This window comes from Hyperolius riggenbachi, chromosome 11, assembly GCF_040937935.1.
Source record: "Hyperolius riggenbachi isolate aHypRig1 chromosome 11, aHypRig1.pri, whole genome shotgun sequence".
NCBI classification, from domain to species: Eukaryota; Metazoa; Chordata; class Amphibia; order Anura; family Hyperoliidae; genus Hyperolius; species Hyperolius riggenbachi.
Window position 1 is genome coordinate 178483301 of NC_090656.1, and position 72089 is coordinate 178555389.

Sequence of the window (72089 nt, forward strand, 5' to 3'; positions counted from 1 at the left end):
CAAAGGACAGAATTCTCTGGTTGTGGGGGATGGGAGGTGGTCAAATAGAGTAATTTAGACCCAAAGTGATTTAGTTCAAGTAAACAAATGGAAATGTGCTTGTTTTCAGAACAAAAGAAAGAGAACAATGGAGTTGATAGCATGTTAAAAAAACTCAGCAGGGGTGCTACTAGGTGTGAGCTCCAGGGAATTAACGCAAATTTGCGCAGCCCTGGTAAATCTAGTGTTAAGCAATAGCAGTTATCCAAGCTATCATGCAGTAGTGTCTGAATGACACACCTGAAACAAGTATGCAGCTAATCCAGTCAGACTTCAGTCAGAGCACCTGATGTGCATGCTTGTTCTGGGTCAGCCAGGTCAGGCAGTCGTGCACAGGGGTGACCTGGTGGCGTGCATCCTTGATCGTGAGCCCACAGCTGGGAGTGCTGTGCACATGTGCACAATGACAGTTGTGTGCCTGGAAATATGCTGACGCCAGCTGGAGTAACAGAGGTTAGTGGCAGCCAGGCTGTATTTCACAGTACAACCGTTGATCTGAAGTGAACTAGATGCCGATCATGTACACTACTTGTGCACAATAAAAGCCTTTTACTTATACGCAAGAACTTTTGGAGAGCCACAGAACAGGTATAGTACTGATAGGCTGCATTACAAGCATCCTTCTGATGAGTGCACTCACGGAGGCGGGCTAGCCCGTCACAGTTTCCTGGTGGTTGGCACAGCATAGTTGGAGTTGCTGGCTGCAGGGTTTATTGGTTTTACAGTATTCAGCACTATGTGCGGTTTTTATTTACATTTCAGGGTTAAGCCTACATCACCTCTGTAATGGGTGATGTGTGGATTTAGAGTGCAGTTGACATTGCGTTTGGAATTTGAAAGAATTCTAATGAGTCCACATGGAGCACAGTCATTCTTCCATTTGAATATGACAAAGAGATTGACAACAAATCTGATCTGGGTTACTATACAACTTCCTGTAGCGCTGTTTTAAAGTCTGGTTACAATTAAATTATGGTTAAGGTCCCTTTTACACTTACCATGTCCTGTTGCAGTACTCTCACCTGCTGCAGCTTGTCACAGTGGCTATTAAAGCCAATGAGCCATGACACACTACCTGTGTGCAACACAATGGCCTCAATTCACTAAGCTTTATCAAACACTTTATCAAACATTTGATAATTTACCTCATGGGTAAAATCTCATTTTGAATTCGCTAAGGTGTTATAGATTTATTGACAGTTTTATCAATAAAATATTTGATAAATATATAACACCTTAGTGAATTCAAAATTAGATTTTACCCATGAGGTAAATTATCAAACGTTTGATAAAGTGTTTGATAAAGCTTAGTTGAGTGATGCCAATGTGATGGAAGTACTCCAGGTGCCACAGAAGTAATGCACAAGCTGTGGTGTGTTACTATGTGACTACCGGAAGTGCAATAGAAGTCACGTGTTAATTTTTTTTCTACAGTTGCTCCACAACTATAATGTGGTCCAAGTTTTCGGCTGCAGTGTGGTGGGTAATTTTTTTGAGTTTTTCAAAAATCAATAAGGTATAATTATTTTAATTCAAGGAATCTATTAAATTCTATAAACCATGTAAGGATATTAGGCCAAAAGCTTACTTTATGGAGTCCAATGGTTTTTCAGTAGATGGTTTAAAGCGGATCCGAGATGAAAAACTAACTATAACAAGTAGACATACAATTTATATGGCGCTGGTAAGTAACCCTACACAAGCTGCGTGTTGCAGAGGGATACCTTCAACCCTCTCTCAATGTAATACCACAAAATATAATGTAATCACAACTCGCGCTAATTCTGTATTCTATAGAATAAATTTTATTAAAATATAATGTATAAAATTCCAAAAATCCACAATCCACAATCCACACTCCACACTCATACACACCACAACCACTCAATATTGCTATAGGGCCCTTTAAATCAGCAGTGCTCTAATTGCCAACTAACTATAATAAGTTCGATAGGAATCACTTATCAATGCACAGAAGGGATCCAATTTGTGCTTAAACTTGTGAATAGATAGTTCTTATGTTTATAAATAACACAATCCACATTTATTATGCAGAAGCGCTCATATCTGAGCACGAAGGGGATCCAATTTAAATTGTCCCGTTTTCATTGAGGAAAATTACAAACAGATCCTACTTATGTTGTCTCAAAGTGACAAGGTTCAGGTGTCTTATATAGGAGCTCTGTTAGTAATCACTTAGTATCCAGTACAACGATTCCTTGTATGTTTAATTCTTATATGTCAGTCTCTCATAGCCAGCTGCACTCACCACGGATTCTTTTCTGAAAGCCGATCCGATGCGAGTGCTTATCCTCTACGATCTCCGCACTGCCTTCCACTGTCGGCGGTGTTCAGGCGGGGCCACTCTGGTTGTCCACAGAGTCCCCTCGCTGTACTGCTTCCGCCCAGTTGGTACTGGTGTGCGCTAGTTGGGTGATGTCACCACTGCAGGGTATTGGATCTTTGTTATTCAGAACGGCTGCTGCGCGCTGTAGGTCAGCCAGATCCTTGCCCTTAACTGATCGTAATGGTAAATCAAATTAACCTTAACGCGTTTCGACTGATTAACGTCGGTCTTCTTCTTCTAACGTTCTTAGAGAAATTTGTGGTTATTTTGCCACCCTAATACATTTCTTCTGAATTCCCTCTAAAGATTTCAAAAAGAGACACAAACTTCATGTGGCCAAGCTTGTAAGACACATACAATTTTAGGTAATTGGTTCATGTTGATAATGTCTGCTCTTACCAATTAAATGCCTTTTAAGCCATCAGCAAGCAAGTTTCGACAATATTTTTTAGCCTACTTTTAGATTAATTTTCTATTGCAGAGTGCTGAAAAGTTATTTTAATAAAAGTTTAAAAATGATGTCCCAGGCGAAAGTATTAGAGAAAAAGTGAATTGGAGAAGGCTTATGGCCCACATGCAATTAACTTTTTTCCCTGAGTTTTCTTCAAGTTGATAATTTCACAACTTAAAAACAACTTTTAAGCCACAAACAAGCAATGACTCACTACAGAAATACCACAACATTTTTGACAATACCTTTTCACTTACTTGTTGATACATTTTCAACAGCAAAGCACTGAAAAGTTATTTTAAACAGAAGATGAAAAATTATCTCCTAGGAGAGAACTGAGAAGAAAAAGTAAATTGAATAAAGGCCCATGGCCCACATACAATTAACGTTTTCTCCTGAGTTTTCTCCTAGAATATAATTTTTCATCTTTGATTTAAAACAACTTTTTAGCACTTTGCAATGGAAAAAGTACCAAAAAGTAGGTGAAAAAGTATTGTCAAAATTAAAAATATTATTATTTACACGTTGTGAAAATATTAGGTGAAAAAGTGAATTGAATATGGGCCCATATCTGTTACTTTGGTAGAGCCAATAGGAAATAGGGGAACCCTCAACAGTATACTACATATATTTTTAGCTCAATGTCCCTATTATAGACAGGTCTCTTCTGAAATTGAAGTAGTATAGCCAGGGACACCTCTAGATCTTCCAGACAAAGATTCAATTTGAACTCAGGAAGCTTGAAGCTGTCACTCCTACCAAACACAGAAAGGACAAAGCTTTGTGTCACTGAACATGCAGGAGATATCTCTTCGAATCACTGTGTAGACCCGAGGCTTGGTTCATCATGACAGAAATAACTTGCTCCCAACTTTATAAGGTTGATCAAAGGGATAATAGTCAATGGATTTGATGGTTTTAGACAACTAGGGATGATCAATTTTATGCAAATAATTTCTCCTTACATTCAAATTTTATATGCAGCTCGAAATTAGACCTATCAGAATAACTTACTGCATATCGTTCAAGGAGAAAGGAGAAATTAATTGCATCTCATTGATCATCTCAACTACAACCTCTGTACCACTGAAGCAGCAGTTTGACATAAAACAGGACCCCTGCCGATATCTATATATTGAAGGATTTATTGGGCATAAAAAGGATTGTATGTTTTCTAAAAGAAGAAATAACAAAAATGAGGAACTGCAAAGAGGATATTGACTGCAGTAACTAAAACAGTGCATCTCTTTCTCTTCATGCAGTTAGATGTATGTATGTTGCACTAACTCACACACTGACCTCATGATCCATCCATGCAGCCATCTGGTGACCTATGAGCGAGAACAATATGGATCTTAAATCAATTATAGTAAAAATGAGACCTCCACAAATTTTCCTGCCTGAGAAAATTGGACATTTTTATGTGGATCAATAGGTCATTTTCTTGAATACCATGGAGTAAAATATAGTGGCAATCAACAAAAATAAATTCTATTCTTTGTTTACCTTTCAGCTGTATGCCATCTGTAATGACTATAAATTGCCTTCAGGATTGTAATCTGTATATTTGTTTTACTTTGAAATTGATAAATTACTTGCGTCTCTCCAGTGAATAATTAACAGTATATTTCCAGTAAATAATAACTGCGTGGAGTCACGAGGCACACAATAGAAATGTTGCAATGAAGCAATTATCCACTAGGCTTTTGTAGTCTATACCAAAACAATCTGCAACATTCTGTGCAAAGATCGTTATTTATTACAGGAGGAAATGCCTTACCAAGGTCCCTAGCATGCACTGCTCACCACAACATGGTGCACAAACCTCGACTAATCCCATTCTACAGTTGGGAGATAGAATATGTGAATACATGTCTTAGTACAGAAAAGCACCATTCAGACTGATTGTATAGAAGGCAGTGTGTAGCGCTGATTAAATATGGACAAAAAGTGCAGAGGGCTGCAAAATCCAAGGTTGCTGCTTTTAGCTTTCGGAAAATGTATACAGATAGCCGGTCCATGGTGGGTGCATACAGGATGGTTTTACACTTATTGTTTTGCATTGTGGTGGTGATGAAATGCTCCTGCTGCATCCTACTGCAATGCAAGAAATTAAAAACATATGACCCTGCGGGAGATTGCTCCGACAGGGCCATATGCATAGCACCACTCCACTGGGATTCCCGTTGGTCCCTGCATACATGCCACAATGCAGGTTTAGCTTGCTAGTGTAAAAGGGGCCTCAATGTGTTGGGAATGGAGTCGAAAGCTGGGCTTTTGTGTAATGTTGCCGTTTGTTACTGGTCATCCCCCATATTATTGGCTTCTTGAAAGCTACTATATGGAATGCCCATAAGGCATTTATAAGAGGCGTATTTATACAACAAGGCTCCATAGAAAAAAAGGAAAAGAAAGGAAAAATATAAAATCTTAAAAGAAATCAAAACTATGGAGAAGGCCATATTCGATAAAAAGGAAGTGACCTTAATACCTAAAGTAGAAGAAAAGAGAAGAGAACTTAGTGAAATGCTATACTGCCAATATGATAAGTGGAAATGTATCATGAAAGAAAATTGGTACTCAGATAGGGATAAGGCCGGTAAAATTATGGCAAGGAAGATTAAGGGACGGAGAATAGCTCACAGAATTCAAAAAAATAAAACACCCAAAGAAAAATTTAACAGTGCATCACCCAAAAGAAATTGTGGATGCTTTGGCAACTTATTATGAATCTCTATACAACCTGAAACAAGACTCAGAAGTACACCAACCCACCCAAATAGAAATTGAAAAGTACTTAGATAGTGTGGATCTCCCCACACTAGATGAGTTTGAAAAAAAAACAAATTAACATCCCCTTCCAAATGAATGAGGTTGAGAGAGCAATCAAATCCCTCAAAAGAAACAAATTCCCAGGTATAGACGGGTTTTTAGGTGAATACTATATGAAGCATATGAATTTATTGAAAGCCCCCTTAACAGACCTGTATAATGAAGTAGCCAGATTAGGTACCTTCCCTAGAGAATCATTAGAAGCTGTAATTTCACTAATCCCCAAGGAAGATAAAGATTTTAGTGATCCCAGTAGTTATAGGCCCATTTCTTTATTAAATGTAGATTTAAAAATGTATGCAAAAATAATAGCTAACAGAATAGACCCCTTAATTCCAAAACTAATTCATTTAGATCAAGTAGGATTCGTTAAGAATAGGATGACCAGTGATGCCACTAGAAAGGTGTTGGCAATATTACATGAGCTAGAATGTAATAAAAGGCCTTCTCTGTTAGTCTCTTTGGACGCAGAGAAGGCCTTTGATAGAGTAAATTGGACATACCTATCCATGGTACTGAATAAATTTGGTTGTAATGGTTATTTACATCAAGCCATAATGGCCTTATATACTAGGCCTTCAGCTAGGGTACTCTCCTCAGGCTCTCTTTCTGATCCATTCAACATTACCAATGGTACACGACAGGGTTGTCCTCTATCACCATCGATTTTTATCCTAACATTAGAGCCACTTGCTCAAAAAATTAGAGATAATAAATTAATAAAAGGAGTCAAGCTTGGAGATCAGGAGATGAAGTTAGGCCTATATGCAGATGATATATTACTATACCTACAAGATCCTAAAACATCATTGATAAATCTAGAACTAGAATTGAATCTTTTTTCAGAGGTCTCATATTACAAACTAAATAAAAATAAAACTATGATCCTTCCCTGTAATTTAGATACCAAATCAATAGATTCTCTTAAAAAAATATCCCAGTATACATGGACTGAAAAATCATTTAAATATTTAGGCATTTATATTACTCCCACTATAGCCCAACTTTATAAAACAAATTATGAACCCTGGATATATGGACTCAAAACCCAACTGGATTTATTAGCAAAATTAGAATTTTCATGGTTAGGGAGAGTGGCAGCTGTAAAAATGATGATTCTTCCTAAATTACTATATTTATTTAGAAATCTTCCAGTTAAAGTTCCCCAGAAATTCTTTACTCCCATACAAAAAATGATTAACAAATTTGTAATATGTAATAAATCACCCAGATTCTTATATGATATTCTTACTTTACATGCTACAGATTTGGGTCTTGGAGTACCAGATATTGGTTTATACTATAGAGCAACTATCTTAGAACAATCTAGAGAGATTTGGACTGAAACCAATAAGCAATGGGTAACACTAGAACAAACACAACATCCTATTACCCCTTATAAAAGTCTACTGGAAACTAAACTTTCATGGAAATCCACATTAAAAATTCCCAACCCCATTACAGCTAACACAGTCAAAATATGGAAAGACTTTATACAAAAATGCACAAAGAATCCTATATCCACTAAACAAATACCCATCCCATTGGGTAACATTCACAATGTAGTAAAGAAGATATCTATAGAGAACTGGGTAGAGAAAGGAATAACAACTGTAGATAAATTACTCCAAGACTCAAAGATGAAGACATTTCAAGATATTGTAGAAGAATATGATATACCACAATCTGAAGAATTTAAATACTTAAAGATTCAAAAAATTTTTAAATATCATTTTCCTATCCCTATAACACTTCCCCCACCCATAGTTAAACTATTATCCCCAGATCAGCAGCATCTAAAAGGTACTGCAATATTTTACAGAACCTTACTGACAAATAAGAGAGGCTCCCCTCAATGGCAGCTCACAAAATGGCAACAATATTTTAGGGAAGACATAGAAAAGGAAGATTGGGAGAAATCTATGAGATCTCTGAAAAAGGCTTCTCACTGTATATCACATCATGAGAACTTACTTAAGATGTTATGGAGATGGTACCTGACTCCTAGTAAAATCTCCAAGTTTGACTCCAATGTATCACCCTTATGTTGGAGGGGATGTGAAGATGAAGGCACTTTGGAACATATTTATTGGGAATGCCCCAAACTACAAGAAATGTGGAAAGAAATTGAGCTAACATTAAAAAAACTGCCAGTAAGCCAATCCCATATCCCCCCAAAAATGGCCCTATTACATCTAGATATTATGGATCTACCACCAAAAGAACGTATATTATACAACCATATTTTTGTAACTATAAGAATTCTACTGGCTGAAAATTGGAAAACTAAATATGTACCTAATGTTGAGGAAATCATTAAGAGAGTCAACTTTAATCTATCTGCAGAAAAGAAGTGGGCACTGAATACAGGGGTCCTTGAGCCCTTAATGAAAAAAATAGAATATTGGTCTTTAATCTACCCAGAGACGGAAATTTTTGATTATGAATAACATAAGGTGTGCTAATGTTTTAGTGCTAAGATAAATAGATACAAGACTTCTGTCTTCTTCCTCTCATATTTTCAGAGATAACAAGGGAAAAATGAAATATCTTATTTTGGTTCTGATTCACTCTTATACAATGCTAGCATATGACTTCGGTTTGGGTTTTTGCAATACTGAGTTTATGGAGAATAATAATAGAAGAAGTATTAAGAACATGTTAAGTTTTCATTATCTTTATTAATAATCTATAACAAAGAATGTTACTTAGTATAAAATAAGGATCTAGATTTTGTAAGGCTGTTATCTTTTGTGGCCTAGTTCACCAGTCCCACTGCCTAATTCATACTAAATTCTAAATTAGAAACCTATCTGGGGGGTTGCTGGTCAACCACACAGTTAGGTGGATAAGATTGGCAGTCGGACATTTGGTCTACAGAAAAATGGCTCGGCTCCCTGGGATCTCTGTAGGGTGGTTTTAATCCCCCATTTCCCAGGTTGAGCTGAGTCCATTTGAGGAAAATAGTGTACTACGGTGTTCTGGACTGCATACAAAATAGAGTTGTAGAAACATAGCTTAACCAGGCTTATATATACACTGAATTTGTATATCAATAACAAGAGATTCTGTTTTGTATATATGATTATGTATGTAATATATTATGCTATGCAAGATATATAAGACTTATTTATTAAGTCTGTTGTTGTTAAAAAAATTTCAAAAATTGTTCAATAAAAATTATTGAAACATATAATTGGCTTCTTAAAGGGAACATGAAGTGAGAGGGATCTGGAGGATGACATATTTATTTCATGTTAACCAATACACATTACCTGGCTGTCCTGCTAATCCCCTTCCTTTCATACTTTTAGCCATAGACCGTGAGCAAGCATACAGATCCGATGTTTCTAACAAGAATTTCACAAGGTTAGCTGCATGCTTGTTTCAGGTGTGTGGTTCAGACACTACTGAAGCCAGAGACCAGCAGGACTGCCAGGCAACTGGCATTGTTTAAAAGGAAATAAACATGGTAGCTTCCATATCTCTCTTAGTTCAGGTCCCCTTTATCCAGTCCTTGTCGTGCTGGCACCAGTATCTCTACACACCTTGAGACTTCATCTTATCCCCAGGGGTGTATATATATATTTAACTTACCACAATCGCCCACTGAGCGCGTTCTCATCGCCGCCCATTAGTACCCTGATCAGGGAATGGAAACACATGTTCCCATTCACCAATCAAAGTGCCTGTAATCAATGATCACTGGCATCAGTGAGATGCCGGTGGTCATTGACCTAGTGAAGGTAACACACAAACGCATTATTTCCTGTGCACTGTTCACAGTACACAGGGATAAGGTGGGGGAACATCTAGTGGCCAAAAGTAAAAAGACACACTACATACATTAAATTAAATAAAAACAAATAAATGAATGGGAGAAGCGCTGACATGTGAAAATTGCTCTGGTCCATAAGGGGAACACCACCTGTAGTGGTCAAGTGTTTAACTGCTTGAGGACCACAGGCTTACACCCACCTAATGACCAGGCCATTTTTTACAATTCCGCACACTGCAGCTTTAACAGTTTTTTCCACTGCTATACAACTTGGCACACAAATCTTGCCTCCTTTACTTGCCACCAACAGAGATTCCTGTTGGTGGCATCTGATTGAGGCTGTCATCTGTATTTTTTTAAAATTAATTTTAATGTTTTTTTTTTTTTATTCAATTGTGGATTTTTTTTAATTATCCCTACTCCCAAGAACCAAGCATTAGCCTATGAGAGGGCTCTCTTTGTGAGCCTCTCCTGGGGACAGCTCAGTGACAAAGCTATCCCCCATACAGTGATGCACTAGACTGCAGCACTGTACAAGTATTTGTGGATGTTTCTTTTTTTATTTACAGCCTGCCAGCTCTAATCACAGCTGGCAGGCTGTTTAGCTCCGTAACTCAGCAGGGATGCACGCGCATCCGCATGTGCAATCCCCGCTAATCTCCACCAACAGGACTTGATGCACATGGGAGTTAGGCAGTGCTTGGGAAGCCACTCTGCTGCCGTCAATAGGCATTAGGCGGTCACAGAGTGGTTAAGTTCTAGACTGTGCTTGTGCTTCATGGAGAAATGTCTAATCAGAATCAGAATCAATTTTATTTTCGCCATGTAAGTTTGCACCTACAAGGAATTGGTCTTGGCAGTTGCTTAACAAACACAAACAAAAACAATACAAGGACAGACAGTGTGTATATTACAAGTCAAGGACATTATGCAAATATAGTGGCAGTAAGCAATGGGAGAATTGTTCATTTACAGTTCCGTGCTGATTACTTTCAAGTCCTAGCAGCTCTAGCGGGGTTCTGCATTTAGTATGGCTACCGCTTGAGGAAAAAAGCTGTTCCTGTGTCTAGAGGTTTTGGTAGCGATTGACCGGAATCTTACTCCTGAAGGCAAGAGCTGGAAGATGGAGTGAGCTGGGTGAGAGGGGTCAGGGGCAATTTTGGTTGCTCTCTTTCTACACCTGCTAGCGTAAAGATCCTGCAGGGAAGGTAAGCTACAGCCGATTATCCTTTCCGCTGTTTGGATGATGCGCTGCAGCCTCACCTTTTCTAATGTTGAGCAGGAGCCGAACCATACAGTCATAGATGATATTATGGTGGATTCAATGATTGCAGTGTAGAACTGCACCATTAAATTTTGAGGTAGGCCAAACTTTTTCAGCTGGCGTAGACGGTACATCCTCTGTTGCACTTTCTTGACAATAGTGGCAGTGTTGTTGTCCCATTTTAGGTTGTGTGAGATTGTGGACCCAAGAAACTTGAATTACTCTACCTGGGTTATTGTGGATCCATTTATGGTTAAGGGGAGGTGCTGGGGGGGAGATCTCCTAAAGTCTATTATCATCTCCATGGTTTTGAGAGCATTTAGTTCCAAGTTGTTGCTGCTGCACCAGGAGGAAAGCTGTCCTTCAATATGCCTGTATACAGACTCGTCCCCGTTTTGTATGAGACCAACTACTGTTGTGTCATCTGCAAACTTCAGAACCTAGACAGATGGATCTGTGGAGATGCAGTCATTGGTGTACAGTGAGTAGAGCAGTGGGAAAAGCACACAGCCCTGGGGTGCACCAGTACTGACTGTCAGAGAGCTTGATGTGTGCTTCCCAAGTCTGACCTGCTGTCTCCTGTCGGTTAAGAAATCTGTTATCCATTTGCAGATGGATTTAGATATGTGTAGCTGGGAGAGCTTGCTGTGTAGCAGGGATGGTATTATGGTATTAAGTGCAGAGCTGTAATCTATAAATGAAATCCTGGTGTAGGTTCCTGGGGTGTCTAGATGCTGTAGTACATAATGTAGTACTGTAACGATCGGTGTCTGCACGCAGAGAGAATTTGATTTTTGGCGATCTGCAGTATCACCAAGAATACAGATTTATACCTGATTATGGATGATCTGCAGAATCACCAATAATACAGATATAGTGCTAACCTCTGGACACCTCTAGATATATATAGTAAGTGTTTGGTGCAACAGTATAACTTTGAGTAACCCACCTGATGAACAGGTGACCCTAAGCAGTACAGAAGACACTGCTATGGAGAGTACAGAAACCTTCCAGCAGCCTGAGACTCTCCAAGGGGTGGAGTCAGGCTGAAGGTAGGAAGGACCAGAGAGTAAGTGACACCTGAAGGTGGATGTCACTGACTGATCTTGGAGACTATCTCTTAAGTGGAGTGAGATAGCTCTCGTGGTCGGGCAAGCCAGGTCGGCAAACCCACAGACAGATAAGGTACAAGGACAGAAGGCTGATTCGGTGTCCAAGTCAGGCAAGGTTTGGCAACTTGATAACAGATATGCGAGGTACCGAATCAGAAAGCAGAGGGATAGTCAGGAAAGCAACAGGTCATAACAAATCTCAAACAATGCCTAGTCTTGGGTGTGAGGTCCGTGGTCTCTACACCCTGGAACTAGTCTGATGTATAACAAAATGATGATACAAGTTCCCCAGTCTTGGGTGTGAGGTCCGTGGTGTCTACACCCTGGAACTAGTCTGAAGTGTAACAGAATGATAATACAAGTAATCTGGCTCAGTGTGAATTCCCAGGTCTTCCTGGTTCAAACACACTGTTGGATCTGACTAAGGTCTGAGTGCTTCCACGTAGTGATCGCAACGGCAGACAATTTGAGAGTGGCCAGCAGTACCCATATATAGCGCAGAGCTCTCTGGCGCCACCCTGAAGTGATCAACCAATGGTTACCAGCTCTGAGGTCAGCTGATCCCTCCTTGGCCATCATAAAAGTTCTGCCTTTCAGTGCGCACGTGCGTGCGTATTCCTAAACCTGTGTGAACTAACAGGCTCAGCCACACTAGCTGCATGCTGCTGCATGAAAACCGCCGCGCTGGATGCGGAACCAGCCGCCTTGCTGTCAGTACATGCAGCGGCTTTTCCGCGTTCTGCCATGTCACTAGATGCACGCTTCCGCGTGCAGACCGCCGTGTTGGACGCGGAATCAGCCGCCTTGCTGTCAGTACCTGTGACGGCTTCTCCGCATTTTTTCACAAGTACATAATTAGGCCTGTAGGCAAATTGCAGAGAGTCCAGCAGGGGATCTGTGATAGATTTCAGATAAGCCATTATGAGTTTTTCGAATGCTTCATAACCAATGATGTCAGGGCAACAGGCCTGTAATTATTTAAACATGTAGGTTTTGATTTTTTAGGAATTGGTACAATGGTTGAGCTTTTAAAACAGGCCGGGACAATTGAGAGTTCCAGAGATGCTTTGAATATGTCTGTGAATACAGGCGCTAATTGATCGGCACAGAGTTTCAGACATTTTCCCGAGACCGTGTCTGGCCCCATTGCTTTCCTAGTGTTTTGTCTTTTGAAGAGTCTGTTTACATCTGATTGGCATATTGTTAGAGCATGCACATCTCATGACAGGTTAGCAGATTGTGTCTCGCCTCCTGTGTTGTGTAGATGTTGAGGCACCGCTGGAGGAGTGTTCAGTTTGCCTGTTGCAGAGATGCAAATTATGCAAATTGACTTGGTGTGTTTAGCCTTTGTTGGTAGTGTTAAACCTGCAATAAAATGTATTCAGTTCATTTGCAAGCTGCAGGTTGTGTAATGAATGTGGAGATTTCTGTCTGTAGTTGGCAATTTCATGTAGAGATTTCCATATTATGGAGTAGTCGGCGTTGGAACATTTTTCCTCAAGATTTTTAGAATAATCTTTTTTTGCGTCAGTAATGGCTCTCTGCAGTTTGTATTTCGCATCTTTGTAGAGGACTTTATCGCCTGTATGATATGCCCTTTCTTTATCGAGGCGCAGCTTCCTAAGATGTGATGTAAACCAGGGTTTATCGTTATTGTACCTGGTGCACTTTTGTTGTGGGGATGCAGGACTCTTCACAAAAGGTAATATATGATGTCACAGCGTCAGTGTATTCATTTAGGTCACTGGTGGATTCTTTAGATATATTCCAGTCAGTTAAATCAAAGCAGCTCTGTAGTTTTTTTTACAGCTTCACTTGTCCATTTCTTAACTGTGGTCACTACAGGTTTGGCAGTTTTTAGTCTTTGGATGTATGTTGGGATAAGCTGTATAACAGCATGATCTGAGTTCCCCAAAGCTGCCCTGCTGACAGAGTGATACGAGTCCTTAGTCGTAGTGTAACAGTGATCAAGTGTCTTACCTTCTCTAGTTGCGCTTGTAACTTGTTGCCTGTATTTGGGGAGTTCTTTGGAAAGATTGGCACTGTTGAAATCCCCTAGTATGATAAAAAAAGAATCGGGGTACTCCCTTTCCACCTCAGTGATTTGATCTGCAAGATCTTGGAGCGCAGGCTGCATACATGTTTGTGGAGGGATGTACACAGCAGCCAAAATAAATGAAGAAAACTCACGGGGTGAATAGTAGGGTTTACAGTTTATGAAGAGTTTTTCCAGCCCAGCCGAGCATGTCCTCTTAATAATTGTAACATCTGTGCACCATCTATCATTAGTATATAAACAGAGTCCTCCACCTTTGGTTTTGCCAGAAGTAAGTGGGTCCCGGTCAGATCTGTAGAGTGTAAATCCATAAATCTGCAGAGCGTTGTCTGGAATAAGCTCAGATAGCCAAGTTTCAGTGAAGCAAAGTGCAGCAGAGAGATGAAAAGTCCTTCTTTGTCCTGATCAGTAGTTGAAGCTCATCTAGTTTGTTACATATGGACCTGACATTAGAGAATATGATTCCAGGTAGTGGAGAGCGCAGTGCTCTGCGTCGAAAGCAAGTCTGGATCCCGGAGCGCTTGCCTCTTCTTCTAAGCCTCACTGCCTGGTTCAGCACAGTAGCTCCACTGGTCAGAATCCCCAGAAGATCAAGAGTAGATGAAATATTCAGGGGTAGATTATATTTAGCTAAGTTCCGAATGCTCAGTAGTTGTTCACTGGTGAAGGTTATCCAGGTTGGGTTGCACAAGGCAATGCTGAAAAACAAAAATACATAAAACAAACATAAAAAGACAGAGCAAGCTGCCGAGGCTGCCATCTCCTTGTATTTCAGGATTAGGCACTGGATGTTTCTGTGTTTCATTGCTATTTGTATTTTGTCAACACTACCAGGAATTGCCTAATTATTACGTAATTATTCTTTCAATGCAGGCAAAGCATCCAAAACCCATTTTTATGCAGATACAGAATTCTCCATAACTACATCCTGTGGTAATACATTCCACTTTTTAAATACTCTTACTGTTAAAGGAATACTATCGTTTAAAACAACTTTTTTTTAATACTCTATATTAGGGTACACATTACCACTAGTGCTAGGGGCACTTTATTTATTCACCCAGGTATCTCTCCCTCTCTCCCTGCTTTAAAATCATCCTTCATTCCTCACATAGCTCACAAATAAACTTCACTGTGTCACAGCATGCAGGAGACATGAGGAGGAGGCTGATCTGAGGTGGTAACAGCTAGATGAGTTACATGAGTAATAGCTAGATGAGCTGTAATACTGCTGAAATATAACTAGCATGGAGATGTGTTCACACTATTCCTGACTGACTGACTGACTGGCTGGCTGGCTTGTGATGATACACTCCAGGCTGCATCTACTTCATAGGCTGCTATGAGAGGGAGAGACCCTGTTTACAAAGGCATTATCAGAATCTTCATCAGTCAGAGAACATAAGACAACGAACACACATTGCTGGAATCTTTAACCCCTTACCGCCATTTGAATAAGATTCTTTCAGCAAGTTGATTATTAAACCATATACTGAGAAGTTGATTGAAACCCCCCTGTGCAGGAACATGGTCTAGCCCTTTAAGAGCCTGACACTTTTGTATCTAAAACTTTTTTACAGCAGAGAGGCAGTGCTGTGTGAGGAAAGAAATTGCTCCTAGTATTTGTGGTAAAGTGTGCCCTAACATATAGCATTTAAAAAAAATGCTTTAATCGATAGTATTTGTTTAAGAACCCTTTAATAAATAAATAGCAATAATCGACTTACATTGTTGTGGCTCACAGGACTGATTTTCAGGCTGATTTTGAAAAAGACTCGAAGTTCAACACCAAGCCTAATACAGAGCAAAATATTCACTAAGCCATGTAAACTTTAAGTGTGCAGGCAGCGCACATATAGTTTACAAGGGTTTAGACAAATTAAGCAGTGCTTTATGTAATTGGCAGAACTTTCATTATACATGCTAAAATGACATGGCTTCTGTAGCAGGCAACATGGTTTTTGCATGTATAAGTGAGTAATTAAAAAATAGAAGACAGATGGAGAAATGATTGATATTCACCCTGTAATTTGTTCATATTGTTTGATCTACAATCAGCCTGCACGTAACCACTTTTACTACTGGCAGACATGAAAAAAAACAGGCAGCACCAACTGCCATTAGCCATAACCACACACCCAAACAATACAATAGGCTAAAAGGTTGTTTTTCTTTGAAGATATGCTGTACTTATGCACAGAGGGAGATACTGGTTGCTTAGCAGTTGCAAATAGCCAATATTTCCCACAGTGCAACAAGGCTCACAGACAGGAAACTGCCAGGACCTAGTTCCTGACACCACACTGTGGTTGGGGTTTTACCACAATATTAGTCACACAGACCCTCCTGATGATCTATTTGAGAAAAGGTAAAGATTTGTAATGGGAAAAGGGGTATCAGCTACTGATTGGGATGAAGGTCAATACTTGGTTACAGTTCCTCTTTAACCGTTTGGGGGCCGACGTAGGTTGAATCTACATCCAGCAGGTGCTGCTGCCGCCCTGACTGGACGCTGCCATTTTCCAACTGCCATTTTCAAACTGTCAAATTTTAACTGTCATTTTTCAACTGCCATTTTCCAACTGTCATTTTTCAACTGCCCTTTTCCAACTGCCATTTTCCAACTGCCATTTTCTAACTGTCATTTTTCAACTGTCAAATTTAAACTGTCATTTTCCAACTGCCATTTTCCAATTGCCATTTTCTAACTATCATTTTTCAACTGTTGTTTTTAACTGCCATTTTCCAACTGTCAATGAAGCCTTGAGATCCTCAGTGTTGAATGTTGATTTGCCACTTTATTTTGTGTTTTGGGGGCTACATTTCATCACGATTTGCACAATTAAAAACTGGCTATCTCTAACAGTGACAAGTGTCAGATATGGTGGCTGGACAGTGCAATGGTTAAGGGCTGTGCCTCTGATGTAGGAGACCTGGGTTCAAATCTGGCTCTTGCTATTCAGTAAGCCAGCACCTATTCCGTAAGGAGTTCTTTGCGCAAGACTCCTTAACACTGCTACTGCCTACTGAGTGCGCTGTAGTGGCTGCCTCACAAGTGCTTTGAGTCCGACAGGAGAAAAGCGCTATACAAAAAAAGGAATTATTATATGGACAACTGTAAAGAGGGAGTGGAGGAAAAAGCCTATGTTGGCTTTTTATCTTCTTATCTTGCTCCCAGTCTAATGACCCATTTATTGTCTTCAACTTTCATAGTGGTTCTCTTTCCAGGCTAGCAGCACTTTTAGCCATCTTTGAAACTTGTCCACACATTCTCTACCTTAGTGCTTGGTATTGGTACTTGTGTTGCTCCACGATGGTGACCCTCTTTTTCTTGGGCTACTTCAAATGTATTTATTTATTGTGCATTATGGTGATTTATTGTTGCAGAGTTGTTTTTCAGATTAACTTGCACTGTTTTTTCTTGATAAAGAGGTACTTTGTTGCTTTGGAATTTTGGATTATCTTAATTACAGAATGAATTACAGATCTGTCTATACCATTTTTTGGAGTGCCAACCATTTACTTCTCTTTAATTCATCCTGCTAACAATTACTGAATCTGAGAGAGCCTAAGCGCTTTGAGTCCTATGGGAGAAAAGCGCTATAGAAATGTTATTGTATTGTATTGTATTCCAACTGATGGTGTAATGGTTAAGGGCTCTGCCTCTGACACAGGAGACCAGGGTTCGAATCTCGTCTCTGCCTGTTCAGTAAGCCAGCACTAATTCAGTAGGAGACCTTTGGCAAGTCTCCCTTACACTGCTACTGCCAATAGAGCGCGCCCTAGTGGCTGCTGCTCTGCTCTGGCGCTTTGAGTCCGCAAGGAGAAAAGCGCAATATAAATGTTATTTGTCTTGTCTTGTCTTATTATTGTACAAAAATGTATGGCACGTGTGTTGCTCTGCATGGCAGTATTAATTGAAATGACACAGCACTGAGTTGGCACAGAGAGGCATACAGCAGTTTATTGTCAGAACACAGCACAGCACATAAGAGTCTGTAACACATTACTGAAATAAGCTCAGCAATGCAGCAGTACATTCTGACCTTCACGGTTGTTATCAAATTACCATTTTAAAGGACCACTATAGTGAAAAAGTAAGCAATTAAAATCTTTCAGAACCAACATGTTTTGGACTAGTCGAGTTCCTCATTGGGGATACAAAGAGGTTTCTTTGTTTTTTAAAATAATTTCCTAATTGGCAGTTGCGAAGTCTAACTGCCAAAATAGGACCAGCCAACGTCCCTATTCGCACACTATTTTGGCAGTCAGACTTAACAATGGCCGTTCAGCAAATGCTTTTGAAAACAAAGGGAAACCCTGAGACTCCATCTTAAGGAGATGGACTCGTCCAAAACCTGTTGGTTCTGTCAGCTGTTGAAGCGGACTTAAACTGAGAGCTTCCTCTCTGCTCTAAGGAGATAAGCAACAGCATCATAACTTTAAAGAAAAACATTTATTTGTTACAATTTACAGAAATCTTACAAAAACCCTGCAGTGTTTACTTTCTGGTGTCCTAGAAACACAAAAGGGTTAACCTCCTGTGTTTACATATTAGCCCAAACTATGGCATAGAGTGGCACACCTGACAGCCCTAATTTACACTTGCTGCTTACTTTTTGATAAGGCCTAATTAGACAGGCTAATCTCTCTAGACCAGGGCTTTGCACCTGTGGTATGCTTGCCACCGGTGGTACTTTGCTGCTGGCCAGGTGGTACACACCAGATTTGCCTGCCACTTTTTTGTCCACCTGCCACTTGTCCTGGTCCTTTCCTGCCTCCATTAAGTTTGGCTCTCCCTCCCTCGCTCCTTGCTGTGCTTCTCTGCGGGATACTTCAGACCTCAGATCAGTGTGGAGGAGACAGCCAGGCTAAAAGTGCACAGTGATGGCGCAGATACAGAAAGTGACATCACTGCTCATTTGAAGTATACGCACCGTCACCATGCACGGTTTGCCTGGCTGTCTCTTCACTGCGGCTGGCTTACCAATGATCTGAGGTGTGAACTATTCCGCAGGGCAGCACAGCAAGGAGTGAGCAAGGGGGGAGCCGAACTTTGTGATGAGTCGCTGCCTAGCTTTCAGGTGGTGGGGCCAGGCTACCTATAATTAAGCGCGTGGGGGGGTGGAACTTGTATGTCTACCTATATTGGCAATCTACCTCTAGATTGCCAATACTGACAATATGTAGGCTAGCAATCTAATTGTAGTTTTTTTCCCCACCAATGCCTCCTACTTTTCCCCTCCCAAATGCCTTTTTTCTTAAAGTGTACCTGTAAGAAAAAAGTGCCCCGGGGGGTACTTACCTCAAGGAAGGGGAGGCCTTTGTACCCTAAAGAGGTTTCCTCCGTTCCTCCTCAGTAGATGGGATCCAGTGCTGGGAGCCCCATAGTTCTCCTCATCGGTGTGTGCATACACAGTAGCTGCTCTCCATTCAGGCTCCAGCAGAAACAGCCAAGCCCGATTGCATCCAATCTACTGTGCAGGCACACTGGTGGTACTTGAACGTTTTCAGGCAATAAAAGTGGTACAATTAGTGGAAAGGTTGAAAAGCCCTGTGCTAGACTACAATTTTACCTGTGGAAATTAGATCTATGGGGAGATGGGAAATCTCTGCAAACTTCAAAGGCTAACAGGAAACTCAGCAAGGATGTGCTGTGACACCCCTGAGGAAATTGGATTATTCCTGGGTCTGTACATTTGAGTGGCCCCGGGCCACAAATCTGGCTATAAAACCTCAGCTAGGAAGATTTAGAGTTGTAGTTCTTTGGAGATGGCTGTTAGGACTGGAAGATGTTAGGACTATCCCGGTCTGACCAGAACCGCGTTCTCCTTGCAACAACGCTCAGATCTATATGCTGGTAACATTTATCCCCATTTATTATTATGCAAACTGTCTTATTGTGTATCGTTGTGATTTTTACTTTGTTTTGTAAATTTTTTTGTATATATTCTTGTCTGCACTGTTCTACTTTTTGAAACATTAAATATTTATTTAATAAGTTTGACTTCTGCTGTACTAAGCCAACACTCATAGCCTAGAAAGAGACTGCAGTGCAATTTACGTTACAAGTTCAGTTCCTGATTGTGCCTTGCTACTGTACGGTTGTATTGTGTGTGTGGCGTTTCCGTGTTTGGCCTAAGCACAAAGCTGACCCAAATATGAAAACACGGACTGCGTGCAGATCCCTCGACAGCAGAGTGGGAATCTAGAAGTGTCTAGCAGCAGCTAGTGGTGGCAGTGAGAAGTGCTTTGAGGGGCGACGGCCTTGTTGTAGCTCGAATAAGGTGGCTCCCCCGCTTGATCTGGTCAAACCCGCAGTTGGGAACCATATCTGCAGGCGTGCCGCGGGGCCGGTTCCTGACAGGGGACATGGTTACTGGCTACCTATAATGGGGGGACAAAATCTGACTACCTAAGCTGAAGGGGGGACATGGCTACGGGGGGGAGGGCAAGGGGGGATATAGTCTGACTACCTGTACTAAAGGGGGTTCATGGCTACTGGGTACCGATACTGGGGGCCAGGGGGGGGCAGAATCTGACTACCTATACAGGGAGTGCAGAATGTTTAGGCAAGTTGTATTTTTGAGGAATAATTTTATTATTGAACAACAACCATGTTCTCAATGAACCCAAAAAACTCATTAATATCAAAGCTGAATATTTTTGAAAGTAGTTTTTAGTTTGTTTTTAGTTTTAGCTATTTTAGGGGGATATCTGTGTGTGCAGGTGACTATTACTGTGCATAATTATTAGGCAACTTTACAAAAAACAAATATATACCCATTTCAATTATTTATTTTTACCAGTGAAACCAATATCACATCTCAACATTCACAAATATACATTTCTGACATTCAAAAACAAAACAAAAACAAATCAGTGACCAATATAGCCACCTTTCTTTGCAAGGACACTCAAAAGCCTGCCATCCATAGATTCTGTCAGTGTTTTGATCTGTTCACCATCAACATTGCGTGCAGCAGCAACCACAGCCTCCCAGACACTGTTCAGAGAGGTGTACTGTTTTCATAGTTACATAGTTACATAGTTACATAGTTATTTTGGTTGAAAAAAGACATACGTCCATCGAGTTCAACCAGTATAAAGTACAACACCAGCCTGCTCCCTCACATATCCCTGTTGATCCAGAGGAAGGCGAAAAAACCCTTACAAGGCATGGTCCAATTAGCCCCTAAAGGGAAAAATTCCTTCCCGACTCCAGATGGCAATCAGATAAAATCCCTGGATCAACATCATTAGGCATTACCTAGTAATTGTAGACATGGATGTCTTTCAACGCAAGGAAAGCATCTAAGCCCCCTTTAAATGCAGGTATAGAGTTTGCCATAACGACTTCCTGTGGCAATGCATTCCACATCTTAATCACTCTTACTGTAAAGAACCCTTTCCTAAATAAATGGTTAAAACGTTTTTCCTCCATGCGCAGATCATGTCCTCTAGTCCTTTGAGAAGGCCTAGGGACAAAAAGCTCATCCGCCAAGGTATTATATTGCCCTCTGATGTATTTATACATGTTAATTAGATTCCCTCTAAGGCGTCTTTTCTCTAAACTAAATAAACCCAGTTTATCTAACCTTTCTCGATAAGTGAGACCTTCCATCCCACGCATCAATTTTGTTGCTCGTCTCTGCACCTGCTCTAAAACTGCAATATCTTTTTTGTAATGTGGTGCCCAGAACTGAATTCCATATTCCAGATGTGGCCTTACTAGAGAGTTAAACAGGGGCAATATTATGCTAGCATCTCGAGTTTTTATTTCCCTTTTAATGCATCCCAAAATTTTGTTAGCTTTAGCTGCAGCTGCTTGGCATTGAGTACAATTATTTAACTTGTTGTCAATGAGTACTCCTAAGTCCTTCTCCAAGTTTGATGTCCCCAACTGTATCCCATTTATTTTGTATGGTGCTAGACCATTAGTACGTCCAAAATGCATGACCTTACATTTGTCAACATTGAATTTCATCTGCCATGTATGTGCCCATATAGCCATCCTATCCAGATCCTGTTGCAATATGACACTATCTTCCCTCCTTGTAAATCTCACATTTTATGATGGACCACAGGTTCTCAATGGGGTTCAGATCAGGTGAACAAGGAGGCCATGTCATTAGTTTTTCTTCTTTTATACCCTTTCTTGACAGCCACGCTGTGGAGTACTTGGACGCATGTGATGGAGCATTGTCCTGCATGAAAATCATGTTTTTCTTGAAGGATGCAGACTTCTTCCTGTACCACTGCTTGAAGAAGGTGTCTTCCAGAAACTGGCAGTAGGACTGGGAGTTGAGCTTGACTCCATCCTCAACCCGAAAAGGCTCCACAAGCTCATCTTTGATGATACCAGCCCAAACCAGTACTCCACCTCCACCTTGCTGGCGTCTGAGTCGGACTGGAGCTCTCTGCCCTTTACCAATCCAGCCACGGGCCCATCCATCTGGCCCATCAAGACTCACTCTCATTTCATCAGTCCATAAAACCTTAGAAAAAACAGTCTTGAGATATTTCTTGGCCCAGTCTTGACGTTTCAGCTTGTGTCTTGTTCAGTGGTGGTCGTCTTTCAGCCTTTCTTACCTTGGCCATGTCTCTGAGTATTGCACACCTTGTGCTTTTGGGCACTCCAGTGATGTTGCAGCTCTGAAATATGGCCAAACTGGTGGCAAGTGGCATCTTGGCAGCTGCACGCTTGACTTTTCTCAGTTCATGGGCAGTTATTTTGCGCCTTGGTTTTTCCACACGCTTCTTGCGACCCTGTTGACTATTTTGAATGAAACGCTTGATTGTTCGATGATCACGCTTCAGAAGCTTTGCAATTTTAAGAGTGCTGCATCCCTCTGCAAGATATCTCACTATTTTTGACTTTTCTGAGCCAGTCAAGTCCTTCTTTTGACCCATTTTGCCAAAGGAAAGGAAGATGCCTAATAATTATGCACACCTGATATAGGGTGTTGATGTCATTAGACCACACCCCTTCTCATTACAGAGATGCACATCACCTAATATGCTTAATTGATAGTAGGCTTTCGAGCCTATACAGCTTGGAGTAAGATACCATGCATAAAGAGGATGATGTGGTCAAAATACTCATTTGCCTATTAATTCTGCACTCCCTGTACTAAAGGGGGGGGGGGCATGGCATCTGGCTACCTATTCTGAGGGGAGAAGCCTCTGACTACCTATATTACTGTGAAGGGGGAGGGGGGCAGCTTCTGACTACCTATACAAAAGGGGGGGGGGCACATCTGGATACCTACAGTAGGGGGGCAAGGGGGGAGGGCAGCATCTGACTACCTTTACTAAACACAGCATCTGTCTGCCTATAGTAATGGAGGGTGAGGGGGGGGGGGTCAGCATCTGACCACCTATACTAAAAAAAAGGGTGGGGACACACCTGTTGCTACCTATACTGGGGGTCATGAACATATTCAGCGCCCCCATTGCTGCCCAGGACTCTATTTTTTTCATGGCTGCACTCCCATGTACAAGTGCAACTGTACTGGGCACGCATGAGTATGGCACTCACATTCCCATTAGCACAAAGTCACTTGTGCACAGAGCTAACAGACATGCATGAAAGGCTTTGAGCTACTGGGCATGTGCGGACCATTCTTGTGCAGATCCAGTATGGTTGCACACAGATGGGAGTGTTGCAGCCACAGGGTAGATGAGGGTCCCAGGCAACAGTGAGGGGTCTGAATATGTTCAGAGGGTCCCAGGGCAGGAACAGTAGGCACAGAGAGGATCTGTTAAAGGTAAGTATTTTTGTGTCAGGTTAAGACTTTTTGCTTGGCGGAAAGTGTAAGTTTGGGGCTGTGGAGATGTTGTAAAGTGTGGGGGGGAGCGGATGGTGACTGTAGGCTTTGGGCAGTAAAAGGTATAAATCCGGCTCTGCATGCGCCACCTGCACGCAAAAAGTTTATCGGGTTTAGTGAATCTACCCCAATTCATTTATACATAATCCTGCATTCTATATTTTGCTAGCTGAAATATACATTTCCAGAAAGTCTTTCACATAAGTAATTTGAAGCAAATGTCCTCAGCTCAAGTACCAAACTCTGTCATCATTTTTAATGACTCCCATTCTGCACGGATAAATAAAGCGGTATTTAAAAATATCACTGTCAAAGGCATTTTCGGTTTTATTCCTAAGCATTCTGTACTAAGTGGTGCATGGATGTGGAGAGCACACATGTTTAATTCAAATAGGAATTATAAAGCTGTAAATATATTTTTGATAAAGCGCCTGTTCATTTACAGGCAGATGAATAACCAATTTCTGATCCTTTCCTGCACCTGCTGCTTTTAAAAGGGGGGAGGAAAAAAAACTTTCATTCACCACAACTCATTGCTGTACTAAGCTGCCAGAGAACTGGAGGGCTGCCAGCAAAATATTACCACTCTTCAAGAAAGATAAACACTATATTACTCCATTACCCTTTAGAAAACATATGCAAATGTAGTGGAATCCATTTTGTTTCCTCTCAGCCAAAAGCAAAGTTGGTTTGGAAGGAGCACAGCCGCTGCCTTTGTCATCTTTGACCAGAAACTGAGCAAACTTGCACAATGATGATCACCAATTTCTGTCAGGGAATCATTAATATCGTTTGACATTTATAAATGAAGCTTACCACAATACAGATCTAATGATGATTTATGCATCGCTAGACTGTCTGATCAGCTGACAATTTCACAGGAGAAATTAGCATAACAGCTGCATCTGATAAATGTGTCTGAAATGTGTAAGAAAACTTTAACTAACTAATATGGAGCATAAAATTTTTTCCAAGAACTATGCTGGTTTGCAGGCTGCCTATATCAATCCTATGCCTAGGCAAGGCTGTTGTCAGAATATGGAAAATAAATACTGTGTTTCCCCCCAAAATAAAACAGTGTCTTGTATTAATTTCCGTAATAATGTCTTGTAATAATGTCTTGTATTTAATTTCTCCAAAAGATGTGGTAGGGCTTATTTTCAGGGGCATGTCTTATTTTATCATGAACAGCAATCTACATTTACTCTAACAGCAAACCTGAAGCGAAAATAAACTTATAATAAATTGTATGTGCAGTACAGCTAAGAAATAGAACATACTGTACGTAGCAAAGAAAAGAGTCTCGTATTGTTTTCCAGCACAGGAAGAGTTAAAACCTCTGCACCTGTTCACGGTACCTGTATGTGTGACAGCTGCACATTTGTAATACCAATCACTGCATACCCACCTGTTCAGTGCACCTACCTACCTACGTGAGCGCACGCGGTGTTATATACCACAGTCACTGCATATGTTCACGGTACCTGTGTGTGTGTGACAGCTGCACATTTGTAAAACCGATCACTGCATTCCTTTCACTGCATCTGTGACTGCACATTGTATAATACCAGTCAGTGCATACCTTCTCATATACAGCAGGGCCTCTAAAGTCCCCCTGTATTGTTATTTTTCGTCTCTACCTCCCTGAGTCGAGACTTGCATGCCATGCCTGCTGCCTTCCTTGGATGTGTGGTGGTAGCCGTTCCTGCTCCTTTGCCCACAGCGTGCCTGCTGCTTTCCTTGGATGTGTGGTGTAACCGTTTCTCAGGCTCCCACTCCAGACCGGAATCAAACTCTCATTCCCCGGCCATTACCCGTGGTCACCATGGTACTAAGAAAGTAATATGGAAACTTGTTTATCAGTCACACAGTTGAATGAATGGCAGACTTGCCCTCCATAACAGATTCTCGTTAAAGGCAAGTGGTGTCATCTCTGGCACACAGCGTAGTGTTGGGCGAACACCTGGATGTTCGGGTTCGGGCCGAATAGGCCGAACATGCGCCAGATGTTCGGCATGTTCGGCCCGAACCCCGAACTCAATGGAAGTCAATGGGACCCCCGAACATGCCGCTTTTGGGGGCCCTATGGGGTCACAGGCATAAGGGGGGAGCATGCCCCGAGCGCGGGGGGTTGTCGGAAATTCCCCCCACCCCCTCCGATAGCGCTCCCCCCTCTGCCCGCTTCCCCATAAAAAAAGTTTGCGTAAAGTTAATAGTACCTAGTGGTGGCTGGCTGGCTGTGGTGATGACGAGATGAGTGAGGACTGGAGGAGTCCGATCGACTAAGAGACGCGTTGAGGCCGGGCAGCGGGCGGTTCAGCGGTAGTACCCTTGTGGTACTTCCGCCCTTTCTCTGACCTCACGTCCTCTACGTGATGACGCATACGAGGGTACGCGTGACGCGTACCCTCGTATGCGTCATCACGTAGAGGACGTGAGGTCAGAGAAAGGGCGGAAGTACCACAAGGGTACTACCGCTGAACCGCCCGCTGCCCGGCCTCAACGCATCTCTTAGTCGATCGGACTCCTCCAGTCCTCACTCATCTCGTCATCACCACAGCCAGCCAGCCAGCCACCACTAGGTACTATTAACTTTACACAAACTTTTTTTTATGGGGAAGCGGGCAGAGGGGGGAGCGCTAGCGGAGGGGGTGGGGGGAATTTCCGACCCCCCCCCGCGATCGGGGCATGCTCCCCCCTTATGCCTGCGACCCCATAGGGGGGCCGATCTCGGGCGAACAGGGCCCTGTTCGGCCGAACAGGGTCCCTGTTCGGCGGGCATTGAGTAGTTTGGGCGAACCCGAACTAAAAAGGCCGAACACCATCAGGTGTTCGGCCGAACTCGAACATCACCCGCACAGGGTGATGTTCTGCAGAACCCGAACAGTGGCGAACACTGTTCGCCCAACACTAACACAGCGTTGGGTCAGCTGACCACAGATGCCTGGTCTGCAAAGCACGGTCAGGGCAGGTGCATTACTTATACAGCACAATGGGTCCTTCCTTGGATGTGTGGTGGTAGCCATTTCTCAGGCTCCCACTCCAGACCGGAATCGAACCCTGATTCCCCGGCCATTACCCGTAGTCACCATGGTACTGAGAAAGTACCATCGAAAGTTTCACACAGTTGAATAAATGGCAGACTTGCCCTCCATAACAGATTCTCGTTAAAGGTACTGAACAGCCAGCAGAAAAAGTAATTTAAAAAAACAGATATAAGCTTTAACAATGGTAGAGAAAGAGCCATTGAAAGTTGATAAGGCAGTCAGACATTACCTGATATCACTGAGGAAGAGTAATCTCGCCATGGTGCGCACCAGTCCAGCACGGCCGTCACTACACAAACAGCTGTTTGTGGTGCGTTACACTGTGAGTTTGGTGTGTCAGTGTGAAGCAGTACACTAATTACACTCTCTGATTGATGTATACACATGCAAGATATTTTAAAGCACTTTAGGCCTCCAATTTAGCATGCAATGTGATTTCTTAAGGACCAGGGACCGCTGGTACCAGAGTTCCTGTGAGCCGGTCAGGAGCCGCTTTCATTGGCTCCTGACCCTGCCAATCAATGTAAGCCAATGGGAGCTGCTTACATTGATAGACAGGGTCAGGAGCCAATGAAATCGGCTCCTGACCCATTCACAGGGCTCTGCCATTATAGAGACAGCGGAGAGATTGAGCTGCGGTGGGGAGACAGCAGCAAGACCATCGGGAGTGACGAAAGCAGCAAGAATGCGTTGCGTCGGTGTATTGAAATGTACGCACTGGGAGCCAGATAGCCATCAAAGCAGGGCGTAGATTTCAATCAGCGCGGTTCTAAAGTAGTTAAACAACACTAGTTGCCTGGCTGTCCTGCTGATCTTTCCGGCATCAGTAGTATCTAAATCACACAACTCAACCAAGCATGCCTCTAATCCAGTCAGAATTCAGAACCCGATCAGCACCTTTTATTTTAGGGTCTATGGCTAAAAGTATTAGAACACATATGCCAACCTGTCATGCCAGCCTCCATATCCCTCAGGTTCCCTTTAAATTATAAGTACAATGTTTTTGCACAGAAACTGTAACATGCGCTAAAGTGGGTCCCTGGCCTAATTGTATTTCCATTCAGTGCTTGCACTGCCGTATTAGGCCCCGTTGCCACAAGGATATGACATTTCACATGCGCTTTTTCAAATGCAATATTTTTGCGGTATTGTATGTAATTTTTTATGTAAACTTCATATGCGTCTACCATCATTGACAATCATTACATAGGAAATGGAGGAGGGGGGGGGTGGAGGGGGGGGAGAATCAGAATGGACTACAAAAAATACATTAATTGTACACAATTCCATTGAAATGTCATTGCTTTCAGTACTAATGCAAATTTTTGCAATTTCAAATTTGCACTCAGTGGAAATGGGCCCTAATATTTATAGCCATCTTTTTTTAAGTAGTGGCCAAGAATGCACAGGTGCATAGTGAATGCATGATTTGTATTAATTGTTCTCCAAATATTGAAACTCATTGCTTAGGTAACACTCAAGTGAAATATCAAAATATTCTGTCAACTTCTGCAATCAATTAACAGAATTGACAGAAAAAATAAGGGGAAAAATATCTTGCTTGTTTGCATGTCACTGTGTCATTATGTTTTGCTGAAAGTGAAAAGTAAATGTTGATTGAAGTTGTCACAAGCTTTAATTAATTTATCCTCATGAAAATACATACATTCTGCTTGCCTTTTACAATTAAGGAGCTGTTTTAGCCTAATTAGCAATTATTTATTTGTCAAAGCCAATCAAGGCATAGCAACTCATTAATATTTTTAGTGCTCAAAATTGTTATGCGTTGTTACAGTTCAAACTGCAGATTAGCCTGTATGGCTAGATATAAATAAGTACAGAATATTATAAAGAGTAAACGAGCACATCTTTATTTTAATTACATGTGAATATGGTTGTGGGAAGTGACGATACTATGGAACTTTCTTCTGTAAGTTGGTGCTAACAGGGCCAATATGCCATATTTTACAGAAAATTCAAACTGAGGTTTCATTAGTTGCTAGTGTTGATGTTTGAATTAGGCATACCAGAATCAGAAGAGTACTCTCTTCGGAATCAGAACACCTAAGTACCATTTCAGTACCGAACAAGCGGACACGGCAAGGGGTGTTCACTTACTTGTGCTTCACAAAGCGTTTCACGTAACTCTAATATTTCCTGGCTTTGAAAGGGGAAGAATCGGAGTCACGAGAAACGTGCCATGAAGTGCAAGTGAACTTTGTCAGCTTGTTCTGTACTGAAATGGTGCTGAAGTGTGGTGTTAAGGAATATTTTGTGCTCTGAATTCAATATGCCAAATTTGAACACCAACACAATTAGTTGTTGTGGACTACGTATTATTTACATAGTCTACATCAAATGATTTAATTTACCCAAGTGATTTTACGTTATTGTACTAGATCAAAAGAAGCCACTGTTATGAAATATCACCAATCAGCCACCAATCATATCACCAAGCAACCTGTTAAAAAGGAACTCTAGTGATAATAATGTAATAAAAAAGTAATTCATTTTTACAATAATTATGTATAAAGGATTTAGTCAGTGTTTGCCCATTGTAAAATCTTTCCTTCCCCGATTTACATTCTGACATTTATCATATGGTGACATATTTACTGCTGGCAGGTGATGTCAGTGGAAGGAGATGTTGCTTGCTTTTTTGGCCATTGGAAACAGCTGTAAACAGCTGTTATTTCCCATAATGCAACAAGGCTCCCACAGTGTGATTTCAGAACCATGGTCTTGACATCACACTGTGGGAGGGGTTTCACCACAATATCAGCCATATAGACCCCCCTAATGATCCGTTTGTGAAAATGAAAAGATTTTTCATGGGAAAGGGGTTATCCGCTACTGATTTGGATGACGTTCAATTCTTGGTTACGGTTTCTCTTTAAGTGAACTTTTGCACTGGCAGTTTGTCCCCAGTTTTCTCCACCAGCTAGGCTGGACCCCTCCTGGCTGGCTCACCACTGTTATGAAATCTCACCAGTCAGTCTTTTTGAAGTAGAGTATAGGTATTTACTGTACAGGAGACAATACAATGGGCTTGATTCACTAAGACAAATAGCATGCCTTATCAGAGATAACAAACCTTATCAAAGTTAACACGCCTTATCAGAGTAGCATAACAAACTTATGCCTGCTATTTGGCAATGACGAGAGCTCCACTCGTCCTGCCCTGAGCTCCTGTGGGTTCGTATCGCTCACTATGCTACTCTGATAAGGCATGTTAACTTTGATAAGGTGTGCTAACTTTGATATGGCATGCTATTTGTCTTGGTAAATCAAGCCCAATATGTCTGCTATGGAAGGCTTGGAACAGTAGTTATATACTTCAAATTACATATACTGAATTATTCTTCCTACCTTGACTCCAATTGGGTCCTTACAAATATTACAATTAGAGACCAAATTAATTAAATTTTTCCTGAAATTTCGCATTATGATTGCGAAATTACGTCTATGCAAAAATTTGTGCTCATCCCTAATACACTACACCATATTTGGACTCTCAGTTGTCTCCTTCTTTTTGTTTTATAGGTAAATAAGAGATTATGTTTGCCTGAAGAGGTGAGTTTTTAGGTTGTGTCTAAAAAGGGTTAGTGTGGGTGAGTGGCAGATGTGTTGAGGGAGGGAGTTCCAGAGGAGGAGAGAGGATTTCAGAGAAGTTTTGTAAGTGGGAGTGAGAAGAGGTATCGAAAGAGGAAGACAGGAGAATATTTCTAGTAGATTGGAGGTTGCGTATAGGATGGCATCTAGAAATACGCTTATTTAAATAAGGCGGAACTAAGTTGTAAAGAGCTGTGTAAGCGAGAGTCCAGATTTTGAATTGTATCATTTGCATAACTGGCAGCCAGTGAAGAGACGGACAGAGGTAGATACTAGGGCTGGGGAAGCTGGAGGACAGGTGGAGGAGTTGTGCAGCAGAGCTCATGATTGACTGTAGTGGGGCAAAACGGTTAGCGGGTTAGCCGCAGGGCAGAGAGTTGCAGTAGTCAAGTTATGTTATAATAAGAGCATTCAGAAGAAGTTTAGTGGTGTCCTGTCCTGTTTGTGAGAAAAGGGCAGATGTGGGAGATGTTTTTTAGGTGGCGACAACAACAGGAGGATAGTTTGTTAAGGTTAAGAAAAAGTGGGGGGAAGGCTGCGCATCCCTAAACACATGCTGCAATTGAATGGTTAATCGCATAGGCATACACCGCCTCTATTACACTGAAAAATGCATGCCCTGCATCCAAAACAAGTGCTAACATTTATTACACTAGGAGGAACTTTAGCTTCCAATATGGTTTGCATGCAAAGTATAATGTACTAGACACTTGCGCCACGGTGAGGCAAACCTCCGGGCAAGTGACCCAACCTAAATTTAAAACCTAGGGAGCAGCTAAGCAAAAAAAATGTGTAACTTACATTTTGTTGGACTGCGAGGAGAGCGCCAGCGCATACCACTAAGGCTGCATCTGAAATGACAACCAGCTTATGTGTGCAGCACCTCTAATAGGCTTTCTGCACACTTCGCATTCAATTCAGACGCAAATCCCCCCACTTTTTCTTAACTCTGCAAGTATATAACTATCAGGTTAGCTGCTCCCAGCCCCTCCTTCTGAGTTTCCTGTTTGCATGATAAGTAGTAGCAGTTTTGCATATGATTTGCATCTGAATTGAATGCGAAGTGTGCAGAAAGCCTATTAGAGGTGCTGCGCCATGAGCTGGTTGTCATTTCAGATGCAGCCTTAGTGGAATGCACTGGCGCTCTCCTTGCTAGTTTGTTAATGTGTTGTTTAAATAAGAGATTTGAGTCCAGTATTGCACCGAGCCAGTGAGCCTGGGAGATGGGTGTTATTGAAGTTCCTTCAACAAAGATTGTGATGTCAGGGAGGGGTGTAAACCACCCCTGGACTGCTGACTTCTCTTAGGTTTAATGGGGACTTTGAACCCGGGACTCATGAGAGCTTTTTACAGAGCTACTCCAAATATCCAGACTTGCTGCTGAAGGATCTGGTAGGGACTCTCCGGCCATAAGGACTATAGTAGATCTAAATACGGATTTGGTCTCTCCTATCCCCATCTGGTCTTATTTGCAAATGCGTAGCTATTTTGCCACTTTACCAAATAAGAAAGCCATTACGAGCTCTTGCACATTTTTGGAGCGGATTTGCACCAAGAAATATTGGCAACACCATTAACTTTCCTGACTGTACCAAGATCTGCTGGCTTCAGCATAATCTCTTTTTTTGGATAAATAGAAAAAAATCTGCAATCTGGTATACCAAGGCTCTCTCACGTTGTTATAAAACATCACTGGTACTGAATAAAATATCCCAAACATACTCAAAAGTATGTTGGAATGTGGGGAATGCTCAAGTGGTATGATAAACATATGGTGGTCATGCATAAGAATCAGACTACCGGCATCAAGTGCAGAAATTAGACGTTGTAGAATTTGAAGTGGCCTGGGAACCAAAGGCTTTTCTGTTCTACCAGATGGCCGGGACAAGTGAACATTATACAATTCCCTACCCATCATCTATCATCTACTTAATGCAGCAAAATTGTGCATTCCTATGTTATGGAGATCCCCCCCCCAACAGTAATGATGTGATTAGAAAGAATCCAGGTTATAGCTGACATTGAGGAACCCATTTTCGTGTGGAAAGATAAAATGGACAAATCTGTTATCATGTGGGCTTTGTGGTTTGACTTTAAAGATAGTGATATTTATAAATCTTTCATGTCACCGGCATTAGCTCCCACCCCTGGAGCTTGGTTATCTTTACCTTCTTTACTTTAGCCCACCATTTGATGATGTATAGTTATGTGAGGGATCCATATGAGAGCTGGCATAGCAGTGAGGGTCTCAGGGGAGGAGTGAGATGACTCATGAAGTTATGCATCAAAACCCTGGACTCGCTGGGCCCTACCATGGTCAATTTGTATTGGCCTCCCCTTGGTCATAGTCATTTTTATTTATACTCTGACATGAACATGTCATGGGAATGTATGTTTCAACTTTCACCCTGAAGCTTAAGTAAAGTCCTAGATTCACCCTCAAGATAGGTTGGATTGCTTTTTTATATTGAGATCATGTAAGGCACTCTTGGGAATGACACATAAGACAGACATATCATTTTACCTTTGTGAGTATGCTGTTATATGCTATTGATACCATACAAAGAATCTTCTCAAAAAATTAGCATATTGTGATAAAGTTCATTATTTTCTGTAATGCACTGATAAACATTAGACTTTCATATATTTTAGATTCAAATACACACAACTGAAGTAGTTCAAGCCTTTTATTGTTTTAATATTGTTAATTTTGGCATACAGCTCATGAAAACCCACATTTCCTATCTCAAAAAATTAGCATATTTCATCTGACCAATAAAAAAAAAGTGCTAATTTTTTTTAGAAGATCCTGTACATTGTGAATTCTCCTGCTTTTACAGATTTCTATTTCTTATCTTATGTATGACTTTGTATTTATTTTTCTATTATGCACTTTTTTATTTTGGAAATAAAAGATTGTTACAAAAAAAAAAAAATATAAAAGTAAGTATGAATAAAGTGTTCCTTACTACTTTTACATATTGTTTTTGTCATTGTCTAAAAAGAAACAGGTTCAGAAATGTTACAGATACAGTGGGATGCGAAAGTTTGCGCAACGTTGTTAATCATAATGATTTTCCTGTGTAAATCGTTGGTTGTTATGATAAAAAATGTCAGTTAAATATATCATATTGGAGACACACACAGTGATACCCAATATCATATTTTGTGGTACCCAAATGTATGCACCTGCCTAATTTCGTTTAAACAATTATTCCACACTTTGCACACTAAATTCACTTCACTTCACTTTTCAAATATCACTGTGTGTGTCTCCTATATATTTAACTGACATTTTTTATCGTAACAACCAACAATTTATATAGGAAAATCATTATGATTAACAAGGTTGCCCAAACTTTTGCATCCCACTGTATCAGTAACATCATTATTAATATTGTTTGCTTACACAGGGGTTCTGTCATCTCCTATGGTTTTTCTAAAACTACATAACAGCATAACATTTTATGAACATATGCATTTAGGAGCGCATGCAAGAGAAATTTAATTGAATTCAGAATAAATATAAATGATTAAACCAATAATTTCTTTCCCACTTTTTAATAACAATATTGTTCTTATTTATATCCATATAAATAATCGACCAACCTTTTTAGTAGAGATAACTCTATTTGACTATAAACTCGCTGTATTATTAACTGAAAGCAAATGTGAATTGCCATGTTATTCAACTGTTGCTACCCTTCAGCTCATGTCAGTACCAATCTAATGGAATGATCTCTTGTCTCTCCCTCTGTTTGGTTACCATAGAAACCCCTACATAGCTATAATATGCAGCTAAGTTGGCTCTATATGAACAGAGCAATGTCATGGAGTATTATTTTTCACATTTGTGAAAATGTCTTTTGGGAGCAGATAACAGATCATATGAAGATCCATAATTTTTTGTGTTTCACTACGTTATAGATTTAGATCTTCCGAGATTGCAATATGACAGCACTAGAGATTATTGTGTCCGTTTTAGTGAATAATCCAGAAATGAAGTAAATGGACACTTCAAGTAATCTATCATTTTGTAAATTACAGCCTATAGTGCACTTAATCTGAGCCTTCTCTTTTTGAAAATACACCATATACGGTATACTTATGAATAAGCCAATCTGAACACCTAAAAAGTCTTAAGTGTGTGTGTGTTGTGGAAGCGTAAGTCTGCTTCTTAATGGGTGTAGAGCCCTGGTGGGGTTATCTGCAGATGAAACGTAAAAAGCTAAGTGCACTCATGGCTTCCATCCCCTCCATGGTCCCATTGTAGCCCCATTCGGGTTCTTTAACTATATGCATTTAAATTGAGGTGCATCCTTTGCTCACCCTGTATGCCCCTTTTTGATCGCCCACCTGTATGGCTATGTGCAGCAGCCTCTCCACATGTTTCTGAACCGTGCAGGCCCAAGACATTTAGTATTGCAGCTGCTGTGCACAGCCATTATGGGGAGTGATGAAAGAAAGCTGATCCAGTTTAAGTGGGGGCTACAACTAGACCACAGAGAAGAAGCTGGTGAAAATAAGGTGCCACAAAGTTTCTGTGGATAGACGTAGCTCTAGGTATCCTTAACTTTTTATATTGGTGCCTTAGGTGCCCAGCTACTGTCATCAGTAGTGGTTCTTATTTATTTCCCTTTCACCCTATCTACAGGCTGTTCAAGTTGGAGGATAGGCTTTTCAGAGAGTCATGGCGTTTCTGTGTTTTTTTTTAGGAAAAGGTAAGGGGGCTCGGGTTATCTGGAGGTCGGCTTATCTGCAAATATATTTGGGTATATTTCTAAAGACACTGAGACACTGTAACGAGAAAAACATCCCCTGGGGGTACTCACCTTGGGTGGGGGAAGCCTCAGGATCCTAATGAGGCTTACCCCGTCCTCCTCTGTCCCATGGGGGTCTCGCTGCAGCCCTTAAAAGCCGGCGCGACAAATCCGACAGCCTGTTCAATATTTACCTTTCCAGGCTCCAACGGGGGCGCTGTTTCGGCTCTTCTGACGGAGATAGGCGGAAATAGCTGATCTCCGTTGGGTCCGCTCTACTGCGCAGGCGCAGGAGACTTGCACCTGCGCAGTAGAGCGGACCGACGGAAATCGTCTATTTCCGCCTATCTCCGTGGGAAGAGCGGATACTGAGCCTGCACTGGAGCCACAGAGGTAAATATTTACATCGCCGCCGCTCTGGGAGGATTTTCGCCGCCACTGTGGGACCGAGGAGGACAGGGGAAGCCTCAATAGGATCCGGAGGCTTCCCCCACCCGAGGTGAGTACCCCCCAGGGCCAGGGGATGTTTTTTCGTTACAGATTTTCTTTAACCACTCCAGCCTTCAGTGTTTTTTCACCTTATGCATCTGAACAATTTTAACCTCCCATTCATTTATTTCTATGTATTGTAGCAAGTTTATCCTGACCATTGGTTGTTTTACATTAAGTGCACAACCACATCCAGCTCCTCTTGGGCACCCAAGTGGAGTTTTTTTCTTTTCACCACTGAAGGCTATTGTGAACAAACATCAACAGAAACATATAACTTTAAACACTCAGTCCACACAGGGGCTTGCAAATAGCATGCACATTCCATAAATATGCATAGAAATGTTCAATGATCCTACAATGATGGGTATAATTCATAGTTCAAGTTATATATTATCTGCTGGTGAAATGTTGTTGGAATAAGCAGTTAACCAGCTGAGCGGTCTGGACGAGCTCAGCTCGTCCAACACCGCCAGCGGCTGCCGCTCAGGCCCTGCTGGGCCGATTTTAACGAAATAAAAAGCAGCACACGCAGCCGGCACTTTGCCAGCCGCGTGTGCTGCCTGATCGCCGCCGCTCTGCGGCGATTCGCCGCGAGCAGCGGCGAAAGAGGGCCCCCCTAGCCGCCTGAGCCCAGCGTAGCCGGAACAAAAAGTTCCGGCCAGCGCTAAGGGCTGGATCGGAGGCGGCTGACGTCAGGACGTCGGCTGACGTCGATGACGTCACTCCGCTCGTCGCTATGGCGACGATATAAGCGAAACAAGGAAGGCCGCTCATTGCGGCCTTCCTTGTTTATTCTGGGCGCCGGAGGCGATCGGAAGATCGCCTCCGGAGCGCCCTCTAGTGGGCTTTCATGCAGCCAACTTTCAGTTGGCTGCATGAAATAGTTTTTTTTTTATTTAAAAAAAACCCTCCCGCAGCCACCCTGGCGATTTAATCAGAATGCCAGGGTGGTTAAACATCAGAAATATCAGTGTAGCAGTAGAGTTGGGTTAGGCATTTTCACCTGCTTGTAGTGGTTCGTTGTTTCTTTTTTAGAGTGTTTGGTCACCCTCCTCGCTTACTACCTCTTGTATCAACCCTTGGCTTAATTCCTGGACTCTTTCTCAGTTTTACTTTCTGGTTTTTCATTGGTTTCTTCATCCCTATATTCTATATCTTGCATACACAAATCCTGGGGAGCAATTGAAGTCGGTTAAACATGTTCAGACTCCCATTAAAGTGGGGGCTTGAGTTTAGATCAAGAGCATGGTGGAGACTGGGACATTGATGACCTACATGTTGTATTTGAATACAAAAAGAGACTTCAGATAATGTCTTAACAGGGCTAGTACTATACAGTATGTGATCCTGTTTACAGTTTTTATCCATTCCTATATATAATATATTTAGTATAGATTCAGTCAAAGATGGAATAAGGTGAAACGGGGCCCTAGACAAGTAACAATTTCGGGCCCAACTTTCATGGCCCTCTGACTTTTTTGGTAAAATTTGGTGGGAGCTAGTATCAATCAGGCCCCTACCCTCTCTCCAGGCCCTAGGCAACTACCTAGAATGCCTAGTGAATGATCCAGCTCTGGATTCAGTCCCCTTAAGCTTTAGAGCCCTAAAGGCCCTTAATCCCATATCCAAAGAAAAGAGAGTCTCTTATCACCATTCTTATTGCAACAATCAATACTCAATACAAAAATGTACATTTATTAGAATTTACTTATTCAGGAGTACTCTCCCCTACAAGTTTTCCTTCTATCCATTCTAACTGTGACCCAACTAGCAACTGCTCTATCATTCTCCAGCTGTACTCTGCTATCCGCTTTAGGCTGGGAGCACACTAAGCACAATTGTATGCATTTTTCAGTAGTGCACTCCTGAGAAATGCATGCAATTCTGCTTAGTGTGCTCCTAGCCTAATGGCCCATACTCACGAGGGACTTTTGTCGCCTCAACACGCGGCGCGCGCGTGTTGCGGCGACAGGTCGCCCGTGAGTATGGGCCGTCGCACGCCCGCGCGCCCCCGAACTGTCGCCCGTCGCTATGTCGCCATGCGATTGAAACTTTCAATCGCATGGCGACAGTCGCCGCTGCCCCCCCGCCGCAACTGTCGCTAGTCCGCGTGAGTACGCGGACTAGCGACAGCAACCTCCATTGAGGTTCACAGACCTTCCGGCGGGGGGAGGAGGAACGTCAGCGACAGCTTCCGCCTTGCCGCTGGTCCCTCTTCCGCATGTGTACGCGGAGGGACCTGGCGAGAAGCTGTCGCCGGCCTGTCGCCCACACGCTCACGTGTGCTGGCGACAGGCGAGTTTTGCAGCCCGTGAGTACGGGCCTTTAAGCTACATACACACGAGGCACGGATGTCTGCAGTTGCATGGAGACAAGCAACAGTTGAAAGTCTCCAGCAACGACAGTTGTATACAAGCGATGATTGTATACACGCGGCAACAACCTGTCTGCAACATAGCGGAAACTGTTGCTCAGCAACTTCTGTCGCAGGTTCAATGAACTGTTGGACTCACAAGAGTTGCTAGAGACTAGCATACACACGACCGCACCGACTTGAGACTAGCGACGGTTCCTGCAACAGCTGTTGCCGGCGAGTGGCCAAGTCAATCGCCTGGCGACAACTCTGATTAGCAACAGTTGCTTGCGCACGCCTCATACACATGGAGGACCTGTCGCCGCAACATGCGCGCACCATGTGTTTCCAGCAACAGTTGTAGCCCATGTGTATGGGCCATTACTGTTCCTAATTAGTGCCTGTTCAGTCAGCACCAAGTTTCTATTTATGTTGTCTATACATTTCAGCCTTGCAGGATGTTTATTTAGCTCCTTGATTTTGGCTTCAACAAGATTCACACATCCTGTGCATGGTGCACGTCCTTGAACAGCTACTACATGCATGCAAATATTGATTGTCTGCTACATGCATGCAAACACTGCACAACATAAACACTGGATTGCATTGCTTAGCATGTAGATGGTATCTTAATCTAATTGTGATTAGATAAGAAGCTTTAAGTGAAATGTGGCTGTAAATTTACTGATAAAAAGTGTTCCAGAACTTTTAGTTGGATCTATTACCTGTGTTCCAACATCTGTTTTTCTTACCTTAATCCCATTTAGTTTAAATCGCATACAGAGCATAACATCACATCAAAAAATAATATACATATATTTTTTTTTTAAACTCAGCAAATGAGGCTTTCATTACTTTGAAAACTCTGCTTGTTAACGTTACTATAGCTATGCATTTATATAACACTGACATTTTCTGCAGCAATTTAAGGTGTTCCTCAAACAGTTTATCACTGTCTGTCAAAGGGGCTCTTACATGGACTCTAACACTAACATAGACTTACACCAATTGTGAGGACAAATCGATATATTTTTGGGCCATAATGGCAAAGCACCAAAACCCCTTAGACATTAGGACCTTTAGACATTAGGACACTTCAATTTGCAAAGAAAATATGCCAAAGAAAACAGATTTCTGGGATTCTGCAGAGCATACAATGCCCATTGAATAAAACCTGGAAATGATTGTACTTCTGTATGGAGGAGCCAAATTTGAGAGAGTTTTCACCATAAGTGAAAATTGAGCTGTATCATTTTTATTATGAGTAGTCAATGGAAGGATTGACAGAGAGGCAAAGCACCTGAGGAATGAGGCTATGGATGAGTTGATCAAGGATGGAATGGAGAGAGGTGTGAGCAGTGGGAGCTGGTTTATTGTTAAACAGAGGATGGTGCTTCAATAGTTTGTTGGGGATAGGGTTAGAACTTAGCATTTTCGCATTTTGTGGCAGAAATGAACATATGTAACATATGCTTCTTCAATGGAGATCACAAGAGGTAGTTATTCATGTTAATGTGCGATTTGTATGAGATACATAAGCAATTTCAGTCATTGCTGAATGGGAAGCTGAAATGAGTTTGTGCAATACACAATATAAGCAATGTTTCCTCTCATTTCTAAATGTAATAACATGTGAAAGCAGGAGAGACCACCTTCTGTATTCAGAGAAAGAAAGCCCTTTTGGATAGCCATAACAACCCATGCAAAACTAGATTTCAGTTTTCATCTGCTCTTGGAGTAGCAGTTGGCATTTGACAGGTTAACTTTATTACCAGGATCACAAAGTACCTTCTTATGATCACAATTAACAGTGGCCAAGGATATAAAATTATTAAGATCAATTTAAAACTATAAGGTGAGGAGGACTAACCTCTTCAGAATAGAGCCACTGTCAGTGATTTTCACAAAAAAATGTTTATTTAGAAAAATGGATACCGGTACTCAATATCTGCAATGCATTTCACGGGCTGACACCACTTCATCAGGCAAAATACAGTACACAAGGACTACTTCCAGTGTACATACTGTTAGCCTGTCTCAGAAATGGCTTTATTTGCACAACAAAAGACAATGCATTTTGTGGGCAACAAAGTCAACGACCACTTCTTCAGGTCAATAATGTGCCGTAAGCCCCATACACACTCAACAGCGGTCTTTTATGCTTTCATAACTTTCCTTGTGAAACACCTAAAAAAGTCTTATCCGCTACTTGAACAATAGCAAAAGATTTTTTTAGGTGTTTCACAAGAAAAGTTGTGAGAGCCTAAAAGACCGCTGTTGAGTGTGTATGGGGCTTTAATTGCAGTCCTGTGGAGCTCGAAGGCACTCCGAGCTTCACAAGACTGCAGTTAAGGCACATTATAGACCTGGACATTGTTGCCCATAAAACTCATTGCCTTTGGTGTGCAAATAAATACATATTGTTCTGAATAACAGTTTTAGACATCCATCTTTAGGTAAGCAATCTCTTACCTTACAGCTGAAACAGTTTTTAATGATTTATCATTTTTGGGTGCATTTAACTTCTAGTACCCACCTGTGTTACCCTTCTTTGGAAGGATGAGTGTGAGGAATAGCGGAGACGCCGCCACCGCGCGGGGCAGCATGGCGGCGGTCTCCGCTTTCCAGCCGGTGGTTTCCGCCACACATACGGAGCCGACGGCGCAGAACAGGGGGGACACCGCCGCGGCTGGCGATATGGCGCCGGGTCCCGCAATCCAGCTGGCGGACTTCGGTGCGCGTTCGTGCGCTGACCTGGGGCCTGGCCTCTCTGGTGTTCAGAGGCAGAGGGTCATGCGCACGTGCGCGAGGCGGCAAGACTTTTACCTCCTACGAAGGAGGGTCAGCTGACTCTCCAGTCAGCTGACCTCAGGAGGCCTCCGGATTGGCTGGGCTTCTGGGCGGGCTGGCTGAGTGACTCTCAGCATATAAGGAGCTGGATGTCAGTTGCTCCTTGTCTGCTGTGGTGAATACACATTGTGTTAGCGCTCAGACCTTAGTCCAGTTTTCCAGGTGTAGACACCAAGGACGTAACACCTTAGATTAGGATTGTATTTGTATATTTACCTGTGTTTTGACCTTGGCTGTCCCTGACTTCTCTTTACTCTTATCGCTCTTGTACTTCTGCCTATCTGATTCAAGTTGCCGACCCTGCCTGTTTAAACGACTCTGAATCAGCCTTCTGTTTCTGTACTGCTGCCGCCTTCTCTGTTGCCGAACCTTTGCTCGTCTGACCTTTCTCCCTTCAGTGGAACGTCTCCCACTGTAGGGTTATCTCTGAGGCTTGCCTCTCTGAGACACCTGCCCTAGCAGACAATTACTGCCAGAGGCCGAGATCCCTCTCTTTGCCTGGACTGAGGATCTCACACACGGGGTTCCCATTCAGAGGTAACCACACCTCTGAGGAATCGCCGTGTGGTGGATATTTCCACGATCTTGTGATATTATTGCTCTTATTGTTATTCACTGTGTTGGGTGTCCGGAGGTTAGTCACACTTGTATTATTGGTGATTCTGCAGATCATCAATGATCGGGTGACATCTGTATTATTGGCGATACTGCAGATCACCAGTAATCAGATTCTCTCTGTGTGCTGACACCGATCCTTACAATGAGGTTCTCCAGTCTCAAGGTTTTTTTTAGAGAAAGCGACCTACAAATTACTAAGAGGATCCCTGCTTACCCAAGTGCTGACAGGCCGCCAGATAGCAACCACTGAAGGTGGCAACCTGGGTTTGAGAGTACCTTTTTAAAAATTGCTTTCGACATGGTAAGAATGTACTACACTATATTGGGCTCCAGTGCTCACTGTGTGTACCCCTTTTTTTCTGTTAAACATTCCACTTGATTCACCCCCTTCTGTCTCACATCTGCCTCTTCATCCCATTAGCACCATAAGAAATATTTATAAACAAGCTCCAAAATATTCTGTGTTTTATAGCTGTATATCCATTCATTTACCTTAAAAATCACAGAAATGTATTCCAAACATGTAAAACATTTTATAAAGCCTTGTGAGTCTTCTAAGAATTTACTGGCACCTTTGATTTCAGGCAGATACATTGTTACATATCAAGGTGACCTCATGCTATAGATTCATCACTATCCAATAGTCAGGAAGATTGAGATTTAGCTGGAAAGAGTATATCATTTCACTTGAGCTGCTGCTTTGCAAGGAGGGATATTTATGGCTGTGTACCGCTATGAATCCTGCTCTATGGAATGGATAGCCTGATTGATACACTTACTGCAATATTACTGTTCAGTCTGATGATGAACCACCTTTGAAGCTAAATATATTAATGGCCTTGTTGCTGTCCTTTCCAAATCAGTAAAATTGCATAAATTTTCCTCCTGCTATGACAGTTTTGTCTTTCAGCCTAACAAGAACTACTCTCCCAATACATGCTATGACATTGTTTTGCTACATCCTATATTGATAGTTGTTTTTATCAGCATACCTACCACTACAATAGACTTGATGAAACCAAAACTGACATTTTCAATGTTTGACTCATTCCAGTAAAGCTTCTTGCAGTGCGAACTAAATCCGGGAAAGCTGGGTAGAATTAATATTTCTTCTGAAATTGGCTCTATATATGTCAGAGAGAATGGCATAGTCTTAGACAGCTTCAGAAAGAAAACAGTGAATGTAATATATTGCCTGGCTGATGCAAAGGTGGACTGAGCAGAGGGCATGTGGGTTAACTCCTCAGACACTAGACTGCTCTGTTATGGTTCTGAAAATCTTGCTAAACTAAGACAAATATATTTTACTGTGGTGTACTGAATAATTTGGAAATATGACAAATAATATACACTTACAAAGAAAACCTGCTCAATCCAAGGTGTTACGGAGATCTCAAAGTCCTAAGCCGTACCAATGTTCCTCTGTGTATTTTCTTTGGAGCAGTAACAGCAATCACAATGAAGCATTGACCTTAGTTTCACTCCCTAGGAACTTGAAAGTGGCTTCTCCAATCGAACACTTCAAAGTCTGAAAAGTATCAAGGTGACAGATTTTTTGTAAGGCACCGATAGGGATTAGTTGCTGATTATTTACTGTGGAATAATGAAAATACCAAAATAATTTTTTTACTTTTATAAGGCACTAATATATAATTATAAGTGTCCTATAACTTTGTAATGAAATAAAAAACATGCATAATACTTAAAGTGTACCTGCAGGGAGTACTCATCTTGGAAGAGGGAAGCCTTTATATCCTGGACAGGCATTCTCCATCCTCCTCCATTGTCCCGTTCCAGTACTGAGGCCCCTGAAAAATTGCTTGCCCACTGCTCACGCATGTGCAGTAGCATGGACCTGCTCAGGCTCTGGCAGAAAAACCAGAGCCCAATCAGGTACATGCACGGTTGCAAGGATCCAATATATCCGAAAAGGTCCTTACATAGAGCTAAACCGTCGATATCCCGTGGCAAAACGAGGGGTTTTTACCCCCCCCCCCCAAATCCCCTCTCTTGTGTCTGGGGAGTGCTTCCTGCTTGAGGCAGAGCTAATGGCTGTGTCAATCCCAGCTTATTGCCACCTCTTCCCGCCCCTCTCAATCTGCCTTCACTGAGAGGGGCGGGGGAGAGGTGGAGATCCGCCGGCAGATTGACGCACATGAGACAGAGCTGCAGCTCATAGCTCTGCCTCCATGATCAGCAAAATCCCCAAACAAGAAAGTCGTGGATTTTGAAGGGGGGGCTTGGGGGGGTAAAAACCCCTCATTTTGCCACGGGGTAATGGCGGTTTAGCTCTATGTAAGGTACTTTACTATAATCAAACCCTATCTCACTCGCTTCAGAGTATCTTTAAACAAACAAAAATGTTCTCCCAACTTAGATAAAAAGTTATTTTTTCTAAGACAGGAATTAAGAAATGAACTCATCTCCGACTATGACAAATATATTAAAAGACTGAAATTAAATTATTACTCACAATACAACAAAGCAGGAGCACTGCTAGCTAGAATATATAGACAGAAACAAGCAAGATCTAAAATCGAGAAATTAACACACCCTTTCACTAAAGAAATAATTTACCATACTAAAAAAAATTGTCAATGCATTCAAAGATTATTATAACTCTTTATATAATCTGAAATCAGATCCCACAACCCCACAACCCAATGAAGAAAATATGAATGCTTTCCTTAAAAAATTATTTCTTCCTAATATTTCTCCCCAACAAAAACTACACTTAGATGCAGAAATTAACCCATTGAAAGTAATAAAAGTAATAAAATCACTAAAATCTAACAAATCACCTGGCATAGATGGATTCCCAAATAAATACTACAAGACACTCCAAACAACTCTAGCCCTACATTTATCAAATCTTTTCAATGACTTAGTCTCTAAAGGGAAAATCCCAGAAGAATTTTCCCAAGCAGTAATCACAGTCCTCCCTAAACCAGGCAAACCCACTGATTGTCCCAACTTCTGACCCATGTCTTTGCTCAATACGGACACAAAAATCTTAGCAAAACTACTCGCAAATCACTTATTAAACATTCTACCCACTGTGATATCTCCTGAACAAGTAGGTTTTACAAAAGGTAGGCAAGCTCCAGATGGCACTCGTACAGCGATTAATGTCCTCAGAGCAGCTGAGCTCTGTCGAACGCCTTCGTTCTGTGCTCCTTGCTTTGGACGCGGAGAAGGCCTTCGACAGAGTTCATTGGGGATTTCTCCAAAAAGTACTTTCTGAATATGGAATAGAGGGCAACTTTCAGAAAGCTGTGATTGCATTATATAGTAAACCATCAGCAATTGTAAATGTTGCAGGCTTCTACTCTGATAAATTATACATAACAAATGGCACATGCCAGGGGTGTCTGTAACCTAGCCCTCTGCTATTCACCTTATTCATAGAAACACTATCTGTCTCTATCAGATTAAATTAATCTATATCTGGCATTCCAGTAGCTACTCCAGTAGATAAAACCCACACCATAGGTCTGTTTGCAGATTACATCATATTATTCCTCTCCAATCCTCTCCCCTCACTCCAACAGGTATGTTCCTCCCTTCAGTAATTTTCCTCGGTTTCATACTATAAAGTCAATGAACACAAATCCTTACTATTAGACATTAACATACTAAAAAAAACTCAAAGCAGATATCTCTAGTAACTTCCCCTTTCAATGGTCTAATTCTACCATTCCATATCTAGGTAGCAGTATTACTAGATCCACAAACTATATGAAACATTAAATTTTAGACTTCTTTTACTCAGAAGCCCTGACTGTATAAAATTACATGTGTATTAGGAACCTTTTCAGTGCTGCTCGGATACCCCTTTTCAAAATCCGGATCAGATTCAGATCCGGATACCCCGCTATCCGATCCGAATCGGATAGTAGTATCTGGCGGATTCAGATATCCGGGTAGAAAACCGGAAGTAGCCTTTAAATTGCTTTAAAAACATTTTTTAGGGTATATGAGCCATGTAGCATCATTATTTTGTAAAGGGGAACACTAATTGATGTGAGGACTGAAAATCACGCCCCCCCCGCCCCCCAAAAAAAATGGCTGTCAATTAACATTAGGCCTAGATTCCAGACAGCGACCGTGCAGCCCACATTGTGTCCAAAGTGCAACCGCATAACTGGGACATGACAGTTTTCAGCCAAGACACCTCCAAAAAATTATGCAGCAATTTTGTTTTGGGTTAAATATAGTTGGTATCAGTGGCCTGTGGCACCCTGGCCTGACGGTGGGAGCTGCATAGGCAGCAGGAGCAGGGCAATGCAACAGCAGCAGGTGTAATGTGTGCCAGGAGCATGCTGGATGTGGCACATTGCAATTGGCACTTAGCACGTGTTCCGTGGCACTTGGCACGTGTCACGTGTCAAGTGTCACGTGGCACTTGCCAAGTGGCACTTGACATGTGTCACGTGCCAAGAGACACGTGCCAAGTGCCACGTGACACGTGACATGTGATATGTGACACGTGCCAAGTGCCACGTGACAAGTGCCGAGTGACAGTCGGACAGCAGAGGAGAAGACACTAATGCACACTAATTGTCACACTGCCACTGCTCACAGCACAGCAGTTCTGTAGAAAGCGAACACAGTAGTACTACTACTCTAACAACTACTAGCACACTGACTGCAGTACTACAGAACTAACTACACAATAACACAGTAATTCTATTCCCTAATCCCTAACCTAACGTATACCTAAGGTTAATAGCTGGCCAGCAGGCAGCAGCTGGCCTGGTCTGTGTACATCAATCAAGCTAATTAACGATTTAACAATAGTGTAGTGATATTAGTGAAGGGGTTAATCACTGAACAGCTTTAGGTTTATAACTGTGTACAGCTCTTGCTACTAGGCCACCAGCACTGGAGCATGTCTCTCAGAGAGCATTCAGCAAGCTAAGACGATATGTCTCATCATGGCAGCCCTACTTATTATACAGGGGGGCTTGCCAGTGTTCCTTTCTGTGATTGGGTGCCAGGGTTTAAGCTGAGAGCCCTCTGATTGGCTCAATGAGGTCAGGTGGGGCTGGCCAGGGTTCCCCTCTGTGATTGGTTGCTAGGGCTTCTGCTGGGAGCCCTCTGATTGGCTCCAGGATGTCATCTCCTTAGTTACAGTATTTCGGATCCGGATATCCACAATATCCACGGATATCCGGGTTATGTGGCCAAATATCCGCAGATAGCTAGCCGGATTTTTAAAAAAATCTTGAATCTGAATCGGATAGCGTAAGAAAGTTCGGATATCTGGGTTACCCGGATATCCGGAATCCTGATTAGCAGCCCTGGTTGTTGCCCTCCCACCATCTACATATTCTCTCGATCTCACTGCAATAGTCGTATTCCCCCTCCCTGAGGCCAAATATCCGCAGATAGCTAGCCGGATTTCTAGAGAAATCCGGAATCTTGAATCCGATCCAGATGGTGTAAAAAAGTTCGGATATCCGGGTTACCCGACCCGGATATCCGGAATCCTGATGAGCAGCACTGAACCTTTTCCTATAAACATGGCTGAACTCGATAAACCAATGGTGAAACTCACAGCTGTTCATTTCCAGGTACTTTTATATTTCTCCACTACTATGAACATTTCTGAAATCTTGTTCAGATTTCCTTCCTTCCTTCCTACTTTATCTTTCGTCTTTCCTACTCTCCATCTCCCAATACTTCCTCTTCTTTTCTTTTTCCCCTAACTACTTCTCTCCTTTATAGTAATAGGTAAATTGTTGTTTATGATGCCTTACATAAGAACAAAAGGTTATTTCTAAAGTATGTATTCCGCATTTACAATGTTTGTTATTGGTCAAACGTTCAAATCTAACTTATCCTTTGTATTGTAGATGTTTTTGAATATTAATAAAAACTAAAGTTATAAAAAAAAGAGATCTCTGCATCACACTGAGAAGTCCCCCCAATATCAACAATACAAAAATAGCACACACATTAGGAAATATAATAAAAAAGAAAGGTTAAGCAAAGGCGCACATCCACTGGTTTGCTTTACCTTTCTTTTGAATTATTCTTTACTGTTATTGAAAGCAGCACTACTAGTTTCTGTCCACATAGGCCTGTACTTACTTTTTCTGGTACATTTTGACATTTAGAAACCATGGGCCATATGCAATTCTCTTTTTCACCTGAGTTTTCTCCCAGGAGATAATTTTTCATCTTTGATTTTGCATAACTTTCCAGCACTTTTCAACTAAAAAAGTACCAAAAAGTTGGTGAAAAAGTACTATTAAAATTATTTTGAGCATATTCTTGTCTTCTGGGGGCTTAAAATGCATTTTATTGACGAGTTTAAAAATATCACCTAGGAGAAAACTCAGGTGAAAAAGTGAATTGCATATGGCCCCATGAGTTACTTAAAAATGATAGAACAAAAAACTACAAATACATAATGGACTGAGATAGCATCATCAGAATCAGGGCTCATATTTGATAAATACATAAAAGTGTAATGCAGTAAGAAATTAGCAAAATAATGTACATTAGTAAAAAAGCATTTATAAGCAGTGCTGCTATACACCCAAATGATAAACTGCTAAATAAATAAATATGCAGGGTATGTTGAGGTTGCAGCAAAGGAGTAATAGTACATATTAAAATGGATACTTAGCTGGCCACTGGTGTATGCATGTTATAATGTGCAATGTTCTCTGCTTACCTCTAATTGGCTCTTGTGGCTCGTGATGTTAGTAATAGTATCAAAAAATTAGCAGTTTACCTCCAATTAGCCTACAGTGTAATACATTCCTATAGTTCACAATGCAAACATCAGCACAAAGTTTACAGGCCAAAACTAATGTTGGTGATACACGGTACGTTTTTGTACCGTGTATCGAGCAGCTGATGCGGCCAGCTGATAATTTTCAGCAGGTCCGCTGATGCTGCTCGATCCCCGCCCGGTCGATCCCCGCCCGGTCGATCCCCGCCGGCGGACAATGGCAGGGAATCGAGCGGCTGATCAGGAAGCGCCAGCGGGGACGAGCGGGAATCGATCCGTGCGCACGCGTGGACGAGCGGGGACGCGGCCGGAGTCGATCCGGTGGCTAATCGGCCACCGGCTCTACCCGTGTATGCCCAGCATAAGACAAAAACGGAAATTGTTTAAAGGACCACTATAGTGAAAAATTGTTGAATTGTGCATGCATGCTTATAAGAAATACATTTCTCCTATGTTGCCGTGACAGTAGACAGTAACAATCTGAAAGATCTGACATGTTTTGGACTACAGCATCTCCTCATGCGGGATTGTCAGTATATCCTATTTTTTTTCCACAAACTTACTCTATGTAAAGGTTGTATACTTATATGCTAGTGGGCTACCCTACCTGTTTGTACACTATTTTGGCAATTAAACTGAGCATCTGTTGTTCAGTAAGTACTTTAGGACGCAAAGAAAACTCTGAGAATCTCTGATGAGGAGATGTACTATTCCAAAACCTGTCATGTCTGTCACATTTTTACAGCCTATTGCCAATGACAATGACATTGGAAAAATGTAATTTATAGTGTATTTAAATGTACAAGTTACACACCTGCATTTTCAATTTTATTATTTTTTCATGATAGTGGTCCTTTAGTAAATGTTTCTCAGTTACAGTATATTTCTCAATTCCATTATTACCTCTCATTTTAAATGTATTAGTAGAATACAAAGGCATTTCTCCATGCAAGACCAATTCTAGATAATATTTTCCAATGCTGAAAAAGTGACAAATAGCATTTCCTTAATGGAGGACCAATTCCAAGCCCTTGATTCACTTCATAATTTCACATGTACACCACTTCCATCTTTAAAACTTTGAATACCAGTGGACCTGTGCTATTCAGATGACCCCGTCGCTGAGCGCAGTTCCCCTCCAGATCAGGGCTCCGCTCATTCTCATCTTGCAGCATGGCCACGCAGTAGATGTGTGAGAATGGCCATGCATGCGCAGTAGCACGGAGCTCTTGGCTAGGGCTTAAAGAGACACTGAAGCGAAAAAAAATATATGATATAATGAATTGGTTGTGTACTATGAATAATTACTAGAAGATTAGCAGCAAAGAAAATATTCTCATATTTTTATTTTCAGGTATATAGTGTTTTTTCTAACATTGCATCATTCTATAATATGTGCAGATTACACAACACTCAGCATTCAAAATGATTCTTTCAGAGCAGTCTGTGAAGTAATGAACTCTCCTCTAGCAGAGGAAAAGTAAACAGTTCAAATACAGTTGAGATAATAAAAGTCAGATAACAGCCCTCTCCACGACTAAGTTGGTCGGAGAGCTTAATAGCTTTTTGCATAGAGATAACAACTGGAGTTTCTCAACTCTTCCTGTACTGGAAACAATTAGACTGATGTATTTGATCTTAATGTTTTATTTCTTAGCTGTACTACACATACAAATCATAATATCATCATTTTTTTTCCGCTTCAGTGTCTCTTTAAAGGGCATGTGCAGATGGGCTCACACAGCCACGATAGGAGAAGAGCTGCGCGGCCCTGATGTGAATAGCGAAAACGCATTGTCCCTAATCTTCGGGGGTACGCGCTTAGCGACGGGGAACATTAGAATACAGAGGGAAGCCTTAATAGGATCCTGAGGCTTCCCTCTCTTTAGGTAAGTATCTAACTCGGGTACACTTTAATTATACTGTTTGAGAAGGTCTCACAGACAATTTTTACTTGAAGTAGTGCTGCCTCTGACATGTAAAATCTGGTTCATAAATACAGGCCCTGCAGCATGAGTTGAGCATTGCCCCTCCCCCCCTCCCCCCCTTTAAATTAGGGCTCAAACAACTCTTTTAAATTGAACCCTAGGTAAAAATAAACAGAGACAAACAAATGTATTTATCATATTTTTTAAAGTATCCCATGGTTTTATATTTAAACATTTACAAAATAGGTTGAATGATTTACTGTCTCATAAGTGACAACCTATTCAATGTGCCAGTTATAGATGGCTCGAACCTCCGATTTTAGGTTCACAAACCTCGAATGCGAACTTCTGCAAACTGCAATAGACTTCAATGGGCAGGCGAACTTTCAAAACTTCAAACATTAATTCTGGCCAGAAAAGTGATGGAAAAGATGTTTCAAGGGGTCTAACACCTGGAGGGGGGCATGGTGGAGTGGGATACACACCAAAAGTCCCTGGGGAAAAATCAGGATTTGACGCACAGCAGCGTTTTAAGGGAAGAAATCACATTGCAATGCTAAATTGGAGGCATAAAGTGCTTTAAAACATCTTGCATGTGTATACATCAATCAGGTAGTGTAATTAGTGTACTGCTTTACACTGACAGACCAAACTCACTGTGTAACGCACCGCAAACAGCTATTTGTGTAGTGACGGCCGTGCTGGACTGGTGCGTACCATGGCGAGAGTGCAGGTCTTTGCGGTTTTCAAGCCCATATGGTCGCCGGGCTGAGGTAGCTTAATGACAGAACAACAGTGACTGTCCAGCTGATTGAATTTGGTCTGTCCACAATAAAGCAACGACGTTATTATCTTCGGTCAGGTGTGCCCCCCAACACACTCATATAGCCGGCTGTCATTGCTTCATTGTGATACGCAAGCGCCTTCACAGCGGCAAGGTAACAATCACGAAGGGGAATTGACACATGTACATGCCTTTTGTTTTGTTGTTGCAGCCGCAGTTCAGCCAGAAAAATTAGGCAGGCATGTACACGCACCAGAAAAAATTAGTATTGTTATTGTTAGCGGCTGCTGCTAGCAGCGGCCTTAAAAATTCAGGAATCCACCTGGAGTCCTGGACCCTGTTGGTGGTGGCGGAGAAGGCAGCCAAGTGGCTTGCAGGCAGAGATGCTGTGTGGGGACCGACCTAGTCTTGGGGCAGGCAGTCAACCAGCATGAAGGCAGATATGCTGTGTGTGGGGACTGACTTAGTCTTCGGGCAGGCCTGACCGTGTTTTGCAGACCACGTGGTCAGATGGACCCTTGACCCAACGCTGTGTGCCAGAGATGACAGCACTTGCCTTTCAACATCACGGTACAGTTTGAGTATCGCCTTTTTTGAGAAATCGTTGCAGCCTGGTATCTTCCACTGTGGTGTGTGGCTTTGTTTTTGTGTGCTGCTTTGATGGGCGAACATCCAGATGTTCGGGTTCGGGGGGGGGTTCGGCCGAACATGCCCCCGATATTCGGCATGTTCGGGCCGAACCCCGAACCCAAACCGAACATGTCCCTTTGGGGCCCCTATAGGGTCCCAGCATAAAGGGAGAGCATTCCCCGAGCGCGGGGGGGGGGGTGTGTCTGAAATGCCCCCCACCCCTCCCCGCTAAGCTCTCCCTTCTGCTGGACCCTATAAAATCAAATCTAAGTCCCCCAAAGGTACCTTGCATGCTGGCAGGAGGAGGGCAGGAAGAATGCAGCCGGAGAGCATAGGCACTAGTACCATCTGTTACTTCCGCCCTCTCTCTGACGCACTTCCTGTTTACATTTGTAAGTCACGTCAAGAGAGAGCAGAAGTACCGCGATGACGCGTACAAGGGTACGCGTCATCTACATGATGACACGTACCCTCGTACGCATCATCGCGGTACTCCTGCTGTCTCTTGACGCGACTTACAAAAGTAAACAGGAAGTGCATCAGAGAGAGGGCGGAAGTACCAGATGGTACTAGCGCCTATGCTCCCTGGCTGCCCGCTTCCTGCCCTCCTCCTGCCAGCCTGCAAGGTACCTTCGGGGGGACTTATTTTTAATTTTATAGGGTCCAGCAGAAGGGAGAGCTTAATGATTTTAAGGAGTAAATGTTGTGGTGAGTGCACTCAAAAATAGAGAAAAAAAAGCCGTGAACCATATACAAAACAGATGGTGCAACATCCAGAATCATTAGAAAGTTTCATTCAATTATTCAAGAGGAAGCAAAGCATTCCAGGAGCAGCCAATCCATTGTAAAACTTAAACTTTTAATATACTTCTTTGTAAAAAACCACATAGGTAATCAACGGCTAAAAATTCAAAAAGTACAAAAACAAGTGATACTTAGCAGGTCACTGCAGATGTTTAGAGGTGCGGAGGTGAAGTCGACGGCCGTTTCGCCCCGCAATGAGGGCTTTCTCGAGACCGAACACCCCACAATGGTGGAGAGCGAGGCTAAATAGCGTGGGAGTCCCCTCCTACTGCTGGGAGTGGCTGTGTGCCCCATCCCCCCCTGTCAGCAGAGCCAATAGCATACACTCTAACATTCAGGTGAGTACACTCACCTGTAGTAATATGCCCATACGTAGAGCATCCAATCCGAGGAGAGAGGAAGGGCGGGGGTAGGCAGCGTGTCCCACGCCACGCCACTCCAAACAGATGGCCTTCCGGATCACCGCCATCAGTGCTTCTGTGTGCCGCTCAGTGGAACGCATCCGCGTACCCACTTGGTTCCCCATGCGCGTGCGCGTGCCTCAACCCCCTTCATCACGCATACGGGAGTACACCACGTCGCTCACACGGACAAGTAGCGCGCATACGCTGCCTCAGCCTCTTACATCACGCGTACGGGCGTGCATCACGCCGCGTGACGTGATACAGTCTCACTAAAAACCAGGCCAAACCAAAATGCGTGGGTCTGTAATTGCGGAAATAGCGGCACCTAGAGGCCAACCAATATATTGGCAGAGTGTAAACAAAGAGGACATCCACGCCCTAGCCTCACTCTCCACATAGGGACATGCTGGGAAAATACATAGAAAAAACAAAACTAATATAAAAACCTGTACAATCATAGAGAAACTGTCAAATAGAGAACATGCCTAACTTGCACCAGTTCTAAATCTTATATTAACCTCCAGACATGATGTAAATGTCATTTACCTGAGGGAAAAAGAAGATAATTAGGTAAAACCAGATAACAGCTATTATTTATGGGTGTCTCAAAAAGGCTGATTGACCATGTCAGGGAGAGACATAATGCAGATGCAAATTGTCTTAGCTTTTTTTGGGTGGATAAGGTGGTGGCCAATTCCAGGGGGGGTGTAGATCAGGAGAGGTTACTACTACAGATTGAGAGCAAGTGGATTATGAGGTTACAAACAGAGGGTCCTATGGGTTTCAATGATAAGTTGTCCTCTTTGTTTACACTCTGCCAATATATTGGTTGGCCGCTAGGTGCCGCTATTTCCGCAATTACAGACCCACGCATTTTGGTTTGGCCTGGTTTTTAGTGAGACTGTATCACGTCACGCGGCGTGATGCACGCCCGTACGCGTGATGTAAGAGGCTGAGGCAGCGTATGCGCGCTACTTGTCCGTGCGTGCGACGTGGTGTACTCCCGTATGCGTGATGAAGGGGGTTGAGGCACGCGCACGCGCATGGGGAACCAAGTGGGTACGCGGATGCGTTCCACTGAGCGGCACACGGAAGCACTGATGGCGGTGATCCGGAAGGCCATCTGTTTGGAGTGGCGTGGCGTGGGACACGCTGCCTACCCCCGCCCTTCCTCTCTCCTTGGATTGGATGCTCTACGTATGGGCATATTACTACAGGTGAGTGTACTCACCTGAATGTTAGAGTGTATGCTATTGGCTCTGCTGACAGGGGGGGATGGGGCACACAGCCACTCCCAGCAGTAGGAGGGGACTCCCACGCTATTTAGCCTCGCTCTCCACCATTGTGGGGTGTTCGGTCTCGAGAAAGCCCTCATTGCGGGGCGAAACGGCCGTCCACTTCACCTCCGCACCTCTAAACATCTGCAGTGACCTGCTAAGTATCACTTGTTTTTGTACTTTTTGAATTTTTAGCCGTTGATTACCTATGTGGTTTTTTACAAAGAAGTATATTAAAAGTTTAAGTTTTACAATGGATTGGCTGCAGAAGGGAGAGCTTAGCAGGGAGGGGTGGGGGGCATTTCCGACCCCCCCCCCCCCCCGCGCTCGGGGCATGCTCTCCCTTTATGCTGAGACCCTTTAGGGGGCTATGTTCGGCCGGACACGGCTGTGTTTGGCCGAACAAAGAAGGCCTGTTTGGGTTCGGGCAGCGTGGCCGAGCACCATCCCGAACACCATGAGGTGTTCGGGGGGTGCCGAACCGAACCCGAACAGGCCAAAATCCGGGCGAACCCGAACAGTGGCGAACACTGTTCGCCCATCACTAGTGGTCATCCCATTGCAGTTTGTGCTTTGTCATCATGTGCCTTCATAAGGAAGCTGTCCCTAAGGTTCCACGGCTCAATTTTTGGTGGCAGAGAGTACAAATGGCATTGCTCTCATCTGAGTCTGAGGCAGATGCACAAAAAAATTTCCACACCACTGAGCCCTGGGATGATGGCACTTTGGTGGTGGCAGCTGACTGAGTGTTAAGTGGGGTGCCAGAATCATAGCAGGAGGAGGACGACATGTCACAGTTCCGTGCGGAAGCTGAGGAAGATGAGGTGTTCTGTGTTAAATAGTCAACTACATCCTGACAATCTTGGTGGTTGATGGCACGTGCCTTCTGAACACTGTACTTTGGTCGCGGGCTGCATGAAATCACGACAGCACGACCTCGAACAGACCTGCTGGGTGGCCTGCCCCTGGCTCTGCCTCTGCCATTTTTGTCCATATTGGGGGGGATGAAGAGAAAGGTATGCACTGACTTGACTAATACAATGTGCAGTCACACAGGTACAGTGAACAGGTATGCAGTGACTGGTATATAACACTGCGTGCTGTCATGCAGGTGCAGTGAACATGAACAGGTATGCATGGACTGGTATTACAAATGTGCAGCTGTCACACACAGATGCAGTGAAAAGGTAGGCGCTTAATGTGCTGGGCCTGGCAGTGGCACAGTATAGAAATTAGCAAGGGCCAGCTGCGACTGACAGGGCTGTATATGCAAGTGTCAGTAGGCCACACAAAAAAAAAACAGATCACAAGAACAACATTAACTCTCAAAAGAGCTGTTTTGGGGTGCCTTTTAGCAATAAGTATCAGCAAGGAGCAAGCTAACAAGCCTAACAGCCTAACTAAGCTTTCCCTGATCTCTGCAGCAACTCTCTCCATTCTCTCACTAACTACTCAGCACCCAGTGATATCATGGCTGACGCAGCTGCCTTTTATAACGGGGGGGGGGGGCTCCAGGAGGGATTGTAGCCTGATTGGCTACCATGTGTCTGCTGACTGTGATGTAGAGGGTCAAAGTTTAGCCCAATGATGTAGTATAGGGGGCGGGTCGATCTCACATAAAGTTTGCGTTTCAACGTGAACCACCGATGTTTGCGTGAATCAGTTCGCATCCGAACCGTTCGGCAGGTACCTGACAAGGTACCAGCAAGACAGAAGTTGTCACTTCCATGCCTAGAAATTAATTATTTCAGACAGCAAAGTAAAGCAAGTAAAATAGCCTGGTTATTAATGTTTTGCACTGTACATACACATGTTTATCTCATCATGTCACATGTTGTCTTGGGTACACGTTAATCAACTCTTTTAAAGATTAAGTAATACATATAAATAGTTATTTCAATTTCTAATTTGTATATTTGGAAAAATGAAACCTAAATATTCTTAATGCAATTATTTCACCCAGAGAATATCTGTTCCCTTAACTCCCATAAATGTATTTTTGTTCAACACAAATTGTTTCCTTTCCCATCTAAAACTAGAACATCTCAAGGTCATGGGGAGATTCTGAATAATGTTGAAGTGGAAAACACATTACCCAAAGTATTCTACTAAAACACAGCACCATCTCCAACAGCCACATTTATTTTTCTTCCTAGATTTCATCAACAACTTCAACAAGCTGTATTTTTTTTCTTTCCCTTTGCATGCTTCACTGCAAACATTATTAGATTTCAAAGATGTCTTGTAAATTGCTGTACAAGAATGAAAAAAGCATTCCTGAGAGAATATTCCTCTATTTATCTTTTTGTGATGTTTTGGTTTCAGTAGTGAATATTGCAGATACCTAGAAAATGATCTTTTTTTTTCTTCTTTACACTGTGTGTCTATTTATAAATGTAGCAAGGATATTTTGAAAAAGAAAGGCACATAAATTGATGAAGATCACAGTTTACTAGGAAGTGTAGGTACAGTAATGAATAGGTATGGAGTAGCTCAAACAGTGCATTCTTTTTAGAGTCTCTACAGTTGCTCAGCTAATGCATATACTTGAAATAAAGTCTACTTCTAATATAAGTTGATTCCGTAATATTTTACCAACTTAAAGCAACTCTGAAGCACAATTTTTCATTTTTTTAAAGTATAGATCTGTTGCTTAAATACTCACATGCCATTTTGCGGTGTCCCTGTGGCTATACCAGTTCCACCTGGACCCCGAAATCACTGAAAATCTTGTCAACCAGCTCCGTCAAATACTGTTCAAACAGGAAGAGGTAGAGCTGAGCTCCGTAGCTCTGCCTCATAAATGCCCTTCTCCGCCCCCTTCGTCTCGCTGCCACCACCCATCTAATGAGGATGAGTGACAGAAGTTGAAGCTGCAGGACTGCAGCATGTTCCAGGAGAGCGACATCAATCTGCACATGCACACTCTCCTCTGTGATTGCAATCTGCTTGTCCAAGCTCTGTACACAGTTGGGTCTTGGAGCAAGGTGGTGCACTCGAGCGTGCAGAAATTAATCAGAGGTTGCAGCCATCTTGATCCAGGAAGGAACAGATTTTCATTGGAAAATTGCAGGTGAATGGGCAATTCACCTTAGAATTAAATGCATGCATGACAATTGCAATGTAGAAAAAGTGAAACAGCCCCATAAAGTCCAAAAATAGCCCCAACTAAAGAGCATGCATCATGCCCAAAGAGCTCCTATAGTGAATGAGTTCCATCAACATTTAGCAACCTGTGGTTGCTAAAGATAACCAGCTTAGATACCAGTGTATATTCACCCATTGATGAATGATGCAATAACCTACTAATTAAGTAAAGTAGGGAAATACATGTATATGGTTATCCAAACCTCCGTAAGTGGATGGTTATAAATTACGATTTTGCTATGTCTTCAACATTTGTAGTACGTAACCCTGCAAGGCTCAGCCAGCAGTCCCCAGGACAGCCTTCCACCTTCCATCCAGCCAGCCTCCAGTGGCCAGAGCCTGCAGCCTGTCCAGTCACTTACCACTTGAGACAGACCGTAGCCTCTGCAGGCAGCCTCCACCTCCTCAGGCATTCAGAAGCCACTCCAGATCAGATCATTATGGGACTTTATAGGGCTATTTAAGGTTTTCTACATTTTAAATGCCATTTATGTAAATATGTTTAAGGTGAATTTAAAGAAACCCTTAGGTGGTGTTTAAAAAAATTCTACCTAACTTACATATGATGCAATTTATTCTCTGGATCACGACAAGCCACTTTCTGCCGTTCTTCACCGTTCAGTTCCAAAGCTATAAAGCAATAAAAAAAAATCCCCTGTACTTGGCCGCACTTTCGGGTCACAGTATTTCTTCATGTCTTTGCTCTCTCTGCTTCAGAGCTGAGATGCTGTCGGCCTCGGAAGTGAGAATAAAGGAGGCAGAAAAGGAGTGTTCTAGAGGCTAGAATGGCCGTGCAGGGGGAAATCCCTTCCAGCTACGGAAACCCTTTTCCTTTTAGAAAGTACCAGGGTGCTCCAGTGGAAGAATGGGGACACTGAGTGACTCTGAGGGGACACAGAGGTAGGCAATTAGCTGGGGAGCATGATGCCTCTGTGTCCCATTTCATTGATAAATTTACCTCTGTGTTCTTATAGTTTACCAAAATCTGTCCTTTTTTTAGCACTATTATTATTTAGTATTTAATATAGCGCTGGCATCTTCCGCAGCGCTGAACAGAGTACCGTATTTTCCGCCGTATAAGACGCTCCGGAATATAAGACGCACCTAGATTTAGAGGGCAAAAACCAGGGAAAAAAAAATATATATACTAAACCTGGTGCGTCCATATTTCAGGAGCATCTTGTACATGACCTCCCCCAAGTGTCCTCCTGAGTGCCCCATGTCTCCCACGTGTCCTGTGTGCTTCATGTGTCCATGTCTTCTCCTGTGTACCCCCTGTGGCCTTTTATGTGCCCACTGTCTCTCTCCTGTGTGCCCCCTGTCTTTTCCTGTGTGCCCCCTGTCTTCTCCTGTGTGCCCCCTGTCTTCTCCTGTGTGCCCCATGTCTCTCTCCTGTGTGCCCCATGTCTTCTCCTGTGTACCCCCTGTGTCCTATGTGCCCACTGTCTCTCTCCTGTGTGCCCCCTGTCTTCTCCTGTGTACCCCGTGTCCTATGTGCCCACTGTCTCTCTCCTATGTGCCCCCTGTCTTCTCCTGTGTACCCCCTGTGTCCTATGTGCCCACTGTCTCTCTCCTATGTGCCCTCTGTCTTCTCCTGTGTACCCTCTGTGTCCTATGTGCCCACTGTCTCTCTCATGTGTGCCCCATGTCTTCTCCTGTGTACCCTCTGTGTCCTATGTGCCCACTATCTCCTGTGTGCCCCCTGTCTTCTCCTGTGTACGCCCTGTGTCCTATGTGCCCACTGTCTCTCTCCTATGTGCCCCCTGTCTTCTCCTGTGTACCCCGTGTCCTATGTGCCCACTGTCTCTCTCCTATGTGCCCCCTGTCTTCTCCTGTGTACCCCCTGTGTCCTATGTGCCCACTGTCTCTCTCCTATGTGCCCCCTGTCTTCTCCTGCGTACCCTCTGTGGCCTATGTGCCCACTGTCTCTCTCCTGTGTGCCCCATGTCTTCTCCTGTGTACCCTCTGTGTCCTATGTGCCCACTATCTCCTGTGTGCCCCATGTCTTCTCCTGTGTACCCCCTGTGTCCTATGTGCCCACTGTCTCTCTCCTGTGTGCCCCATGTCTTCACCTGTGTACCCCCTGTGTCTTTCCTGTGTGCCCCCTGTCTCCCTCCGGTACTTTTCAATGCCATTTCTGGTGTCCTCCTGTGTGCCCGTGCCCCCCCCCCCCCCGCCTGTGCTATCCTCCTCTAATCAGTTTAGCGTGTGTGTGCAGAGCAATCTGCCCCCCGTGTGTGCAGAGCAATCTGCTATGTGCCGCCCCCCCGCGTGACTCCACTCCCCCCGCATGCCGGCGCTATGCCTTTCTAATATACCGGCCTCCGCTATCCCCCTGTAACATTCTGGCCCCCCTCGTTTGCCTACAGTGGCAGCGGCTCACCCGGTCAATGCCGCTACGAGGACTGCAGACACCCGGCTACTTCATACACGTCCTCTTGTGCACGGCTTGATCGCGTCGGGATAGCAGAGGCCGGTATATTAGAAAGGCATAGCGCCGGCATGCGGGGGGAGTGGAGTCACGCGGGGGGGGGGGGGGAGGGGCGGCACATAGCAGATTGCTCTGCACACACGGGGGGCAGATTGCTCTGCACACACACGCTAAACTGATTAGAGGAGGATAGCACAGGCATGTGGCGGGAGAGGAGGGACAGGCAGGGAATCCCGATGTGCCGGCGGGTCGCGGTTCGTATCGGCGGGCGTTCGTAAGTCGGGGATTCCCTGCCTTTGCCGTATAAGACGCAGGGACTTTTTCTCCCTATTTTTTGGGGAGAAAAAGTGCGTCTTATACGGCGGAAAATACGGTATATTGTCTGGTCACTAACTGTCCCTAAGAGCAGTTTAAATAGTCTAGGACCAATTTTAGGTGAAAGCCAATTCACTTATCTATATGGTTTTGGGATGTGGGGGGAAACCGGAGTACCCAGAGAAACCTACCCAGACATGGGGAGAACATACAAACTCTGTGCAGATAGTGCCCCAGCACTGCAAGGTTAGAGCACTAACCACTACTCCGCTGTGATGCCCTTTTCTATGTATGAATATGGCTCTAGGGGTAGGGCTTGGGAACTAGGAGTTTTATGGATGAAAGCCTTGGCAAACTAGAGTCACTGGGATTGTAAAGAACTGAAAATTGAACTAAATCTCCCATCCACTGAAAAAAGCTAGTTTAATTTTCAAAGCTTGCTGTTGAACACCCAGGCTTCCCTGTTACCTAGCTACCACATCACTCTGTGTGTCATTACACTTGCTCTTTTTTTTTTTTTTTTTTTTTTTTTTGGGAAATGGATGGCACTAGAAAGGGATGGCACAGGTTTACTATACACCAGGAGGCAGAATGACATTTAGTTGTGGTGCATCTACACTAAAGATTTTCACTCTGCAGCATGGAGCTGATATACAAAGTTTGAAGGTCAGTTCTTTGGAATCTGATTGGAGAGGCAGGTGTTAGGGCACGATAATTCCACCCATAGTATGGTGTAAAGCTCATCGCCAAACACAACTGGTGCGCTTTTGCCCCACACACAATGGATGCGCTTACAAGCACAAAAGGATTGTCAGACTGAAGGCAGATGTTATTTGTTCTTGTCTCATGCAGGGAACACACTTGACAGTTTTCGTACGCGTTTTCTGCAACTCATGTTAATCAATGGGCTAGTGCACACTTAATATTTTGTTCGCGCGCAGAAAAAAAACTGACATTCTGCATCATGACTCTGCACATTTTGTCAGTTTTTTGTATCCATTACATCAGCTGCTGTGAAAAAACGCGCGCGTTTTCCTGCATGGAAACACACTTTGTGTGCGGAAAAAGTATGCAGAAAAACGCGCGCGGAAAACTGAAAGTCAAGTGTGTTCCCTGCCTTAGAGTGGCGAGACTTAAACTTCTAGGACAGCAAGCATTTAAAATTAAACTGTCCATATGTGACACTGGTGCTACTGTTATCTCTTTCAATGCACAATATTTAAAACTATACATTGAGGCACAGCTGATCTGATTGGTTTATTCAGTGACTCAGTGCTTAGTGCTGAAGCGATCTTAAAGAGAATCTGTATTGTTAAAATCGCACAAAATTAAACATACCAGTGTGTTAGGGGACATCTCCTATTACCCTCTGTCACAATTTCGCCGCTCCCCGCCGCATTAAAAGTAGTCAAAAACAGTTTTAAAAAGTTTGTTTATAAACAAACAAAATGGCCACCAAAACAGGAAGTAGATTGATGTACAATATGTCCACACATAGAAAATACATCCATACACAAGCAGGCTGTATACAGCTTTCCTTTTGAATCTCAATAGATCATTTGTGTGTTTACCTTCTGTCCCCTTCTTCTCTCATGCACTGAACATTACAGGCTTTCTGCAGACAGCTCTGCCTGTGCCTGTGTTTGTAATTCCTCAGTATGTGTCAGCAAGCTACTTTCACAGCCTAACAGAGGAGGATTTTTATCCAGCTCTCTTCTATCACTGATAAGATAGCAGAGAAGCTGCTGGCTTATGTAACTAAAACACACACTGGAGTGTGCATAGAGGAACAGACCAGCACGGAAGAGTTGGCAGCCTTCCAGACACAGGCCGACAAGTCTGACAGGGGAAAGATACATTGATTTATTACATAGACCTTGATAGTATAAAGTACTGCAGTGAGCCAGAACAGATTAGAATAGGTTTAGGAACTTGTAGAATGGTAGAAAAAACGTTGTAATTTTTGTTACAGAGTCACTTTAAATCCTAGTGACTAAAAAAAACTTAGGCTAAGTACATTTTGGCTTCAATTCACTAAGCTTATCTCCTGTCTTTAATAACGTTTCTATAGTTATCACCGTGGTAATGAGGCATGTAGTATTCAGGAAACATTTTACCTCAGGCAAACCTAAAGTTAACTCTTCTGTCTTTAAGTTAACTCTTCAATCCTCACTCCAGATTTCTGGACAGGTTGTTAATTAACTGCGTGTAAAAATAACTACAGAGGAGGTAACTTAACTACAGAAGAGGTAATTTAACTACAGAGGAGGTAACTTAAGGAATGAAGAGGTAAGATAACTCTCTCACTGTGTGGAGGTAAGTTTTCTCTTGCATTATTATCTCCAGCATGATCTTAGTGAATTGAGGCCAAGGCTTCAATTCACTAAGTTCATGCTGCAGATAATAAGGCAAGAGCAAACTTACCTCCACACAGTGAGAGAGTTATTTTATCTCTTCATTCCTTAAGTTACCTCCTCTGTAGTCGAGTTACCTCCTCTGTAGTTATTTTCACACGCAGTTAATTAACAGCCTGTCTTTAACTTTAGAATTGTCCCACCAAGGATTGAAGAGTTAACTCAAAGACAGAAGAGTTAACTTTAGGTTTGCCTGAGGTAAAATGTTTCCTGAATACTACATGCCTCATCACCATGGTGATAACTATAGAAATGTTATTAAAGACAGGAGATAAGCTTAGTGAATTGAGGCCAATATCTCCAGCATGATCTTAGTGAATTGAGGCCAAATCTTCTTAAAATGTGTGAGCAGCTGCGTCATGGGAGTAGAATTAGATTTAGCATAGTTTTTGGTTAGTAAGGGGGTTCTAGGTTCCTTTTAGGTGTATATTTTATTGTGCGCCCAAATTATACTGGTACCAGTTGGCGCTAGAATAAAGCCTTACTTGAACAACTCAGAATCTTAGGACATAGGCAAATGTTAACCGAAGTTTTGCCCTAATACAGAGAATATAGGACGCTGTCATATGTTAACTGAAGTCGACATATGTTAACCAAAGTGGCGTGCCCAAATTATATTGGTAGAAAAGAAAGATATACTTGTCCTCATGCGGGCTTGTCACTCTCTGAAAATCTTAGACTGATTTTTGTGCATGCATGAATTCCCTAGAATTGTAGAACCTGACTCAGCGTGAATCACAGATTCAAGAATATGAAACGTTTACTTGCTTGCTGGCTGGTGTGGGTAAAATAGGAACCCTTTTGACTTGCTGGTGAAAGGGTTTAGTGCAGAATGTTCGTTGCAGCTAAACTATTTTGGAAGTGAATATACCTTACTAGTGTAACCGAATACAACTTTCATTCAAGTTGTTTTTATCATTGTTCAAGTTCCAGCTTGTTGTGAGTGTTTGAGTACTGAGGGTTGATAATGGTTTATCTGTAAATTGACCACTCCCCTCAGCACCTAATTTCCCATTTAAATCCTGAGCCCTTAATAGATTGAGCACAGCTTCCTTTCCGGTGTGTATATTTTAGCAGCCATTGTATTCTGGCTGCAGACTGTAGCTCACCTGCTTGTGTGCCAGTGCAGCCCATTTCTATAATAGAGTGAGTAGCCCAGTTTGTCGCTCTATGGAGATCTTAGACTGATTTTGTGTATTCATCTTAGAATGGCAGAACCTGACAGTGCCTCAGCATGAATCTTGGGTTCGACAGCATGTTTGTTTGCTTGCTAACTGGTGTGGGTAGAGTAGGGACCCTTTTAACTTGGAGGCTGATGAAAGGGTTTAGTACAGAATACTCTTGCATGCAAACCAATTTGAAAGCGAATACCTTTCATTAGTGCAACCGAATACAACTAGCATTCAAGTTGTTTTTTATCATTATTAGAGTTCCAGCTTATTGTGAGTGTTTGAGTGCAGGGGGTTAATGATGATTTCAAATCATACAGTTACTGGCTAGCATGACGCTTTACCAGAACAGCTACATTGACTATACAGCCAAGCCCAACTAAGCCCATGGTTCTTTAGCTGTCCCGCCTTTTGGTCCTTTACAAAATTTTAGTGGTTTTAGTTCACACCTAGTGATTCTGAGTCAACAACATGAGCTAACTGTTTTTTGTTGTTTTTTTTACTTTTATAACCACTTTTAATTTAATAATACTGCCTTTTTAGTAATTGTAACTATATTTTAATACTTAAAGTCACTGGGAGTCATGGTTTAAAAAAAGCCAGATACTTACCTAAGGAGAGGAAAGGCTCTGGGTCCTAATGAGCCTTCCCTCTGCTCTCGGGGCAGTGCTAGCTTCCCCGTTTGAATCCCCGCCACAGGGGACTTCATAAGTTTTCAGGAGCCGAGTCCTCCCTTAGACAGATGGTTCCATACTGCGCATGCGCGAGTGCGTGAGAGAGGGCACTAGCGCATGTGCAGTCTGGAACCGGCCCATCTTTAGGAGTGCTCGGGCTCCCGAAGAATTCTGAAGCCTCCCTTCAGTGGCAGACACAGCTTTATTTGACAAAATTAGTCAAATGCTGCTAAAGGGGATCCTGTGCTGGAACGGGCCCCAGGAAAGGGGATTAGGACCCAGAGCCTTCCCTCTCCTTATGTAAGTATCTGGCTTTTTTTCTCATGATTACCAATGCCTTTAAAGAGTTGTTTTCTGTAATTGAAGTATCAAATATATTGCAGACTGTTCATTTATCAGTTCCACTTCAGTGAGGTAAATGTTTAGATTATCAAGGACAGCTCTCAGGATTCACAGTTCACAGTGATTTTGCTGACAATTATGTTAGAAAGAACAACAGTTCTGAATGCTATTTTAAATGGATGGCACTGCAATTAACATTTTAGAGGAAAAGAAGGAAGAACAGAAAATTGCAAAATATAGCAAATAAAAGGACATTTAATGGAGAAGAATGAGGCTTGTACTGGGGGTGGTGGAAATACAATAGTGATACTGGTTCAAAGGAATATAATTGCAACTAAACACACTTAAAACATAACTTTTATTAGTTTCTAAAAATATTGGGCAGTGACACACAAATTATTATTATTATTTATTTATAAAGTACCAACATATTCTGTGGCACATATATATACATGTATATATGTATCAGCGCTGCGTAATATGTTGGCGCTTTATACATACAATAAATAAATAATAAATAGATAGATAGATAGATAGATACAGTAAAATTGCAGAGTGAGGAGACCTGATCCTACAGGACATATACCATCCACCCCAGGCTCACTTCCAGTGTCATTGGGGTAGTAGCCATTAGGAGGAAAATGCCCATCCGAGTGTAACTAGGGTCTTAAAAAAGGGAATATGGTGTGGTTTTGATTTAATATTTTACAATTTACATATTTGTAACTTAAAGGGGAACTTCAGCCTAAACAAACATACTGTCATTAAGTTACATTAGTTATGTTAATTACAATAGATAGGTAATATCATTTTTTACCCGCCCGGTTTTAAAAGAACAGGCAAATGTTTGTGATTCATGGGTGCTGCCATCTTTGTCATGGGGGCAGCCATCTTTTTGGTTGAAAGGAGGTGACAAAAAGCATAAGACACAGTTCCAACTGTCCTTTGTCCTGATTACCCCTCCCAGCTGCATGCGCTGGACTTCAAATGTCAAATTCAAAATGTAAAAAAAAAAAATTGCACCAAAACAGCAGAGCGAGAACAACAACATCAGAAATCCCATCATGCTTTGCACAGCATCAGGGGAAAAAAGCCCGGGCAGTTTTTTTCTGTGCAGCTAAAAATGAGGCTTGTATAAGAGAAACAAAGTTCTGATGCTGTGAAACTGTTAAAGAAACACCAAGCCTTTCCAGTGCTTCTGAGTCGATTTTTAGTCTGGAGGTTCACTTTAATTTGGCATGGCCAGGAAAGGGAGGTTGTTGAGTGTACAGCTCCCTGCTTGTGTTTGATTCCCCTTGCACAGGAAAATGGCTAAATATATTTTTTGGCATATTATTTTCTCCATACAACATTTGTGCATTATGAAACAGTCTGTCACATACCTGGAGAGCATGAATCCTCTGTGTGGCCAGATGGGAGCAGCCCTGGAGAACAGATGGGTGCACCTAGAGCCGACTGCTGAGTGCGACTGGATAATCCGATGTGAGGTACAGGTACAACAGACAGAAGATGTAGTCAGGAATGAGTCAGGCGATGTACAGAAATGAAGGACAAGGTCAGAACAAAGGTCAGAGTATTGCCAAGGATCAAAAAAACAGATATCAGTTCATAAAGATATAAGTCTAACTAGAAACAGAAACATAGAAAATGTCATGCTCAGGCAGTAAGCCACAGCAAGGGAGCACTCTTAAAACATAATCCAGGAACTGAGCTCACAGGTGCAAACAGGGATGCATAAAAAATTCAAGACACTAGATGGCGTGGGAACATCTAAAGGTCCTAGAAGGAAAAACAGTTCTGTAGGAAGAGTCCTGAGCTGGTTGGTTGCTATGGGCAACTACTAGCTGAGGCGTGACACAGTAAAAATTGAAAAAAAAAAGGATAACCCTGACTGGACATCTAGCCAAGTAATTGGGAGATGGTAGTCTAGTTATGTAGATAAAGTCATGGGGAGGGGTTCACAAGTCTTGTTACTTTTGTACCACTGTAAATAAAGTATGGTGCCCAAACAAGCCAAAATACCTGATGTAGACTTTTATTTTTTAAAATGCAATTTGTTGATTCTGTCCCTTTTGCCAATAGATTTACCATTCTATCAAAAAAAATTATTTGGAATGTGCATGCGCCAGGGAAGTAAATACATATTTTATGTGTATTTTTAGGGCTTGACGCAGTATGTGTGTGTTAACGTTGTGCTTTTAAAGCAGTTTGCTACTAGAATAAAAAATGTAATTTTTAATTAAAGTTAAATCCCTAACTATACTTATATAGCCAAATATGTTTGGGAGTCTACTTTTATAGGTGGAGTAATTTCGGAGGATATTCAAGGGTCTTGACATTTTGTACCACTTTAATAAATTCTGTTATGGATTTTCAGTCTTAAGCTGATGTACATTCTATCGTTCCTCTGCCTTCTAATTCTACCATGTTGGACATCTTATTTTGATGTCTCATTACTCAAGATACATTTTAAGATATGTGTATAGATTTTAGAAAAACATACAGTAGATATTAGGGCCCATATGCAATTCACTTTTTCTCTTGAGTTTTCTCCTAGGTGATATTTTTAAGCTTGTCTATAAAATGCCCTTTAAGCCACCAGAAAGCAAGAAAATACTCAAAATAATTTTGATAGTACTTTTCAATTCACTTTTTGGTATTTTTTAGTTGAAAAATTCTGGAAAGTTATTTTAAATAGAAGATGAAAAATGATGATCTAGCAGAAAATGAAGGTGAAAAAGTGAATTGCATAAGTCTTTTAAAATATTTTATGCCAAAAGTTTTTTTTTTAAATTATACTAAATTGTTTATGTCTGGTAAGTGGTAAACTACAAAAGAGCTATATTGATAGAAATAGGTTCACCATTATTCGAAAAAAAATATTTGCTTCTATATTTTTAAATTCAACATATGTAATACATTTCCTGAACTGATTGTATGAAGTCTGTGCAAACATTGTATCTTTCATCATGTTGGATGAAAGTTGTGACCTTGTCGGGCTAGCATTAAATAATAATAAAAAACGTATTTACTGCAAGGATTTTTTTAATGCTATACCACATGGTAATTTGTTATAGTTCTCTATTATTATTGCAATAACACTTCTTTCTTTAATAGAAGTTTCTATTTCTCTGTTTGTTTTCCTGAATGGTAATAGCATGAAAACATATTGCTTAAGATAAGGGAAAAAAATCATATATTCATATTTCATGTACACATTTTATGGGTTCCGTTACACAATCACTCAAATGCTGTGATTGCTAAGACTAAGCAAATCTCTAGAGATCACAGTAGAATGTGAATTTGCAAATTTAAGTAGTTTGTTGTGTTGAAGATTTATAGTGAAAATAAAAAGCAGTTTTGCCTGTATTATAGTTCTCAGGTATTGTGTTGTAAATCATTGCTTGGCTTGCTTCAGAAATTGAAGGAACGGCATTTATACAACCATATTTGAAGGAAAGAATAAATACGGTGAAATAGATTCTGCTGCTAATAAACAAAACTTATAAAGAAGTTGGCAGCCACAGTGGAGAAAGAAAAAAAGGAGATGATACTTGTTTAAGAAGTAGTGACAGCCAATATATCCTTCAGCACAATTGCACCATTAAAGGGTTACTTAAAGGAATCATCAGCCAAATTATAAAAAAAGCTGATTTACTTACCTGGGGCTTTCTCAAGCCCCTTGCAGCCAACTGTCCCATGCTGCTGTCCCGGAGTCCTCGCACGGTGTCTTGCCAGGCATCTTCTACTGTGAAAAATCAAGGCCACTTTGTCCACGGCTTACTGCACAGGAGCAGAACTAATGCGCCTGCGCAGTATGCCACGTACAACTGGGCCTTGATGGCCAGTGGCGTTTCACGCAGGCCCAGTGAGGACTGCACCATGCGGGGATCCCAGGCTGGTGGCGGAGAGCGGAGCTGTCAGCGTGAAAAAGTCTGCTGCAAGGGGCTGAAGAAAGCCCCAGGTAAATAAATCAGCTTTTTTATAATTTGGCTGAAGATTCCTTTAAAGGGATACTGTAGGTAGGGGGGGGGGGGGGGGTTGGGGGGAAAATGAGTTGAACTTACCCGTGGCTTGTAATGGTCCCCCGCAGACATCCTGTGCCCGCGCAGCCGCTCACCGATGCTCCAGCCCCTCCTCTGGCTCACTTCTGGAATTTCCGACTTTAAAGTCAGAAAACCCCTGCGCCTGCGTTGCCGTGTCCTCGTTCCCGCTGATGTCACCAGGAGTGTATAGCACAAGGCCACAAGCCCAGTATGGTCTGTGCCTGCGCAGTACGCTCCTGGTGACATCAAGGGAAGCGAGGACACCGCAACGCAGGCGCAGGGGTTTTCTGACTTTAAAGTCAGAGATTACAGAAGTGAACCGGAGGCGGGGCCGGAGCATCGGTGAGTGGCTGCGCGGGCACAGGATGCCTGCGGGGGACCATTAGAAGCCCCGGGTAAGTTCAACTCATTTTCCCCCGACCCCCTACAGTATCCCTTTAAGGATTTGCCTGTTTTTGAAATATTTATTTTTAAAATTTGTCAAATTATGAATTAGCTTTTGGTATGACGGAATGTAAAATTTCTTCTGTGCCTTGTGATGTTGTTGGAATATAAGCAGTTCATTTTGGGTGGAGATAGAGATTAAAAGTATACACAGATCGAGCTCAATGAACCAGGAAGAGGTACCTTAATCTCCTGATATTGTCTCACTAACAGATCATCACTGAATAGAATTTTGCCAGAAGGTATTTGTGACAATTCAGCATTAAGTGAACAACTGTGGTTTCCCATGATGCATCAAATTATGCAAATCATCTATTTTTGCCTCTTAAAGCTATGCATACATCCAGAACCACTGGTTTAGAGTAAGCCTATAGCTTATACAAGTTACAGAGCTACATCAATCCAACTTGCAGACAGTCTGTTTTAGACTTTCTGGTCATCATCAGTGTATGTTATGGATTGATATGGCCCTATGGGATAGGGCTTAAATCACTACTACAGCATACCCAGATAACTCATGGTGACCCAGAGCCACTAGAAAAGTATAAGGGGCTAAACCAGACCGAAAAGCCGATTTGTATATTTGGGAGTGATGCATTATTGGAAACCACTTAAAGCTGACTTATTTCAAATACCTTCTGTTTTAAGAAGGAAAAATTATATTCAGCGTTGCATTTTAGTAAGAGGGTTTTTCATTCTCTTTTAGCCCCTTTTACTTTTCTAGTGGTTCTGGGTCACCATGAACTACCTGGGTATTTTTGTAGTAGCAAATCTTCATGCACCACAACTCTCAGACATCTCTAGTCTGTGTCTTTGTGGTCTAAGCTGCTTGTAATTTGTTTATAGATGTAAAAGACTTATTGATGGACATTATTACTAGTCAACTTTTTGCACAATCACTCACTTTCGGTGGGTGGCCTGTCCTTGGAAAGTTACTGCTATGCCTCCTGCTAATTGACTTAACTGTACTCCAAGAAATATTCTGTGATTTGTAAAAAAAATTATCCATAAATCGAATTTTGCTTTTCAGTCATGGACTTGGTTCTTTTGTCTTTCTGGTTTGGGTTATAAAACATTACTGGCTCACCACAAAGTATGTGCTAGATACATGTACTTTTTTTCTAATATCTTTTCAGATTGGCACTGGCTACACAGTGTTAATCTTGAATCAGTGGTCTTTTTTTATAGATTCTTTATTTATACAAATTTTATAAATATAAATAACTCGTTTTCACATATCATTCATTTTATATTGTCATCAAGATACTAATTTCAATACATAAAAAACCAAACCCCAAACATCCCGAAGAAGAGGAAAACACAAAAAAACCAAAACATCTAATATAAGAGAGGTCGCAATAAATATCTTCTTCTTATCCTGTCAGGGGTCACCAAACTCTTCCTTATAAGCTCTATCTACCTTTCCCAAACCTACTCCTTTTCTTTCTACTAATAGATACCTCCCTTATCTACAGCTCTCATACATCTCAGACACATCCCACTCTCGCACATCCCTTCACATCCGTACACGAGGGAGGCCAGATCCGAATGCCAGGCTTCAATTCCTACAGAGCAACCGTTCATGTCCATCAACTTCCATTAATTAAGTTCCCTAATGAATGCCGCTATCTTCTTCCACCTCCTCTTCACTTCCTAATCTTCTAAATTCAAGACCATTTCATCAGAGGCCAACAATGTACCATGTTCTGATCTCATGTGAATAAAATCAAACCACCCAACCTGTAGTAGAACTTATAGTGCCATGGAATGCAGATGAAGCAGGTGTCTTCAAGTATCCACTCAAGGGGGTAACTGTAAGAAACCGTGAAGCCACTAGTTCTTCATCAAGGGAAGGGCAAATTCATGGTGTCCAGAAGGACACCATGCACTTAACATTTGCAATTAGTGATTGGTGGCTATAACGATGGGTTGGATATATATTCAATCAGGTATTTTGTATTTTTTCTTTGTTAATAAATTAAATCTTGTTGCATAGAGCTGTTGTCACTTATACTTATAATGTATCTTTTTGTTGTATCAATGCAAACTTTTTTTTAACTACCATTATCCCAATAACTCAAAGCTAGAGCCTAACATTTTCTTTGTCTGGTGCCTAACAGTACCCCAGATCTTTCTATGGCCTATTCCTAACCTGACCATCACTATAGCTGAAATTCTAAGCTAACAATCCCTAACTCTAACATTCTCTGACATTTAAAATGATCAAAACTATTCATACTTGCCTATCAGGATGCATACTCCTAAAACTCCAATATCAGATGCCCAAATAAAGCATGTTTAAGTATTTACTTAAGGGCATAACTATCATTTGCTTCCCCCCCCCCCCCAAAAAAAAAATCTTCTAGTAGCCCACTTCCCCTGAAAAATTCGACCATCCCTCCGCTTCCTTCAATTAGCAGGACAGGTTCTCAGCACTCCTTTCCAGTGCAGCTTCATGTCATACAGCCTGTCACCTTGGATGTTTCAGAACATTATCTCCATTTAGCGGGTACATTTATGCCACCCTCACCCTGGATAATGCTGCATAGTAGATCACGGTTATGTGACTGCAGTTCTGTGCAACGCCCTCAATGAGAACTTTTTAAAAAATAATTACCCAAGAATTTCCAAAAATGATTTTTTTTTTGTGGGTAGGTATGTCCAACTGCAACAACAGCACTCATTTGCAATGTTTTTTAACAATTTTCCAGTCGGTATGTAATCTGCTACAGGCCAAAGGAGGAAGCCATTTCCCAGGCCATGTTGCTGGAGTGCCAGCTAGGTAAGTTCATACCAGTCCAGATCTTCATATGTGGTTGAGCTGCCCAATTATTAAAAAAATGTTGAAAGAGGTGGAATACCACTGTCAGAATTATGTAGACACACATTGTAGTTTTATATTTGTGACATCAGAGCAGAGAAGTGAGGGGAACTAGTAATTACAATAGGCTCTCTAGTAGCCTGGAAGCGTACTGTAAAGAACTGGAATAAGAAAGTTCAGCCAGCCATATAGTACTGGATGAGTGTGGGGAGGGTTGTTTACTGAGAACACATGGGTTACAACATATGTGAAAGCCTATTAGAACTAGTGCTT